The sequence below is a fragment of the Dama dama genome, chromosome 1 (assembly GCF_033118175.1).
Source record: "Dama dama isolate Ldn47 chromosome 1, ASM3311817v1, whole genome shotgun sequence".
In the NCBI taxonomy this organism is placed as follows: domain Eukaryota; kingdom Metazoa; phylum Chordata; class Mammalia; order Artiodactyla; family Cervidae; genus Dama; species Dama dama.
This window is the reverse complement of record NC_083681.1, coordinates 78,637,340-78,709,428: the sequence shown is the minus strand read 5'-3', so window position 1 is coordinate 78,709,428 and position 72,089 is coordinate 78,637,340. Positions and strand designations below refer to the sequence as shown.

Genomic DNA, 72,089 nt, shown 5'->3' with positions numbered 1-72,089 from the left:
GAAACTCGAAAAGCAAGATGGCTGCCGAGGAGGCCTCACAGACAGCTGCGGAAGGAAGCGAGGTGAGAGGAAAGGGGAAAGGAGAGACATACCCATTGACTGCAGAGTTCCGAAGAATAGCCAGGAGAGGTAAGAAAGCCTTCCTCAGCGATCAATGCAAAGCAGTAGAGGAAAACGACAGAATGGGAAAGACTAGAGATCTCTTCAAGAAACTTAGAGATACCAAGAGAACATTTCATGCAAAGATGGGCTCAATAAAGAACAGAAATGCTAGGCACTTAACTGAAGCAGAAGATACTAAGAAGAGGTGGCAGGAATGCACAGAAGAGCTGTACAAAAAAAGATCTTCACGACCCAGATAATCACGAAGATGTGATCACTCACACTCACCTAGAGCCAGACATCCTGGAATGTGAAGTCCGGTGGGCCTTAGGAAGTATCACTACTGACAAAGCTAATGGAGGTGATGGGATTCCAGTTGAGCTATTTCAAATCCTAAAAGATGATGCTGTGAAACTGCTGCACTCAATAAGTTAGCAAATTTGGAAAACTCAGCAGTGGCCACAGGACTGGAAAAGGTCCATTTTCATTCCAATCCCTAAGAAAGGCAATGCCAAAGAATGCTCAAACTACTGCACAGTTGCACTCATCTCACACCCTTGTAATGCTTAAAATTCTCCAAGCCAGGCTTCAGCAACATGTGAACTGTTTACTTCCAGATGTTCAAGCTAGTTTTAGAAAAGACAGAGGAACCAGAGATCAAGTTGGGAACATCCACTAGATCATCAAAACAGCAAGAGAGTTCCAGAAAAGCATCTATTTCTGCTTTATTGACTATGCCAAGGCCTTTGACAGTGTGGACCACAATAAACTGTGGAAAATTCTGAAGGAGATAGGAATACCAGACCTCCTGACCTGCCTCCTGAGAAACCTGTATGCAGCTGAGGAAGCAACACTTAGAATCGGACATGGAACAACAGACTGGTTCCAAATACGAAAAGGAATATGTCAAGGCTGTATATTGTCACCCAGCTTATTTAACTTATATGCAGAGTACGTCATGAGAAACGCTGGGCTGGAGGAAGCACAAGCTGGAATCAAGATTGTCGGGAGAAATATCAATAACCTCAGACATGCAGATGACACCACTCTTATGGCAGAAAGTGAAGAAGAACTAAAGAGCCTCTTGATGAATGTGAAAGAGGAGAGTGAAAAAGTTGGCCTAAAGTTCAGCATTCAGAAAACTAAGATCATGGCATCTGGTCCCACCACTTCATGGCAAATAGATGGGGAAACAGTGGAAACAGTGGCTGACTTTATTTTTCTCAACTCCAAAATCACAACAGATGGTGATTGCAGCCATGAAATTAAAAGACGCTTACTCCTTGGAAGGAAAGTTATGACCAACCTAGATAGCATATTAAAAAGCAGAGACATTACTTTGCCAACAAATGTGTGTCTAGTCAAGGCTATAAGTTTGCCAGTAGTCATGTATGGACATGAGAGTTGGACTATAAAGAAAGCTGAGCACAGAAGAATTGATGCTTTTGTGCTGTGGTGTTGGAGAAGTCTCTTGAGAGTCCCTTGGACTGCAAGGAGATCTAACCAGTCCATCCTAAAAGAGATCAGTCCTGGGTGTTTATTGGAAGGACTGATGTTGAAGCCAAAACTCCAATACTTTGGCCACCTGATGCGAAGAGCTGACTCATTGAAGAAGACCCTGATGTTAGGAAAGATTGAAGGCAGGAGAAGAAGGGGAGGAGAGAGGATGAGATGGTTCAATGGCATCACTGACTCAATGGACATGAGTTTGGGTGGACTTCAGGGGTTGGTGATGGACAAGGAGGCCTGGTGTGCTGCGGTTCATCGGGTCTTAAAGACTGAGCTACTGAACTGAACTGAACTGAAAGATTGTTCAAATAAAGAGAGGATGTATTTGTAATCTCTGCCTTTTATATTTTGGTGCTATTTGTAATGTCCATTTTCCTTTTTATTAAATGTGTTACTTCATAGCTTAAAATTTACTTACTTGTTTATATCAAATATTAATTCCATTTATTGTTCAAATTGAAGTACAACAATGTTGCATTCTTTCTACAGTACTTCATTTATAAGTGCATATATAAATGAAGTAGTGCTTCATTTATATATGTATGTGTGTGTATTCATATGTATATATATGTGTGTGTAAATATATATACATTTTTATATTCTTTTTCATTATTGTTCATCATAGTATACTGAATATAGTTCTCTTTGCAATACATTAAGATGTTGTTGTTTGTCCATTCTATATATAATAGTTTACATTTACTAAAGCCAACCTACTACTCCATCCCTCCCCCCAATCCCTCACCCTTGCTAACCACAAATCTGTTCTCTATACCCATGTAGACTTTCCTATTTTACATATTTTTTAAAAACAGTAAATTATTTTTTAAGTGCTTTTATATGTTGGGACACTCTACTGTCTTTCTAGATTCATGCATCTTAGTAAAATCTCTTGGGATAAGAAAATATTAAATTATACGGAAAAATAAATAAACCTACACACATATATGTTTGGGAAAAAACATATAGAGAGGGGTGGTATACAATAAAAGGATTATAAAGTACACAGAATTACCTATGTGTTTTATGTAATTTACAGTAAGGAAAAATATATAACAATATTCTAAAGAATCAATTTTAAATGTAATTTGTAATTACTGCATAAGTAACAAAGTACTATAAATTTCTACATCATTTGAATTTCTTATTGCTTTTATAGTTTTATTTTTGATTTTTAACCTTAAAAATAGCAACTAGACAAAAATATATCTTGGAGTATGAAGTTGAGACCTCTAATATCTCATTTAGAAAACTTACATAAAGTATCAGCAGTACCATCACCTGAACAGAATTTATGTATGCCTGTCTCAGAATTATTTAAATCAATTTCTGCATCCCTGGGGTTGTAGAATCCTGCAAACACTTAGGACTTCATGGCAATTAAATAAAGCTGTGTATTGAGAAACTGGGAATTACTAAGATGGAGAAGGGGACAACAGAGGATGAGATGGTAGGGTGGTATCACTAACTCGATGAGTTTTAACATCGAGTTTGAGCAAGCTCAGGAAGTTGGTGATGGATAAAGAAGCCTGGTGTGCTGCAGTCCATGGGGTTGCAAAGAGTTGGACATGACTAAGTGACTGAACTGAAGATGGAGAAATTTTTTTTGAGACTAAGTTTTCCTAGTGAAAATATAATCAGTCAGAATGTTCATTCTCATTTTTCTTTAGTTATGTAGAAGCCAAATTAAATTTATGTGTGTATATATATATACATATATACCATATATATGTAAACACATAAATATTTATATGCATGTTCTGCATATTAAAATCACAAGTTCACTGGTACCATTTTTTAAACATTTTAATTTATTTATTTTTAATTGAAGGATAGTTGCTTTACAATATTGCTTTGGCTTCTGCCATATATCAACATGAATCAACCATAGGTATATATATATGTGTTTCTCTCTCCTGAACCTCCCTTCCCACCCCATCCCACATCCCTAGGCTTGTCACAGAGACCCTGTTTGAGCTCTCTGAGTCATACAACAAATTCCCACTGGCTATCTGTTTACATATGATAATGTACATGTTCCCATGCTACTCTTTCCATTTGTTCCATGGTCTCCTTCCACACCTTCTATCCACAAGTCTATTCTCCATGTCTTTATCTCCATCGCTGCCTTTGTTACATGTTGAATACCTTTCCTCTGTTCTTCCAAATCCATTCTCTATCCTTTTAATCTTGTTTCTGCTCCAGGGTGCTCAGCTGTACTAGCTGCATCAGTGGACTCCTTTGTTCTCTGCATACTTAGTGTGTTTAGCCAGTGGTTGTGACTAGAAGGGAAGAGAGTAGGGTCAGAGTGTTTTTTCCCAGCCTCCTTTCTTGCAAAATGCCATAGGTGGCTTCATCCCTTGACCTAAACCATAGATTCTGCTGGATGGCCCATTTCAAAGCTTCCCCTCCAGTGCTCATAACCTCTTTCTTTTCTTATATTGATTCCTCCAGAAACAGAGGAGGTAACAGCTTTCAGAATTTATTAGTTCTAAAGTTATTGCACTAGTCTTTGGAAATTCTGCAAGCCTTAGACATCCCTTTGTATTAATATCTTTATTAAACCCTCCCCAAATTAACCAGTTTGTGTGGCCTTCAACTACCTTCCATGTTTATAACTGACACTGGTCTTAGAGCAGTCTCAGGAGATAAACATTCAAATATAATTGAATTATTCACATATTTGAAGATTAGACATATACACTCATCCCGGTGGGAAATGTCACAGTGGTGACATATAGCATCTTGGAGTGGTTTACCGTACCCTTCTCCAGGGAATCTTCCTGACCCAGGGATCGAACCCAGGTCTCTTATGTCTCCTGCACTGGCAGGTGGGTTCTTTACCACTAGCGCCACCTGAGAAGCCCCTGCAGTAGCATCAGACTTACTTAAGTGATCACCAGTGGCATCACGGAGTGAAAGCTAGGTGGGAACAAAGCACTGAGGGATCACTTCCTGTAGCAGAGAAGCCTGCAGATGGAGATCGTGAACATTATGGGGGGAGTTGGCTTCTGCTGCAGTTTAAACCTGAGACTATCCAACTGATAAAACAGGCAGGCAGCAGCAAGCTTGAACTATGTCTTTGAAGAAGTTTCTCACTTCCTCTGGTCCTTGGGAAACTATATTTGAGGACAGATGCTATGACCACAGTGTAGCAGTGCAGTTACCTCCCCAAATAAGCTTGTTTGGTATTTAAGGAAAGATAAGAATATGACCAGAAGGGATGAGGTTCTGAGGCATAGGGTAGGGGCATTTGGGCAGAGAAGTAAAATCTGAGAATTTCTCATCTCAAATCCTTAAGTCTCATTTCAAAACCCAGTAATTCCTCCCCTTTACCCAGGGAATAGGAACTGCCCCAGCACTAAGTCTCGTTACTGACTGCACCTGGAGGGTTAAACACAAGCAGATACAAGCCTCCCTTACACTCAACCCCATCAGCCTGCCTTTCCTCTGTGTTTGGTGTGAAACTTCAAAACCCACATAGCCCAGACAGTGAAATGCCAAATCTGATCTGCTAAGAATTTCAGGACATCACCAATCAAGGTTGACAGGAGTCTGGAGAATATCTATAGGAATGGATTCTGAGAGCATGAGACCAAGGACAACGGAACTTTAAGTTTAGTATGGTTAACTGTATTGGCACAGGAACACCAGGCAAGGATTTGGGATTTGAAATCAGAATGTCAGACCAACCCGGTATAATATTGAAGATGGGCGACAGAAACATTGTAAATAACCTATTAGGTGTGATCTACTCCACTGCTGCCTAAAGATCACCCTCCTTACCTCTCACCTGGCTTCTCCAAGGGCTTCAAGAACATTCACTTTCCCAAGGTATTCATTAGAAGGTCTGATGCTGAAGTTGAAACTCCAATATTTTGGCCACCTGATGCAAAGAACTGACTCATTTGTAATGACCCTAATGCTGGGAAAGTTTGAAGGCAGGAGGAGAAGGGGACAGCAGAGGATGAGATGGTTGGATGGCATCACCGACTCAATGGACATGAGTTTGAATAAACTCTGGGAGTTGGTGATGGACAGGGAGGCCTGGCGTGCTGCAGTCCACGGGGTTGCAAAGAGTCAGACACAACTGAGCGACTGAACTGAAATGAAGAAGCACATTTTTTAGGGAGTCATTAGCACCCCTGTAAAGCTCAGCAGGAGCTACCATCAGTATGCTATGGGTGATGACAAGAGAAGCTGCCATGGGAAAGAACCGAAAGAACCGAAAGTTGGGGCCAGGAGGGGGGACAGGCTTTGGGGTACTTCGGAGGCCCCGCCCAGCCCCTGGGGATGGGGAAAAGAGGTCTCGAATCAAGAAGAGCAAGAAGCGGAAGTTGAAAAAGGCAGAACGGGGGGATAGACTCCCACCTCCTGGGCCTCCCCGGGCACCCCCCAGCGATACAGACTCTGAAGAGGAGGAGGAGGAAGAAATGGCAGCAATGGTAGGAGGGGAAGCCCCAGCCCCTGTGCTACCAACACCTGAGGCTCCTAGACCCCCTGCCACAGTGCACCCTGAAGGAGCCCCTCCCACTGACGGTGAAAGCAAGGAGGTGGGCAGCACTGAAACAAACCAAGATGGAGATGCCAGCTCCAGTGAAGGCGAGATGCGGGTCATGGATGAGGACATCATGGTAGAATCAGGTGATGATTCATGGGATCTGATCACGTGTTACTGCCGAAAGCCCTTTGCAGGCCGGCCCATGATTGAGTGCAGCCTGTGTGGGACGTGGATCCACCTCTCCTGTGCTAAGATTAAGAAGACCAATGTCCCTGACTTCTTTTACTGCCAGAAATGCAAGGAACTGCGGCCAGAGGCCCGGCGATTAGGGGGGCCTCCGAAATCTGGAGAGCCCTGACACATGCCATCTCCAGGCTGGAACTTCAAATGGAAACGTGACTTGGGAACTGAGCTTCAGGGTCGATATGACCCCTGAAGCTGGGATGTTGTCCCACTTTGAGGCAGAAATTCCCAAGGGGGACTGGTTTGGAAATGAGTGGTTTTCCTGCCCTACCCTTCCTTCCCACCTTGTGGACTTGAACTTGGACCCATTGCAGTTGTGGGTGGGAGGCTCTCTGGGTCCCTAGACACTTGAACTGTCCCTGCCACTGCTCAGTTTCTGGACCAGGGTTGGAACTGGGATGGAGTGGGACAGTTGTCTATAAAACTCTAGTGTAAATATAGCACTCCCCTCCCTCATCTTTTCTTCTATCTCACTCCCCATTTATTCTACACCGGTTGTATTTTTAATTTTGGGCTTCCCCTTTTGAGCGTGGCAGCTCAGTGGTGGAGTGCCAACCAGAGCTTGGCCGAGGGAGGAAGGAAAAGAGAAAGGAGATGATTCCTCACCTCTTTTTTTTTTAATAATACTGGCCAGCTGTTTGTACAGACAGCCTGCGTGTTGTAAATAAAGCAGAGTGGGCTCTTCAAAAAAAAAAAAAAAAAATGGGATTGGACTCCAAAATGTTAGAACCAGGGTGCAGGGCATAGCTGCCAGTCTCACACTAGAAAGAACAGCTTAAGTGGACGTTTTCCCGTCCACTAACTCTCTGAAGAGTTAGCTACCGATTGCTGAGGGTCAAGGCACATGTATACACATATTTGTTTACCTACAGAAATGTTATATATAAAAACTACCTTAGAGGTGAATGGGCTGAGTTCTTTGTCAAGAAGATGAAGGAACTAGCAAATATAGTGGAAAATTGATGTGTTCAAGGTCACATAGGTAAACACACAACTTTGTCAAGAACCTGGTCCTCCTGATAGATTCCAGGGTACCATGATATCTGTTCATAGAAAAAGGACAAAAAGAAAGACAGAAGTGAGAAATGAAGGAGACAAAGCTCTAACTATCACACTGAAAGGGAATATTGTGCATTTTAATAATCCATTAACTCATGACCCTTCTCCAAAGAACTTCCATTAAAGGAAAAAGAAAAGAATTGTATTTTTGTGGGATTTTAGAAATCACAAAAAGTAGCATAGGAATTTTACCCTTTATTTATTTATTTTTAAAGAGAGTAAGTGTTTTCTGATACTTTCTGATGAAGCTTTAAAGGGAAGGGAATAGTTTTGAACACTCAGGGAAATAATGACAGTTGGTTTCCTTTACCTTTACTTTGTCCTCTTTTCTTTCTTTTTTAAAGAGCTTTTTTTTTTTTTTTTTTTTTTTCCTATTGATGTGGACTGTTTTTAAAGTCTTTGTTGAACTTGTTGCAATTTTGCTTCTGTTTTATGTTTTGTCTTTTTGGCCATGAGGTATGTGGGATCTTAGCTCTCTCACCAGGGACTGAACCCTGCATTGAAAGATAAAGTCTTAACCTCTGGCAGTCAGGGAAATCCCTGGAAGGTGCTTCTTGCTGAGCACATACCTCTGTAAGCAGATAGTGTTGCTTTCACACACATTTGGTAAAAATTCTTCAAGAAAGGTAACTTTCCCTACTAAACTCAGTTTGGAATATATTGTTTGGCTTTCCATATATGGATATATGATAATATAAAAATGTGAAAGTTTTAAGTATATTGTTATAAAAATGTCAATATTTATATACAATATTATTTATAAACACTGGCAAAACCACTTGAAATATTTTTAAAGTTCTATTACATAGATATGATATAAAATTCATATTTTATGATGACTCAAGAAAAATTTAGAGGTACAAAAAGCGTTTTGATGTCCTCTGGCCTCCTCTCTCCTCTGCGCTGTGCACTGTGTATCAGCATTACACGTCAACCCATCAACAGAAACGCCTGCTCAGCCGTAAAGACCAATCCTCTCCCAGCATCAACGACTCATTAATAGAAAACCTTGCTTCTTGATCTTGTAAGGGGCCACAGGCATCTTTAGATTTGGACTGTGTAAGCTGTCAATGGGCTTCCTTGATTGCTCAGTTGGTAAAGAATCTGCCTGCAACTCAGGAGATCTGGGTTTGATCCCTGGGTTGGGAAGATCCCCTGGAGAAGGAAAAAGCTCCCCACTCCAGTATTCTGGCCTGGAGAATCCCATGGACTGTACAGTCCCTGGGGTCTCAAAGAATCAGACACAACTGAATGACTTTCACTTTCTTTCATGCAGAATGTTAACTTGATGAATTCAATAACATTTCATATCCAAAGAATTACAAAATAAGCATCTTTCCCACATACAAACACAGCCATCTTAGATTTTAATGATAAAGGAATATACAAGTTTATACATGTAAGTGTATGCATAAAGTCTCAAAAAATACAGGAAATGCCAGAAATATCACACATGTTCATAATACATACACACAAAACCTACATAGTTATCAATCTAGAAGAACACATACTAAACACATAATAACTTCTAGCGCATTTCTATTTCCTTAAATTTTCAATGTTTTCCAAATTTTTATAATATTAACATATTCCACTCAAAATCCAAAATTGTGAGATTTCCTTAGCTGTTTGTGTGTTTGCCTTTTAAATCAACCTAAAATAACTCATAAAGCACAACTATATGTTCATTACGAAGAAGTCATTGTGTGTTAAAAATACTGGAGGGGTATCAATATTCTTATGATAATGGCCAACATGTATCAGTACTGCCCTAAATGCTTTGCATAAATGAATTGATTTAATCTTTATAGTAACTGTGTGTGTGAGTGCATGTATGCTTAGTCACTCAGTCCTGTCAGACTCTTTGCAAACCCATGGACTGTAGTCCACCAGGCTTCTCTGTCCATGGAATGTTCTAGGCAGGAACACTGGAGTGGGCTGTCATTTCCTTCTCCAGGGATCTTCCAGACCCAGGGACTGAACACATGTCTCTTGCATTGACAGATGGATTGCTTACCACTGAGTCCCTGGGAAGCCCCTTATAGTAACTATATGGACCTGGAATTATTATTTATCTAGTGAAACTGAGGAAACGTGAGGCTTGAATTTTCAGTGATTTATGGGTTATATAAGTAATGGAGAATAAATTTTGGAATGTTTGGTTCCCAAGCAAGTGCTCGTAATCACTCTGCTAAAACTCTTCTCTCCAAAGTAAAGGAAATGATTTCTGAAATTGGTATCATTGTTCCCAAAACTGACCTCCTTTCCATCGTAACATTCTCTGATGTTGGATTATGTTTTGGAATATACATGACATATTTTAAAAGCTGACAACTATACTTTTTCATTTAGGAAATCAGTTTCACTTAAAAATGTGTATAGTTAGACCATGGTTTAACATGTTTCTGGTTTCCAATTATAATGTAGATTTCCAAAGGCATATTCTTAAAAATACCCAAGATTATATTTAGTTAGGCAAATGATGGCTCAGCACAATAAATAAACAATCAAATAATTCTATTTGTCTCTGAAGAGACAGCAAAGAAATACACTATATGAATTGAAAAAAAAATGAGCTTTGAAGTTTAACATCACCATTATTTTAATTATTTGGAGTCCTTTCTCTTCTTCATGACCCTATTAGGTGCATTTTTTACTTCTTTGTTTCTAAGACTGTAAATGAGGGGATTCAGCATGGGGATGACAATAGTATAAAAAACAGAAGCCACTTGATCCTTTCCCAAGGAGTAGGACGTACTTGGTTTTAAGTAAGTGAAAATCATAGTGCCATAGAAGATGGTGACTCCCAGGAGATGGGAGGTGCAGGTAGAGAAGGCTTTCTGTTTCCCTGAAGTGGAAGTAATTTTCAGGATAGTGGACAGGATGGACACATAGGACACAGATATCATGATAAGAGACACCACGAGGGTGGAGCCAGCAGAAATGAATATGATGATTTCAATGTCATGTGTGTCAGTGCAGGACAGCGCTAAAATTGCTGGTCCATCACAGAAAAAGTGATAAATTATCTTTGAGTTGCAGAAATGCAATCTACTCAAGCACAGAACATTGACAGAGGTGTCCATGAAGCCAATCAAATAGGATCCAAAGACAAGAGAACAGCAGCGTCTGGTGGACATAACGACGGGGTAATGCAGTGGGTTGCAGATGGCTGCATAGCGATCATAGGCCATGGAGGACAGAAGGAAACACTCAGTGGCGCCCAAGAAGACAAAGAAATACATTTGGCTGAAGCAGTTCAGGTATGAAATATTCTTCTTGGAAGTTAGTAAATTGTCTAAGGTTTTAGGGGTGATGACACTTGAGTAACTGAGGTCAAGAAATGACAAGTGACTGAGGAAAAAGTACATGGGTGTGTGAAGCTGGGGGTCCAGGCGGATTATAAGGATCATTCCCACATTGCCCAGCACAGTAATCAGGTATATCAGGAGGAAGAGGGTGAAGAGGACCAGCCGGATCTCTTCAGAGTCTGTCAGTCCCATCAGGATGAAGTCAGACACATGAGTGATATTCCTTCTGCCCATAGTGTTCAAATGCTCTAAACTGTTGAGATCAAAGTTGATACTTGACATGAATTACTTCAAAAAGCTTGATTTTTTATAAACAACATGATATATTTATATTTGGTGTTTTAGTTTGATGTTTCTAAAAAGTCAGAACAGGGTTGTAGAGAGTATGAAAAGAAAACTCTTAATTTGACTACCAAATATAGATATAAGGGTAACTATATATTGGGATATAATGTAGCAAAACCTAGTACAGTTGAATAGTTAGAATGACTGACAGTGTTTGAAGGCTTGTCATTATTAATGTATTTAATTACCATGAGATTATTATACCGTAGTTAGTACCATTTGATACATTCTTCATATGAGAAAAAAAAGCACTGTGAATTTAGTTCACCCAACCACAGTCAGAGCTATTAAATATTGGATCTGATATTCTACCAAGGTAGACTGACCTCAGAAGGAATACCCATAATAGTATCTATTTTCTTATTTATGGTTGATTTCAGCAAACGTGCAAAATTTTTAGATATATAATAACAAAAAAATTTAGCCTCCATATGTTGGAATTTTGCCCACTCTCACCACTACTATTCAATATAGTTTTGGAAGTTTTGGCCACAGCAATCAGAGTAGAAAAAGAAATAAAATGAATCCAGATTGGAAAAGAAGAAGTAAAACTCTCACTGTTTGCAGATGACATGATCCTTTACATAGAAAACCCTAAAGACTCTACCAGAAAATTACTAGAGCTAATCAATGAATATAGTAAAGTTGCAGGATATATAATTAACACACAGAAATTCCTTGCATTCCTATACACTAACAATGAGAAAACAGAAAGAGAAATTAAGGAAACAATACCATTCACCATTGCAACAAAAAGAATAAAATACTTAGGAGTATATCTACCTAAAGAAACAAAAGACCTATACATAGAAAAGTATAAAACACTGATGAAAGAAATCAAAGAGGATACAAATAGATGGAGAAATATACCGTGTTCATGGATTGGAAGAATCAAAATTGTGAAAATGAGTAAACTACCCAAAGCAATCTATAGATTCAATGCAATCCCTATCAAGGTACCTACCATATTCTTCACAGAACGAGAACAAATAATTTCACAATTTGTATGGAAATACAAAAAACCTCGAATAGCAAAAGCAATCTTGAGAAAGAAGAATGGAACTGGAGGAATCAATCTGCCTGACTTCAGGCTCTACTACAAAGCCACAGTCATCAAGACAGTATGGTACTGGCACAAAGACAGAAATATAGATCAATGGAACAAAATAGAAAGCCCAGAGATAAATCCACATACCTATGGACACCTTATCTTTGACAAAGGAGGCAAGAATATACAATGGAAAAAAGACAACCTCTTTAACAAGTGGTGCTGGGAAAACTGGTCAACCACTTGTAAAAGAATGAAACTAGAACACTTTCTAACACCATACACAAAAATAAACTCAAAATGGATTAAAGATCTAAATGTAAGACCAGAAACTATAACACTCCTAGGGGAGAACATAGGCAAAACACTCTTTGACATAAATCACAACAAGATCCTCTATGACCCACCTCCCAGAATATTGGAAATAAAAGCAAAAATAAACAAATGGGACCTAATGAAACTTAAAAGCTTTTGCACAACAAAGGAAACTATAAGCAAGGTGAAAAGAAAGCCTTCAGAATGGGGGAAAATAATAGCAAATGAAGAAACAGACAAAGGATTAATCTCAAAAATATAAAAGCAACTCCTGAAGCTCAATTCCAGAAAAATAAATGACCCAATCAAAAAATGGGCCAAAGATCTAAACAGACATTTCTCCAAAGAAGACATACAGATGGCTAACAAACACATGAAAAGATGCTCAACATCATTCATTATCAGAGAAATGCAAATCAAAACCTCAATGAGGTACCATTACACACCAGTCAGAATGGCTGCTATCCAAAAGTCTACAAGCAATAAATGCTGGAGAGTGTGTGGAGAAACGGGAACCCTCTTACACTGTTGGTGGGAATGCAAACTAGTGCAGCCACTATGGAGAACAGCGTGGAGATTCCTTAAAAATCTGGAAATAGAACTGCCATAAGACCCAACAATCCAACTCCTGGGCATACACACTGAGGAAACCAGATCTGAAAGAGACACGTGCACCCCAGTGTTCATTGCAGCACTGTTTATAATAGTCAGGACATGGAAGCAACCAAAATGCCCATCAGCAAATGAATGTATAGGGAAGCAGTGGTACATATACACAATGGAATACTACGAAGCCATTACAAAGAATTCATTTGAATCAGTTCTAATGAGATGGATGAAACTGGAGCCCATTATACAGAGTGAAGTAAGCCAGAAAGGTAAAGACTAATACAGTATACTAATGCATATATATGGAATTTAAAAAGATGGTAATGATAATCCTATATGCAAAACAGAAAAAGAGACACAGATGTACAGAACAGACTTTTGGACTCTGTGGGAGAAGGCGAGGGTGGGATGTTCAGAGAGAATAGCATTGAAACAAGCATACTATCAAGGGTGACACAGATCACCATCCCAGGCTGAATGCATGAGACAAGTGCTCGGGGCTGGTGCACTGCGAAGACCCAGAGGGGTCGGATGGAGAGGGAGGCGGGAGGGGGAATCAGGATGGGGAACACATGTAAACCCATGGCTGATTCATGTCAATGTATGGCAAAAACCACTACAATATTGTAAAGTAATTAGCCTCCAACTAATAAAAATAAATGAAAAAAAATTAAAAAACAAAAAACATAAAAAGTTTGTGATATATATAATTGATAATTTGATATATAAATTTATATATGTATATAATTGTTTGATATATACAGTTTAATGCACCATGCACTGTTTTTTCTTTCCCAATATATTTAATATTATATAATGAAATATTGATTTCAACTTTAGTGAACTTCAGTAGCATATACTAAATTATAGACCATATATTCATATTAATCTTCAAACAATAGGATGCTTGTACAACTTGATAATTCAAGATTAAATTTCTTCCAAAATTATATTTGTAAATACACACATTGATTGCAGACCCTGATAACGTCAACTCTGTATTTCTGGTTCTACAAATCTTGGCATTACTTAGGGAAAGGTTTAAATTATATCACTGTACATATTCTGAAAATATCTCCATTTTATTTGATTCTACCTAAAACCTTCTACCTTTGAGAATAATACTTACTGGAGGCCAAGGTTGGTGAAATACACTTCTTTCAATATTATCTGTCTATGAAGTATGTCAGCCACAAATTTTTCTCACAAATAAAATGTGAAGATCATGTCAGTTGAAAATTTCTGTAGTAAACATGGTTATTTTTTGAGATAAATTATTTTTAATTTTTAATGCAATCATTTTGTTTTCTTCTGTAGGGAAAGGTAAATCAAACTAGAAATTTCATTCAGCTCTTGATCAAATGTAAAATTTTCCAGGAAGTTATGCTTGAAAAGAATTTCAGGGCCCCACTCTATAGGTACATCAGCAAAGCAGAGCGTGCTTTTCATCTCCTCCTAATATTTCCAGGGTAGTTCATATACTGGGAATTGTTGATAATGAAATGTTTGCTCATCCCTGTGGACCAGTTATCAAGAAAGATTTCTTTGCCTGTCTCCAGGGACAAAAGTTCAAGGACCAAAAGCAGCTATGATGGGATTTGAGGAGCTAGTTGTCTTTTCTCTTAGGAGCCAGAAAATGAAGGGCCTAATGGCTTGGTCTACCTCTGTGATGCTGATATTTATGCCCACGTTGGTAGAGAAACTATTTCTAGCAAAATATCTACTCTATGACTAAAATCGTCAGGGGCAGAGTGATACATTTTTGACAAAAAGTTTGATATTTAAATGTGTAATATTATTTAGGGAGTAAATATGTTTGTTAAAAAGAAAACAAGAATATAACAAAATTCAAAGAATGATATGAAAAAACCCAAAACTGTTGTAACAATTTAACGAATTTCTCCCAAATATTTTTGTCATGGAGTACTTATCTGTATACCTCAAGATTTGCATAATCACTATCATACTGTATATTCAGTATCCACTCTCATTTTATAACTAAAAGCCACCTCAAAAACCATAATAAATGCAAAACTATGAGGAGAAAATTTTTCTTACTTACTATTTTCTAGCACTGGGACTCATTATGTTCATTTTAGTGTTTTTCCTGATTTCAAACTATTCTTATACCATTCACTGTGTCATGTCAGAAACCAAAGCATGATCAGAGATTTTTAAAATCTCTCTTAATTTAATGATGGTCTAGCTTCATTTCTTAATTGATTACAGTTTTAACTATATATATATATATAGGCTTCCCTGGTGGCTCAGATGGTAAAGAATCTGTCTGCAATGCTGGAGAATAGGGTTTGATCCCTGGGGTGGGAAGATCCCCTGGAGAAGGGAATGGCTATGTACTCCAGCATTCTTGCTTGGAAAATTCAATGGACAGGGAAGCTGGAGGGCTACAATTCATGTTGTTGCAAAAAGTCAAACATGACTGAGTGCCTAACACTGTCACTTCCATATATATATACAGATATATATATATATATATATACAGATATATATATATATATATATATACATATATTCCTTTTTTCCTTAATCTAGAATGATGAAAAGTACACCACGGATAAATACTAGGACATTTTGAAAAATATATATGGACATTTAATCATAATTCTGAACAAATAAAATATATTTCTGCTTCTTATGCTTAGCAAAAAAAGTGTGGCATGTTTTTCTCTTAGAAAGAGAATAGCAATGCAATATTAAAGCACAGAAATAAAATTTAGATACCTGATTTTATTAGCATTAAATAAATACAAAATCTTGAAATTATCTACAGAACAGTATATATTCAATACAAGTGAAAATGAAAATATATATAGAATTAGAACCACAGTAAATGTAAAGAAGGTTCAACAGTGAGGATGTTTCATACAATTATCAAAATCTGAACATTGTAGTTATGATGCATGGATGAAAATCCCTGGTCAAGAAAGAAAGAGAAATATAATCATTTTAATAATTTTCAATAATGATAATGAACTATCTTGAAGGCAACTAATCTGACTCAGACATGGTGCTTAGAAGAAAAAAATCAATGTTAAATTAATAAAGAGAATGAGGGATGAGTTAACACAGTATCCTCAAAAAGTCCCTAAAATAATGCATAGTGTGTTTCATCAGTTGTCATTTACAATACTTTAAATGTAAAATATTTTATTGTAAAATGAAGTTCGCTGACATCAGGCACCAGTAATACATATCTGAGAAGAAAATTAAAAATTTAAACCAAACATATATATGTGCACTCATAGATCCCTTCACATGAATTGTCTTCAATTATCCCCAAACTGAAGACCAATTTTCACTACAGGACGTTTCTTTTTGATGTATGATACAAAAGAAATCCTAAAACCTTGACTCCAATGATTTAAAATCCTATGAACAAATACAGATCTATCTACTCATTTCCATATCCTAACCACTAAAGATAAAAATCATTTTAAAAAGCCTATTAATCTCTATGCCATTTTTAATATACCAGTAAGCAATGTTTTTGAAAGAATTCTAGATAGAATTTTAAAGTGAACTGATGTTGTTTTGAGTGCTAATATGCACAATATGGTCCAATTTCCAAGGCAAGTTATAAACATGATTAAGGAAGAATCATTGATCTTAATAAATTCATCACTTTGTTTCCACAAGCCAAAAAGAGCAAAGAATACATTTACTTATTGTAAATATCATAAATACTACATATGTGTTTGTTTCATGCTGTGGATAGCAATAGTCAAACTATGACTAAACAGACTCTTCTCTCAAAAAACTTACAATCTTGTCTGAGAGAGAGAAGTATAATCCCACATATTTTTTCCTAATAAGTACTTTATGGATTAATTTTCAGTTATTTTCAATAAACATTTAAATAAGATTACCCAACTTCCATTACTTCTAAATGATTCATGCACAATGAAGGCAGTACTGAGGCTTTCATCTTTTCCAGGGGCCATTTTGTATCAATGCTAAGAGAGTACATTAAACAGAGTTTATGTTCAAGTCTCTTGCCAAGGAAAAATAAAAGGAAAACCCAGTTTCTCTTTTTAATACTATAGATTTAATGATTTTTTTCTGCCCAATCTGGAGAAATGAGTCTCTAAATATACCTCGCAAATGTCGCAGTGATATTCTATACCTAGTACTTCATGTTTATACACATACACACAAACATGCATATCATTGTTGTTCAGTTGCTAAGTCGTGTCCGACTCTTTGCGATTGTGTGGATGGCGATAAAACAGCTTCCCTGTCTTCACTATCTCCTGGAGTTTGCTCAAACTCAAGTGCACTGAGTTGGTGATGCCACCCAACCGTCTCATCCTCTATCACCCCCTTCTCGTCTTCAATCTTTCCCAGCATAAGGATCTTTTCGAATGAGTTGGTTCTTCGCATCAGGTTGCCAAAGTGTTGGAGCTTCAGCTTCAGCATCAGTCCTTCCAAAGAATATTCGGAGTTGACTTCCTTCAGGAGTGACTGATTTGATCTCCTTGCTGCCCAGGGGACTCTCAGGAGTCTTCTCCAGCACCACAGTTTGAAAACATCATTTCTTCAGTGCTCATCATTCTTTATGGTTCAACTCTCACATCCATGCATGACTACTGGAAAAACCATAGACTTGACTATATGAACAGGTGTTCACAAAGTGATGTCTCTGCTTTTTAATATGCTGTCTATACTCTGGTTTTTCTTCAGATCATATAAATCTTTCACCTTTTAATATGCTGACTAGTTTGTCACAGATTTTCTTCCATGTCATAACTTTTCCTCCATGGAGCAAGTGTCTTTTAATTTCATGGCTGCAGTCACCATCCACAGTGATTTTGGATCCCAAGAAAATAAAATATGTTACTGTTTATATTTGCCATCTATTTACCATGAAGTGGTATGACCAGATGCCATGATCTTAGTTTTTTGAATGTTGAGTTCTAATCCAGGCTTTTCACTCTCCTCTTTCAACTTCATTAAGAGAGTCTTAAGTTCCTTTTCACTTTCTGTTTTTAGGGTAGTATCATCTTCACAACTGAGTTTGTTGATACTTCTCCCGGCAATCTTGACTCCAGCTTGTGCTTCATCCAGGTGTGTATTTCACATGATGTCCTCTTCTCTATATAAAATTTTTAGCATCGTCAATGAAGCAGTAGAAGATTTTTTTCCCCCTGAATTATATTGCTTTTTCTCTGATACAATGGATACTGGCAATTTGATCTCCAGTTCCTCTGCCTTTTCTAAATCCAGCTTGTACATCTGGAAGTTCTTGGTTCACATGCTGTTGAAGCCTATCTTGAAGGATTCTGAGTATTACTTTGCTAGCATGTGAGATGAGAGCAACTGTACTGTAGTTTGAACTTTGGCACTGGAATGAAAACTGAACTTTTCCAGTCCTGTGGCCATTGTTGAGTTTTCCAAATTTGCTGACATATTGAGTGCAACACTTTAACAGCATCATCTTTTAGGATTTAAAATGGCTCAGGTGAAATTCCATCACCTCCACTAGCTTTGTTCATAGTGATGCTTCCGAAGGCCCACTTGACTTCACATTCCAGGATGTCTGGCTCTAGGTGAGTGACAATGCCATTGTGGTCATCTGGGTCTTTAAGACCTTTCTTGCATAGTTCTTCTGTATATTCTTGCCACCTCTTCTTACTCTCTTTTGCTTTTGTTAGGTCCTTGCTGTTTCTGTCTGTTATGCCCATATTTGCAGGAAATGTTCCCTTGTTATTTCTAATCTTTAAAAGTTATCAATTCTTAGAACTTAGAAAGACACATTATAGGGATTAAGAAATTAAATTTTGCTGTTTTATGCTATACCTCACTGCATAACTTGTACAAACTCTGGGAGATGGTGAGGGGCAGGGAAGCCTGATGTGCTGCAGTCCATAGGGTCTCAAAGAGTTGGACACAAATTGGCAACTGAACAACAACCACTGCAAAAATGTATCCCTTTACTTTGATATCAAGGTAAAGTCAGTTTGTCAAATAGACTAGAAAAGTAAAATGCCCATAAAAATAAAATGAGGTAATATGCTTTTGAAAGAGGAGAGAGGAGCCAAAAAGTTATTCTTAAATATATGCAAGTGAAAGCAAATAACAATAGCTGTAAATATATAGTCTAGAAAATGTGAATATCAGAGCAAAAATAAGTCTTCATAATTTAATGGCATTCAAATATGAAAGGGAATTTTTAAAATAAAGTAGGGGAAAATAATGCAAGACAAATAAATTTATTGAGAGTTTTGAATTGGTAAAAATAATTTAAACATTTATTTCCTAAAAGAGAGTTTGAATTTTAACATTTAAAAAGTACTTTGTAAAAAAAATAAACAGACGCCATTTTAGATAGAAACCAATATAAACTAAAAAAATAAAATGTTTGTAATCATTATTATTTGAATATAATGATCTATTTAATTACAAAAGTATAGAAAATTATGAAATAATTGGAAAATTTTAAATATATTCTTATGCTTTATGTAGAGAAAATTAAAGGTAATGTATAAAATTTTTAAATAAAGGAAATTTTAGCACTCTACCTGATTAAAGCTAATAGGTTGCTGCAATGTTTGATTTCATTGTAATTTAGTAGCTTTACAACTTGTCTTTGCTACAAATATTAATACAGATGAGATAAGCATTTAAGTAAAAAAAAACTATTTTTAATAATCATGCCAAACCTATAGAAATCAGGAGAAAAGCAATGAGGTCTTAAAATACATAGAATTTCAATGAAGAACCGGTGTACTGAAGCTTGTTGACATGTCACAGAAGTAAGCCTTTTAAAATGATTTCTTTGGGGGAAGGTTCAATCCAAGAGGGAGGGGATGTGTGTGTATCTACCTGATTCAGTTCATTGTACTGCAGAAAATAACCAAATCAATTAAAAGTAATTAATAAAAAAGTGAATATTCAATAAGAAAAAGCCATGTACATATAAAATACTGCAGGATTATGAGTGTTCAAACAATAATGGCCAGAGCTTATTTGTATGTCCTTAAATGCCATCATTATCTGATTTAATCTTTACATAATATTTGTGGACCTGGAATTATTATTTATCTTGAGCAAGATAAATTACTATTTTTCTTGAGGAAACTTGAAACTTAAACTTTCGGCAATGCTTTAAAGGGTTATATAAGTACAGTGCAGCAGATCTAGAATCTAAATTCTGGAATGGTTGGTTGGGTCTGGGCAAGTGCTCATAATCACTCTGCTATGTTGATTCTCCACTAGGTAAAAGAAATAATTTCCAAAATAATTTACTATTCCCAAAACTGAGCTATTTTCCATCATAAAATTCTGGGAAGTTGGATTATGCATGTGAACTTGTTTGATATAATTTCAAAGATGAAAACTATAATCTTTCATTTTGCAAACCAGTTGCCTTTAAAAATGTATGTATATAGACCATAATTTAACATGGTTCATGATTTCCAGTTACAATGTAGATTTCTAAAGGCATATTCTTAGAAATATTTGACATTGTATTTAGTTAATCAGTATGGTTCAACAACAACATAGATACATAAATAATAAATATTACTAATTCTATTAGTTTCTGTAGAGAAAACAAGGAAATACACTATAGGGATGGGGAAAAATGAGCTTTAAATTTTTTCATCACTGTTATTTTAATTGTTTGGGGCCTTTTCTCTTCTGCATGACTCTTCTGAGAGCATTTTTCACTTCTTTGTTTCGAAGACTATATATGAGTGGATTTAACATGGGGATGACAATAGTATAAAACACAGAAGCCACATGATCCTTTCCCAAAGAGTAGGACTTACTTGGTTTTGCATACGTAAAAATTGTAGTGCCATAAAAGATGGTGACTGCCAGGAGATGGGAGGCACAAGTAGAGAAGGCCTTTTGTTTCCCTGAAGTGGAAGTAATTTTCAGGATGGTAGACAAGATGGCCACATAGGATGTAGACACCATGATAAGAGACACCAGTAGAGTGGAGCCAGCAAATGTGGATATAATGATTTCAATGGTGTGCGTGTCAGTGCAGGACAGCGCTACGATCGGGGGTGTCTCACAGAAAAAGTGATAGATTACATTGGAGTCACAGAAATGCAATCTGCTCATGCAAAGCACATTGACAAAGGAGTCCATAAAGCCAATCAAATAAGATCCAAAAAGTATGGAGCAGCAGCGTCTAGTGGACATCACAACCAGGTAATGCAGAGAGTTGCAGATGGCTACATAGTGATCACAGGCCATGGAGGAGAGAAGGAAACATTCAGTGGCGGCCAAGAAGATAAAAAAATTTATCTGGATGAAGCAGTTCAGGTATGAGATATACTTGTTGGAAGTCAGTAAGTTGTCTATGGTTTTAGGGGTGATGACACTTGAGTAGCTGAGGTCAAGAAATGACAAGTGACTGAGCAAAAAATACATGGGAGTGTTAAGCTGGGAATCCAGGCGGATTATCAGGAACATCCCCACATTGCCCAGCACGGTGATCAGGTATATCAGGAGAAAGAGGGTGCAGAGGGCCAGCCGGATCTCTTCAGAGTCTGTCAGTCCCATGAGGATGAAGTCAGACACATGTGTGATATTCCTTCTGCCCATAATGTTCAAATGCTCCAAACTGTTGAGATATCAAAGTTGATACTCAGCAAAAATGTCTTCAAATAGTTGGCATTTTCATTGATGACATGACAAATTTATGTTAGTTTAGTGTTTCTAGGATGTGATAATAATGAAATGTGTAGAGTATGAAGAGAAACATCTTAATTTGATTGCCAAATGTATAAATATAGAAACAGACATAATCTGACACTTGGATATAATATAATAATTGCTAATATATTAAAAACAATTAGGATAGCCCTAACACCATTTCCTTTTGTTAAAATGTTTAATTTTTGTTAGACTATTACATCATAGGTATTACTATTACCCACATTTTTTAGGTGAGAAAAAGTGCACAGAGAATTTAGTTAATTTTTTCAGTCAGGGCTATTTCATGTTTTCTCTGTAATTCTACCAAGATAGATTGATCCCAGAGAGTATGCTCATGATACTTTATTCCTATTTATAATTAATTTCAGCAAACCTGAAAATAAATGCTAGATATAAAAGGAACAGTGGTAGAATTGTTTTAATGTATCATGTACTGTTCACTACATTCAAATATTCTTCAATACTAATGAAAAATAAATAACAATCTCTTGACTTTTTAATTGTAAAGAGTATCAAAATTGTAGCTTCATATTCATATTAATTTCCAAAATATGCATTTTCCTAATTTGACTATTAAAATCAAATTTCTTCTAAAATTAGCAATTTCCTTGCAGACCTTAATTACATCAATTTTATATTTCTGGATCCACAAGTCCTGGAACTTCTTAGGGTAAGAAGAAGAAATGATAGAGCAAGTAATCATTCAAATAATATCAGTAAGAAATGATATAGAAATCACTTAAATGATATCTGTGAGAAATGATACAGATATCATTTAAAAAATGGTACCTGTATGCAGAGACTTCTGATAATTCCTTATTATATTTGAACCAAACAAAAGTCTTCTAAATTTGAGAATAGTACTTACCAGGAGGCAAAGTTAGTGAAAAAATCATTTTCTTCTAATATTATCTGTCTAGAAGTATGTCAACCTCAAATTTTGCTCACAATGAAATATGAAGATATTTTCAGTCAAAAACTTCTGTAATATTTGTTTTCTTTGAGATAAGTTCTTTTGACTTCTTAGTGCATTCATTTTGTTTTATTCTGAAAGAAAAGTTAATCAACATAGAAATTCTGCTCAGCTGGTGATCATGTGTAAATTTTGCCTGGAAGTTGTGTCTAAAAAGAACATCAAGGCTCTACCATGTAAGTAAACAGAGCGGAGTATGCCTTGCCTCTTATATTAAAAATTTCAAGGTACCTCACATACTGGGGACTGACGTTAATGCAAAATTTCATCATCCCTGTGGACTAGTTTCAAGGAATATTATTTTGTATGTCCCCAAGGACAAGATTTCTTAAACTAAGTGTAGCTATGCTAATGTTTTCAAAAGCTAGTTATCTTTTCTCTTAGGAGTCAGACAGTGAAGAGCATGATGGTTTAATCTTCCTTTGTGATGCTCTAGATTTATGCATGTGGTGATAGAGAAACTATTTCTAGAAAAATGTTTGATTACTTTAAGACAAAATGATGCATTTTTCACAATTAAACTTTTATATTTAAATCTGTAACATTATAGGAGTTACTATGTTCATAGAAACAAAATGAAATCTGAAAATATGAAGGGAATTCTAGGCAAGGTTAGAACTAATTTTTTTGTTTTATTGAAATATAGTTGATACAGGAAGATTTGCACCCATTTACTAGGTACATATTGATGAGTTTGGACTTCTGTATATATCCATGATGCCATCACCACAATCAAAGCTCTAAACCTATCCAAAAATCTCCAAAAATATCCTTGTGTTCTTTTTTGCATATGTATAATTTATGATAACAACTGATTTTTCTAAAATAACTGTTGCATACTAAAACATATCAGGAAAAATAAAGATACAAAATGAGAATATAATAAAATTCAAAAGTGATATGAAAATAATCAACCTCTTGTAATATTTGATAAAGTTTTCTTAATTTTTCTGGTTCATAAATGCTTATTTGGGTGCCTCTAGATTTGCATACTTTTTATCATACTGTATACTTAGTATCCACCTGCATTTTATAACTAAAATTTCACAACATACTATGACCAATGTTATGCTGTCCTTTCCTAAAACCCATAATTTCATGCATTATGCATTGAGTGATACTCCATGACCAACTTTCCTCCAGAAATGTTCATCAAATACTGCATTGTGGTGAACCAAGGACAAAAGAGCAGATAAAAGCAAGGAGGGTCCTGGAATGTAGGAACAGGAAAACCAGACCCTTATCGTCCTTCCCTCCCCCAGGTTGTAACTATTAATGGATTTCAGGTCCTCCTGAGCAGTATAACCTGTCTCCCCCCTGCCCCATAGGAGGGGAGAAGGCATTTGCCTTACTCGTACCCCCTCTCAGTATACATGCCTCATCCAGTCAGCAAATGACCCTCAAGACCCCTACCCCACCCCTTGTACCCTTGGTATAAAAGTGGATTAAGGACCTGTGTTCAACGTCAGTTCTCCCTTGAGCTGGCCTGCTGTTCTAACAGCGTCTCCCGCTCTAATAAACTTTATTTCCCTCTCATTCTGTCTATTGTCTGGAAATTCTTTTCCAACCCATGCCTAGACCAGGACAAATATTACATTGAGGATGATTTATCAAGATGAGGAAACAAAGGAAGAGTCTAAAAGGGACAGACTAAGAATAGCTTACAATATTATTATAAAGTTTCTGCTGATTTGTGATAATTAAATCCATGTCAACATAGATTTAAAAATGACTGTTACAGAGAAGGAAGGCTGCTCATACTGCACTTTCAGGTGATAACTTATTGGTGTTGATAAAGGAGCTACTTTTGTATGTGTTATATTTTTGAAGGGCGATTCTACTCAGAAAATTTAGTTTTGATAAAACAGACGTCTTTGGAAATTAAAAAAAAAACAAATAAAAAAAGCAGTGTAAACCTATTTGATAATAGGCAACTGTGAGAGTTAAGCCAGCAATTGAGAAACTAATGGTAATTTTTAATGTAAATACCACCTCTGTAACAATGGTAATTTCAAAATTACTAGGACCAAGGTTTTCTTGCTCAATGATGTCCCAAAGTTGAAACTCATTTTGTTCATATTTAGTGGTATGTCTTCCGGCTACTCTCATATGTCAACAAGAAACTGGCATTTACCAAAAGCATTGCCAGTGACTGAACAACACAGGCATTTGCCATCTTCCTCTATGGAGACTGAACTCCATGCTGCTATAGATGTTGACCTTCAACATCCCCTGAGGGTGTTCAGGGTGGAGTGAGGCACTCTCTGCTCCAGGGAATCTGGTGGGACAGGTCTTTAGATAGTTGGATTTTTAGGAACAAATTTTATGATCTCAATCCTTGCATCTCCTCATATCTAGAGAAGCATTAAGCACTAAATCCCTTCATGGTGACCTCAGATCCTTATGACTAACAAAAAACCTTTTGTAGAGTAAGTGCTTCATGGTATTGAACTCACTTCACCGAAACCTTATATACCGACCAACCCACTGCCGCTTTGGAGCAGTCTCTCAGAGCTATCTGAGATGCTGCCTCTGGGTTGGAGTCCTAATTTTGCCCCCAATAAAACTTAACTCACAACTCTCAAGTTATACATCTTTTTTAGTCCACTCATACCATTTATTTTGTCATGTTGAAAGCAGGTCCTCCTAAAACTGAGTTCCCCTGCTGAGTTTATGATTAACATCTCTATGCAAATGGCATCTCTTTTTTTGTCCATCACTTGTTCCCCACAAGGTTGAAGATTATCCAAAAAAGTGGAATTGAAATGCAGAGGAACCCGTGGGGCCCTCTCAAGTACAAAAACATTGTCCCCCAGCTTCTTATTTGTAGAAAGAAGACTTTCATCCTCCTAGACTTTCCCTGTGTCCCAAAGGGCATATTCACACAGTAACTAATTAGGGCTTGAAAAAGTTGGCTTAAAACTCAACATTCAGGAAACTAAGATCATGGCATCTGGTCCCATCACTTCATGGCAAATAGGTGGGGAAACAGTGGAAAAGGTGAGAGACTATTTCTGGGGGCTCCAAAATCACTGCAGGTGGTGATTACAGCCATGAAATTAAAAGATGGTTTCTCCTTGAAAGAAAAGCTATGACCAACATAGACAGCATATTAAAAAGCAAAGACATTACTTTGCCAACAAAGGTCCATCTAGTCAAAGTAATGGTTTTTCCAGCAGTCATGTATGGATGTGAGATTTGGATTCTAAAGAAAGCTAAGTGGTGAAGAATTGATGCTTTTGAACTGTGGAGTTGGAGAAGACTCTTGAGAGTCCCTTGGACTGCAAGGAGATCCAATCAGTCCATCCTAAAGGAAACCAGTCCTGATTATTCATTGGAAGGGCTGATGTTAAAGCTGAAATTCCAATACTTTGGCCACCTGATGCCAAGAGCTGACTCATTTGAAAAGACCCTGATGTTGGGAAAGATTGAAGGCCGGAGAAGAAGCGGAAAACAGAGGATGAGATGATTGGATGGTGTCACCGACTCAAGGGACATGAGTTTGAGCAAGTTCCGGTAGTTGGTGATGGACAGGGAGCCCTGGCGTGCCTCAGTCCACGGGGTCGCAAAGAGTCAGACAGGACGGAGCGACTGAACTGGACTGAACTGTACTGCAGTGCGCCAGGCTTCCCTGCCCACCACCAACTGCCGAGCATGCTCAGACTCATGTCCACTGAGTCACCGATGCCATCCAAACATCGCCTCTTCTGTCTGCAGGGGTCCATTCATGCATCAGTTTGTTTCAATTGTAGCTACTGCATTACTAAAGGCTCCCCAGTTGAATTTGCAGAACTGGATGAACCACAAAAAAACAAAAACAGAGGGAAGGCTCTCAATTACACATCAGTTTTTCAACTACACAAGAAGATTGGCACCCCAACACATTATTCAAGGGTTAGTTGTACATTTTTTATATAAATATGTCATATGTGGACTGAAAATGGATTATATATTAAAAAAAAAAAAAATTCCAGAAAACACAAGTACTTAAAATGCTCTAGGTCTTATCAAATAATGGATTATCTTATGGCCTAACTCAAGCTTAGAATATCACCTAACCCCCACTCCTAAGTTTTGCCCCATCAGCTGTTAATTCGGAGATTTAAGAAATTTGAATTTAGGTTGAAAAATTGTAATTGATTATAAAATAAATAATAAAGGACAGTTCATACATACAAATATATATGTATATATTCCATATGTGTGTGTGTATATATATGTATGGAATAGTTTGAAATACTGCTACCAGAATTGCTCATGATTCATTTTAAGATAAAGGTAAAAACTCCAAATTTTTATCAGGAGACACAGGCTAGATTGGATCAATGGTTGGGTTCTTTGCAAGGAAGCCTTTTAAGATGTAGTAGTTTTAATTGTAATTTTTTGGTGACGTTCTTATAATCCAAGGAAGTAAAGGGATAGATTTTTTTTTTTTTTTTTTAATTATCAGGTCTTGTTCTACTACCTTAAAGCTCACTGATGTTTGCTTTTGCTTCTGTTTGTGTTTATTTGAATGTATATGTGTGTGTGTGTGTGTGTTTCTGACATCAGGCACAGATATGTTCTGAAAAGCTTCTCTTCCTAATGCACCTTGCAGGGATCACTATCAATTGCATTTATATATAAATATATATATATATATGTTCAGTTCAGTTCAATTCAGTCCCTCAGTCATGTCCAACTGTTTGCAACCCCATGAACTGCAGCACACTAGGCCTCCCTGTCCATCACCAACTCCCGGAGTTTACTCAAACTCTCTCTCTCTCTATATATATATATATACACACACACACACACACACACACACACACATACACACTGTTTTTTTCTCTTTACTTGTGGCAAATTTCCTTTATTCATTGTAAAGTAAGGGCGTGAAATGCCTTAAGGGGGCAGTTACATTTTTGTGAGTTTTCTAAATCCCTCCAGATGCACAGAGGAACTTTTAAGAACACATTTATAATATCCTTTGATCACAAGATGAACTCCAGGGAGTCTATTCCCATTTGAACTGAGGTAATTATATAAATTAACTTTTTAACTAATTCTGTTTTCTGATATGATTGTTCTTTGATCATCCCACTCTTGCATTGACAGCATGGAATCTGTGCCTTTTGTTTTTTATTTTAAAAATTTTAAATTTCAAATCCACTACCTGTTAACTTCTGTCATTGACCTAATTTATGCGTCACTGCAAAACAACAAATTTAACTATCTTTTCTGTGCTTGTTTTTGTTTGGGGGGAAATTTAGAAAAATAGATCACAAGAATGGGTGGTGATGAGGCTCGTCAATGAGCTAAACTGCTACACATTTTTTTCTTCCACTCTCTGGTAAGTAAAATTCCTGGATTTTAATAGTCAGTGTATATGCATTCTGTCAATATAAGTTGAAATACAAAGAAGAAGAAGAAGAGGTTCAGATTTTAATGTGATAAAGACTTCAAGGTATAGGGGAGTGAGGGATTTGTAATTTGGCTCTCATCTCTTTCTGTATCCTCCACTTAAGTCTCTTTCTCTATATTAACCTCAAAGTTGCCATGCGACTTCTTTGGGAGTAATAAAAACAAATGACTGGATTCAATTTGGAATGTTTTCTAAAGGATGAATTTCAATATAAATCATAACTATGTAAACTTATGGAGATTATTTACCTGTCTCCACAGATATTCTAGATCTATAAGGGTATTATAATAGAAGGACAATATTGTGAGATTATTAAAATGATAGGAAATAAGGAAATATTGGGCTTTACATACTGAACACAGGGCTAGCATCTCCCATGTGAAAGGATGATAAAGCCAAGACAACCGTATCCTTTATTCTGTAGGAGTGACGTTACTGTGTCTGTGTTTGTCAGTTGTTCAGTCTTGTCTGACTCTCTGCCGCCCTGTGGACTGTAGCCAGCCAGGTTCTTCTGTCCATGGAATTTCCCAGGCTAGAATGCTGGGATCAAACCCAGGAAGATTGCAGGTGGATTTTTTTAGCATCTGAGCCAAGGTTACTAGTATCCTGACTTATTTACAATGTTTTCATTTTTAATATAAATGTGACAAAAGAATTCCATCTTGTGGGCAAAATGTAGAAATAATAAATGTGCTTTGGAAAAGACATAGCATATTTTAAGAAACTTGCTGTGATATCATGAAAAAAATATTGCAAAGAAGTAGCTGTATGTTCTATAGGTTGGTTTTACTTTATGGGACGTTCCAAGTGCTCAAAAGATGTGCACTGGTTAAGTGGAAAACACATGGCATATTTTAAGAAACCTGTTGCAATATCACAAAAAAAAAGTATTGCAGAGAAGTACTTGTATGTTTTATAGGTTGGCTTTATTTTATAAACTTGCTTCACTTAGAAATGTATAAAGATTGTTTCCTCAGTCTCTTGAGTATGGCATTTCTATTGGATATCAAAGGCCATGAATCTTCCTTTGTATTAGAAATGCATTGTTAATACAAACCATCCAAAGTAGTCAGTAACAGTTCTGCTTCTTATGTTATTTATTCTATAAGATTTTCCACATTATTATATGAATGTAGGAGTATATTGTTGCATGACTTGTCATTTTGGAAAATGAGAATCACCTGAACATGCCAACTATATTTCAATAATTTTTTTTTAAATAGGAAGGTTTCCCAAAAAAGGCCAATTATAAGTTCTATTCATCATATTTCATATATCAGCTCAGAGTACTCCTTTTCAATTTCTAGTGGACATTATTCTCAAAAGCCAATGCTTCTGTCTATTTTCTAAGAATGAATCCAGAATTTTTGATATTGGGACCTTGCCTTTTGTCAAATCAAAGTTTAAAAAAATGAGGACTACACACTAAACATGAAAACATAAGTGGGAAAACAAGTTTAAATATTATGATACAGTTTATGCTCAGATATTTATAGATTTGGCATTAGCCACAATGAAATCTGACATAAAGTTAATTTTTGGTTGCTGTTGATGTGTATTTTATTTGCAATATTGTGCTAGTTTCTGGTGTATGGGAAAGTGATTTTCTCTCTCTCTCTACCTCTATAAATACATATGTATATGTATGGATTTATATAATACATATAAATTATTTGTATATAATGTATATGGATTCATTTTCAAATTCTTTTCCCATATAGCTTACTATAAAATATTGAGTATAGTTCCCTGTGTCATTCAGTAGGTCCTTGTTTTTATCTATTTCATTTATAGTAGTGTGCATATGTTACTTTCAAATTCCTATTTTATATCTCCCCATCCCCTTTCCCTTTGAAGACCATAAGTTTGTTTTCTGTGTCTGTAAGTCTGTTTCTATTTTGTAAATAAGTTTATTTTTATCATTTTTAAACTTTTTTTTTCCTTCAGTTTTTGACTGTGGGGACTTAGTTCCCTGACCAGAGATCAGATCTCTGGTGTACTCCCCCCTGCAATGGAAGCGTGGAGTCCTAACCACTGTACTCCAAGGGACATCCCTGTATCATTTTTTAAAAGAGAACTTCAGTGGCACCACAGATTAAATTTCCAACTTAAATACTGATGCTTTATAATCTGGATTTTGCCTATTTTAGAAGCTTCCCTGGTGGCTCAGATGGTAAAGAATCTGCCTGCAATGCAGGAGACCTGGGTTCTAACCCTGGGTCAGAAAGATCCCCTGGAGAAAGGCTACCCCCTCCTACATTTTTGCCTGGAAAAATCCCATGGACAGAGGAACCTGGTGGGCTACAGTCCATGAGGTCACAAAGAGTAGGACACAACTGAGCAATTCACACACACACAGAATGAAATTTACTTAAGCTTTTTTCTTCACACTAAGAATAGCATTTTGAATGTATCCTGAAGCTAAGACTCTAATGTTTTCTTGCTTAAATTCTTGAAATTTTCTATGGAACATGCAAATAGACAGTGCTTGAAGAGAATAGATATTTCTAGCTAAATGTTTTCTAATTTTATAGCCAAAACCACCAGAGCAGAGCAGTCAATAACTCAAGTCAGATTACTAGTTAGAGATTCCGAGTAGTCTTGATAATGCTGCATGATCATTCTCAATTTATTTGTTGACAGGTACCATGATAAACAAACACATGGCTGATGTTAATTTTACACTGGTGACTGAGTTTATCCTTTTGGGACTGACAGATCATGCTGAACTGAAAGTGGTTCTCTTCCTGCTGTTCCTGCTTATCTATACCATTTCCTTGGTGGGTAATCTAGGGATGCTCCTTCTAATCCAAATAACTCCCAGACTCCAAACACCCATGTACCATTTCCTCAGCTGCCTGTCATTCATCGATGCCTGCTATTCATCAGTCTTTGCACCCAGAATGCTGATGAACTTCTTTGTTGAACGGGTGACAATCTCATTCTCTGCATGCATGGTGCAGTACTTTTTATTCGTGTCACTCCTTACCGCTGAGGGCTTCTTGCTGGCAGCAATGGCTTATGACCGCTATATGGCCATTGTGAACCCTTTACTTTATACCGTGGCTGTGACAAAAATAGTTTGTGTTGCTCTGGCCATTGGATCATGTGTAGGAGGCATAATCAACTCATTGACTCACACAACTGGCTTGCTGAAATTGTCTTTCTGTGGGCCAAATGTCATCAGGCACTTCTTCTGTGACCTTCCCCCGCTGTTGAAGCTGTCCTGTTCTGACACATCCATGAATGAACTGCTGCTTTTAATCTTCTCTGGCATTATTGCCTTGATCACTTTCATGACTGTGATGATCTCCTACATCTTCATCGTTGCTGCTATCCTGAGGATCCGCTCAGCAGCAGGCAGACACAAAGCCTTCTCCACATGTGCTTCACATCTCACGGTTGTGATTCTATTCTATGGCTCTATAAGCTTTAGCTACATTCAACCAAGCTCCCAGTATTCCTTAGAACAAGAGAAGGTGGTATCTGTGTTTTATACCCTGGTTATCCCTATGTTAAACCCATTAATTTATAGCTTAAGAAACAAGGAAGTGAAGGATGCTGTGAAAAGGGCTAAAGAAATGAAGCATACCATATGTGCCAAACTGTTAGTAGACAAATGAGTGCTTTGGCTAATGGTATTTATGTGCACTTATTAAAATTATGAACTGTTTTGCAATGGAAGAAAAAGGCCTGGAAGAATAGCATGTCATAGTACATTTGGCTGGTTATTGTGTAAACTAAGCTAATAAGCCATACTAAGTTCCAGTTTAGCTATCTATGGCTAATTGTTAACATTTTTATTCCTATATTTAGGCAGAAATAAATATATACATACAGACATACACACAGACAGGGAGACACAAACATAAAATTCATAAGTAATGAAGTATCTCTTAACTCATTTTCTCTATTGAGCACAGACAAAAAGCAAAATAATTTTAAAGCAAAAGGCATTGGTATTTGAAGTATCCAATAAAACTGACAGATACATGTTCCTGGAATTAGCCTGAAACACTTATAGTCAGATATTCTGCAAAATGAATGCAAACACACAAATATAGTCAGAAAGAGGAGTTGGTTCTGGATTACCTTTCCACTCACAGGGGTTAGTCTAGACCATTTCCTTTTTTCTCTCCATGGTCTCCATTCCTATTAAGTCACATGAAACTGAGAAAGATCGAATGCCTCTTTGAAGATAATGGTTTCATTACCATTTCACACAGAAGGGCCACTAATACTCACAGAAAATATATCCTGAAAAAATTTGCTTAATGTTTAGAAAGGGTGCTGTCAAGTTAATCAAGGAACCATCGATAATCAGACTTATTCCCCTTTCCTTTAAGGATCTTTCAACATCTTCTTTAGACATTAAACAAAAAATTCTCTGACAGTAGTTTAGATAGGAGACAACATGCTGTGAACTCTAGGGAGACAAAATATGTGAAGCCAGTTGCTTTCCTTTTGACTCAAGTTATACGTGCATTTTTTGATCACGGCCATTCTGACTGGTGTGAGGTGATACCTCATCATAGTTTTGGTTTGCATTTCTCTAATAATTAGTGATGTTGAGTATCTTTTTATATATTTGTTGAACATGTATATGTCTTCTTTGGAGAAAAGGTTGTTTAGGTCTTCCACCCATATTTTGATTGTATTGTTTGTTTTTTTCATACTGAGCTATATGAATGATTTTTACATTTTGGAGATTAATTCTTTGTCAGTTGCTTCATTTGCAAATATTTTCTCCCATTTTGAGGGAGGCTTCTGGGTTGCTGGTAATGCTCTATTTCTTGATCTGAGTGGTAGTTACATAGCCGTGTTCATTCTATTAAAATCCATTTACTTACAGTTTATGGACTTCCCTATGTGTATGTGTATGTTAATTCTCGGACAAGGAAATGGCAACCCACTCTAGTATTCTTGCTTGGAGAATCCCCATGGACAGAGGAGCCTGGTGGGCTACAGTCCATGATGTTGCAGAGTCAGACATGACTGAGTAAGCGAGCACAGCACATGTTAAATCTCAGTTAAAAACTTTACAAACTAAGAAAAAAAAAAAAAAAGAACAAAAAAAACCCCCAAATTTTATGTACAGATGCATAATGATAAAATCAGGCCTGTAAATGCTGACTGTCCCGTAGTGATCTCCTTTCCCTAAATTGCTATAAATTGGAGTATCTGGAAAACAGAAACAGTTTTCTAAAGAATACATTTTTTTTTATAAATAAAATCATATTTAATTTTCTAAATACTGAAATAACTAGTGGCAGGTAGGCTAAACAGCACAATGAGAAAGTTGAAGCCTCAGTAAATATTGTCACATTTTTATTTTTTCTCAGTTTCAGCTAAAATAATATGCAAATGGTTCCACTACCTGAGAAGGTAGCTAGTTGAAATGCTTATTATATTAGCCATTCATGCAAAGAAATTCATTTGAAAGTTTACTTTTTAGAATGAAATAACACCATGACTACTATCAAAAAGAGCATATAACATTTGTATAGACCTTCACAATTTTCCAAAATCATTTAATATATTATTGACTCCTCTGGCTACAATTTTTTTTTTTTTTTTTTTTTTTTTTGGTATGAGACGTCATTTAAATGCATTTGTATGAAAGTAATTTTCAGAATAAAATAAAATAATGTTAATATTACACTTAATTTTATATAATTCTTCACAATTTCTCAAGAATATTCAATATCTTCTATCCAAGAGTATGGAACACAAGGAAAGGTATACAAATAAGATTATTAAACTCAGAAATATAAATTTTTTAATTAAAAACATCTGTTATCGTATTTATATATAATATAGAGTCTATATATAGTCCTGGGTGCTGTGCTAATTTGCTTCAGCTGTGTCTGACTCTGTGCGACGCTTCGGACGACAGCCCACCAGGCTCCTCTGTCCATGGGTCCTCCGGGCTAGAACACCGGAGTGGGCTGCCGGGCCCTCCTCCAGGGGCATTCCGCGCGCAGGGATTAAACCCTTGTATCTTGCAACTCTTGCATTGTCAGGAGGGCTCTTCACTACTAACACCACCTGTATCAACAGTACAGTCTCTGTGAAAGAAGGGGCCAGACTCCCAGGTCTTGGATAAAAGAACACAGTTATACTGAGTGTGAATGTGTAGTTGCGGCAGTTTGCTGCTAAGTCATGTCTGGCTCTTTGTGACCCCGTGGACTGTAGCCCTCCAGGCCCCCCGTCCATGGGATTCTCCAGGCAAGAATACAGGAGCGGGTTCCCGTTTCCTCCTCCAGACGCTCTTCCTGACTTACAGTTTTTCTGTTTCTCTTGCATCTCCTGCACTGTCAGGTGATTCTTCACCACCTGGGAAGCCCAAGAACTCCTATCAGTTCAGTTCAGTCGCTCAGTCATGTCCGACTCTTTGTGACCCCGTGGACTGCAGCACGCCAGGCCTCCCTGTCCATCACCAACTCCCAGAGTTTACTCAAACCCGTGTCCATTGAGTCGGTGATGCCATCCAGCCAGCTCATCCTCTGTCGGCCCCTTTTCCTTTCACCTTCACTCTTTCCCAGCATCAGGGAATTTTCAAATGAGTCAGTTCTTCGCATCAGGTGGCCAAAGTATTGGAGTTCAGCTTCAATGTCAGTCCTTCCAATGAACGCCTAGGACTGATTTCCTTTAGGATGGACTGGTTGGATCTCCTTGCAGTCCGAGGGACTCTCAAGAGTCTTCTCCAACACCACAGTTCAAAAGCATCAATTCTTTGGTGCTCAGCTTTCTCTATAGTCCAACTCTCGCATCCATACATGACCACTGGAAAAATCATAGCCTTGACTAGACGGACCTTTGTTGGCAAAGTAACGTCTCTGCTTTTTAATATGTTGTCTAAATTGGTCATAACTTTTCTTCTAAGGAATAAGCTTCTTTTAATTTCATGGCTGCAGTCACCATCTGCGGTGAGTTCACTCTTGCCATCTCCTGTTTGGCCACTTCCAATCTGCCTTGATTCATGGACCTGACATTCCAGGTTCCTATGCAATATTGCTCTTTACAGCAATGGACTTTACTTCCATCACCAGTCACATCCACACCTGGGTGTTGTTTTTGCTTTGGCTCCATCCCTTCATTCTTTCTGGAGTTATTTCTCCACTGATCTCCAGTAGCATACTGGGCACCTACTGACCTGGGGAGTTCCTCTTTCAGTGTCCTATCTTTTTGCCTTTTCATACTGTTCATAGGGTTCTCAAGGCAAGAATATTGAAGTGGTTTGCCATTCCCTTCTCCAGTGAAGAGCTACTATATTATACTATAAAAGGAAACTGGCTGCTTAAGTGAGGAAAATAAATCTCTGTCTTAGAATTCTCAGACAGATGGAGAGTCTGTTGCAGATTTGTAGTTCATATTATTAGATTGAAAAATTAGGAATATAATGAAAATTGGTAACAAACTAAATATATATTTATTAGTATATATCCTGAAAGTAAATAAACCAAGTTAAGCACATTCCAAATGACTTTAAGTGACAATACAATTAGTCAATGGGGAATCAATGAGGACTTCACCAATGAAATATCTGTTAGTACTCTATCAATTGTCACATAAAATATCAGGAAAAAAATTGAGAATGAACACTTGTAGCTCTAAGCCCTGTACTTAATACATAAAACTGGTTACTGTTTAATATCAATCTTGAGAGAAATCAGGGCTCAGCTGATGTTTATATCACATCATTTCCTCTCAGCACTCAGAGGACCTCTATCAAATATATGCAAATTTTATTTCATATGTGTAAATTTAGAGTCTGCAATTTGGAAATGGTCCAAAGCATTATAAAAATAAGTTACTGGCAGCATATGGACTAGCCATGGCAAACTGACACTATGGTTATCTTTGATACTTATTAGGAGACTCTCAAGTCAATGCAATGAATTTATGTTTCTAAGATTTGAGGTTTGTTTGGGCTTCCCAGGTGGTGCTAGTGTAAAGAACCCACCTGCCAATGCAGGAGTTATAAGAGACATGGGTTCAATTCCTGGGTCATGAAGATCCTCTGGAAGAGGCCATGGCAACCCACTCTCATATTCTTGCCTGGAGAATCCCAGGAACAGAGGAGGCCAGCGGGCTACAATCAATAGGGTTGCAAAGAGTTGGACACAGCTGAAATGACTTGGCATGAACACAAGCATAGAGCCATTATGGCTCCTTTTCTGGGGGCTCAGAGGTCAAGAATCCACCTGCAATGCAGGAGACATGAGTTCACTGGGTCAGGAAGATCCCTCAGAAAAGGAAATGATAATCCATCCCAGTATTCTTGCCTAGGAAACCCCATGGACAGAGGGGCCTGGAGGGCTACAGCCCATGGGGCCGCAAAGATTCGAACATGGCTAGTGGCTGAACAACAACTACCGCAACAGAAACATGTAGTCATCAAAAAATGGAACTTAGCACTCTTTAACACACACACACACACACACACACACACACACACATGTATAATTAATCTATGTGAATCATAATTATAGATGCCACGGAGTTCATTTTTAATAATTTGATTTTCCCTTGTTGCTGTTGTTTAGTTATCATGTCGAACTCTTTTGTGATCCCATGGACTGCAGCCCACCAGGCTCCTCTGTCTGTGGGATTTTCCAGGCAAGAGTACTGGAGTGGGCTGCCATCTCCTTCCCCAGAAGATCTTCCTGGCCTAAAGATTGGACCCACGTCTCCTGTATTGCAGGTAGATTTTTTCCACTGAATCACCAGGGAAGCACTTTCCCATGTAGAGCTTCATCTTAGTTAGACAAGAACAGATCAACAATTTTCCCTAAGACTGAGAAAAAGCCAAATCCATGAACTGCTCTAATTTGTAAAGATAGTGCTGGGACCTTACTTTCCCCATGCCTCTTGTTAGCCATTTTGATGAAACTCAGTATTCACAGAGTCCCTGGTGATCACATCCTCCAAAGGCCCAGAGCCAAATATAAACACAGGTCAAGAAACTAAGAGAAAGGAACAGACTTCCTTTTGGCACCAGGTAGGTGTTGCATTTATGTGTTCTAACAAAGGAATTATAAATGCCTTTTCCACTTCTCAAAAAGAGCAACTCTCAGTACATGCTGTAAATGGAAGGGGAAGAAAAATCACCTGCCTCAAATCTGTTCCAATCATTGGAAAGAGAACAGTCTCACTATACAAGTCAACTAACTCTCTTGAAAGAATCAGTGGGCTTAGTCCATATTACCTCAAGTAGCTGTGCTTAAAATTTCACATAATTACATAAATTAAAAGAAATAATATATTTAAAGAAATTCTTTAAGAACTAAAACTAATTATTGCAAACTGTTGAATTTTGTTAAATCTGAGGGAAAGAACAGTCATTTATTTTGTCCTATTACCAGAGCTAAAATTGAGACTCAGAGATTAATTTATTTTATATACCTGAATGTATAGCAAAAGATAAGTGCTGTTATAAGGCAGTATAGAGAAAAATTACTGTTTATTAAGTGATCCTTGGTGACTCGGATAGTAAAGAATTTGCCTGTAATGTGGGAGACTTGTGTTTGATCTGTGGGTCAGAAAGATTCCCTGCAGAAGGGGATTCCACTCCAGTATGTTCTCTGGAGAATTTCATGGACAGAAGAACCTGGTAGGCTATAGTACATGAGGTTGCAAAGAGTCAGACATGACTGAGAGGTTGACACTCAACCAAAAAAGAAATATGAAATCAAAGAAATAAGAAACTCATCATTAAAGAAACACATTGATTTTTTAAGAAACAAAGTTAGTCCAGGCAAAGCTAACAAAACGAAACTCAAAAGCGCAAAGATCCAAAATATGACTTTAGCCAAAACCTGTTTGTCCTGTATGTCAACAGATAGTTTTATCTCTATTTTCCTTATTAGTTTTCCTTTGAATATAAAGCAAACTTTTATAGAGTGCCTATGGTATACAACATAGCTTTCACATGTTTTCTTATTTAATTCTCATAACTATGTCTTGAGGAAGGGTTATAAATGAAGCTAAGAGATCTGAAATGACAGTTTAATGTGGTAAAAATGTGTCTAGTCACACTTTTATACATCTTGTGCTTTGGTAACATGGACATAATCAAAGGTATTCTGTAGCATGGTTGGCAGGAATTGAATTGTTACTAATAACTTACATCACTCTAATGTTATTAAATAGCTTACTTTACACCACATTGATAATAAGGCATAGAGATCCAAACTCATTCATTCTTCATTCAATACCAGGAAGCATTATTTCCAAAGCACGGATTTTGGAACATCATTTTCATTAATTTTTAGTGAAAATATGTTCAACTGTTAATTGGATGTGAAACATGTTCTATATTTGTTTTTTTGTTGGAACTCACAAAGCATAGTTATATACTATGCATTACTAAAGGTTCTGCAGTACAGAAAACCTTTCTTAAAAATTATTTAATCAAGTATTTCCCCAATATATTAGATAGCAAAACCTTGCTTTTTAAAATTTATTTATTTTTAATTGATGGATAATTGCTTTAATAAGAACCTTGACTTTTATGTTCTTTGAGTTATATGATAAAAACCTAAAAGAAAATAATGATCTAACTATGCCTAGATAATTATACCTTAGTAAAAATTCAAATTTGGGATGAAATATGCCAAAAGCATATGCATTATACTTGAAATTAGATTTGAGACTTTTTGACTGCCAGGATTAAAAAAAATATTGACAGTTTTCTATCTTGATTTTTAAAATCTGATATGGACTAATTCAAGCCATTGGATAATAAAATGGGAAATCAAAGGATGAAATAATAAATATCTATTGGAGGAGCAAAGAATGACTTCCTGCAGTGAATGAGTTTTAACAAGTAAGATATATTAGGATAGAGAGTTTTTAAACTTGTTTCTTTCTATATTCTAGACACTCATAAGCGCCATTTTCCATTTTTATGGATAATCATTAATTTTATTAGATTATATTATATACATGCATATGTATATGCATATATATTCTATTCATTTGTTTTTTTTTTTTATTGTTTAACATATGTTTTTTGTCTAGGTGAAAAAAGTTGTTATAGAGAATAATTTTGCTAGATGTCTCAAGAATTTACCTGCTAAATACTGATTTTTTTTTGCTCTTTGTTAACAGATGTACTTTCTTAAAATATGAGATTCTTGTCTATGTCTGGAATTTGGACTACACTGTTATCCAGGATCTATCCCCTGAATTTTCTTTGTTAAAGACTCCTCTTAGGGCCCTTCATGAGGACTTCAATTTCTCTAGAGTTTCTTTTATGATGCATAATGCCAGGTTACATGCACTGGTGACACTTTGTACCAAGTAAAGTTTTATATCTGGTAAACTTTTCATACTTGAAAGAATTGGATTATTATAGATTATTATTATTATTATTATTGAAGCTTCCCTGGTTGCTCAGACAGTAAATAATCTGCCTACGATGCAGGAGACCCAGGTTCCATCCCTGGGTCAGGAGCATCCTCTGGAGAAAGCAATGTCAACACAGTCCAGTGCTCCTGCTTGCAGAGCTCCATGAACAGAGGAGCCTGGCAGGTCTACAGTTCATGGGTCCACAAAGAGCTGAACAAGACTGATGCCTAACACTTCGCTTTCACTTTCAGGTTATTATTGTTAACTAAAACCAGGCAGTTTTCTAAAGCTACTAGCAAATGGAATTCATATATTCAAGTTGTTCCTTTGCTTATTTTCTTTCTTCTCTTACCCTATGCAGATCACTCTTAGAGGAGTCACATAAATGGCTGACAGCAATGTCAGTGGGATAACTGAATTCATCCTCCTGGGGCTGACTGATAACCCTGAACTGAATACAGTCCTATTTGTGCTGTTTCTCTTGATCTATCTCATTACTGTCCTGGGCAATGTCTGGATTATCGCCATCATCCTGGTTAGTGATCAGCTCCACTCTCCCAAGTACTTTTTCCTTAGCCAGTTGGCTTTCCTGGATTTCTGCTATTCCTCAGTCTTTATCCCTAAGCTGTTGGTGAACTACTTAGCAGGACAGAAAGCTATCTCCTACAGTGGTTGCCGCCTTCAATACTCCTTTGTCAGCTTGTTCCTGACCACGGAATGCTTCCTCTTGGCTGCCGTGGCCTATGACCGGTACCTTGCTGTCTGCCGCCCTCTTCACTATAAAGGCCTCATGACACCCACCTTCTGCATCCACCTGGTCACTGCCTCCTATCTACTGGGTTGTGCCAACTCACTCACCCACCTGGCTGGTTTGCTCAGTCTGTCCTTCTGTGGGCACAACATCATTAACCACTATTTCTGTGATATCCCTCTGCTTTTCCAACTTGCCTGTTCTGGCACCCATTACAACGAGGCTCTATTTACTGTCCTCTCTGGAAGCACATCAGTGGCTACCTTTCTGATTGTGGTTAGTTCCTATCTGGAAATCCTTCTCACGGTCCTGAAGACACGGTCTTTGAGAGGCAGATACAAAGCCTTCTCCACATCTGCCTCCCACCTAACGGTAGTCAGTCTCTTCTACGGAACAGTGATTTTTACTTATTTGGGGACCAGCTCTAGCTACCCACAGGAGAAAGCCAAAATCTTGTCTGTGTTCTATACTCTTTTGCTGCCAATACTAAATCTTCTGATATACAGTGTGAGGAACACAGAAGCCAAAGAAGCAATGAAAAGAATTATCATGAGAAAAATATTTGCTCAGTGACCATGATTTTCATGCAGAAACTTTTAAAAAATATTAGTTGATGCTACATATGGGTACATGATTAAATATGTGTGAGAATTTTGGAGAAAAGAAGGATGATATTTTAAATTAGCATATGCACAAAGATACTTTTCATTGGCGTTTGGAAACAGATGCCCATCCGTTACATTACATTTTATGTGTGTGCATATACAAAGGAAGAAACCTTTTCTTTTACTTTCTCAGGTTTATTAATTAAAGGGCTGTGGATTAAATTGACAAAAGGTAGATTAATGGGAGACTAGATGAAGTTTATTCATATGTATATAAAAGTACAGAAAAAATTTACTTGTTCAATAATTTGACAATAGAAGAAAGGGAGAGTGAGAAACGGCTTCTGTGAGAAAAACAAACAGACTTCTAAGGGAAGAGATGGCAGATGAGAAATTCTGGGGCATCATTTGTGTATGGTAGAGGCAGGCAGCCTTCTGTCTTTTCCGGGCAGACAAAGCAGACCCAAAGAGAGGGCTTTATGCAGCCTCACCCTCAGAAGTTCTGCCTTCAGTCAGATAAAGGAAGCTCTGAGAAGTCTCTCTGTGTTGAACCAAAGTGTCTCCAGTATGCAATAATTTCATGCCAGTGTACACTTTGGACTCCTTCACTCTCCAAACTATTATTTTGAATCTCTTCTAACTTCTTATGTAGGAAACTGACACCATCTTCTACAGGCTGTTTAGTTATAAAATATGATTTTCAGTTTTGATTGAATAATAATGAACCAGTAGATGGTGATCACACAAACACCCACACATACATGCTTCTATACAAAGCACCCCCCCCAAAAAAAAAAATCAGTTACAGAGAGTGGTTTCAATTTTCCTTCTTTTTCAAACTCTAGAAGAACTAATCCATTTTATAGTTGAGGAAACGAAGAGTTAAAAGCTTGACCAAGATCAAAAAACATCAAGATTTCGGAGGTAGAATTTAAGCACACATATATTCAAATATTAGTATATAGTCCTTCTACCATCTTACATAAACAAATAGAATTTCCTACATGTATTTTGTAATTCCATATCGACCTACAGGAGAAACTAACACAACATTGTAAATCGATTATACTCCAATAAAAAAATGTAAAAAATGAATAAAAATAAACAACAAAAAATCATAATTAGTGTGAAAGTCAAACAGTAGAGGAAACAGTTCAATCAGTGTGGATGTATGGTTGTAATAGATTATTATAAAGCATTTATATCAAGGACAGGAGATAGACATTGACTGACTGTGTGCTTAGTCGCTCAGGCACGTCTGACTCTTTGCGGCCCAGTGGACTGTAGCCCGCCGTGCTCCTCTGTCCTTGGGATTCTCCAGGCAAGAGTACTGGGGCAGGTTGCCATGCCCCCCTCCAGGGGACCTTCCCAACCCAGGGGTGAAACTCAAGTTGCCCACATTGCAGGCAGATCCGTTACCATCTGAGCCACCGGGGAACTGACTGAATATATCAATAGCCACTCAGGTATTGATTGAATACCTGGTAAAATCTCAATATCATGCAGTATATTTTATATATTTAATTTAATTTTCACAAACATGTAAGGTGGGTACTAATATTGTCACTTTGCAGATAAGGACACTGTGAATCAAAGTGGTAAGAAATGCCTACCTGGCCATAAAGTGAGCAAATGGTTTTTCTGAGCACAAACTCAGAATTATGTTTCCCAGTTCTAAACATTTTCAACTAAAGCATAGAGTCTTAATTTATAAAATCATGATCAGAAGGACTTGAAAACTTAAAAACATTAAAAATGTTAAAAATTTGTTTTATGTTCTTAAGGGAAAAATATAAATGCACACATGAAAATGAAATGCAAGTGAAAATAAAATATCCTGGATTCCAAACATCCAACTCTCATAAAAGATAACAGGTGTCCTTGGAAAAGTGGTTGTTTCCCCAGGAAAATATAAAATAAACCTGGAGTACCTTGTGCTGCCAGGGTAAAAGAAGTAAAAATAAAGAGAAAATGACAAGCATGTACAAACAATCATGCACACAGGAACAATGATGTTTCCACTAACAAAGCTAGAACAATTTGAACAACAAAATAAGTGATGACAGTGTTAGACAATAACCTCAAAGGACAAAACACTTATAAACAAGTACATACTGGTATAAATAAATGCATAAGAATAACTCTCCCTTAGAGGATATTTTCAATTAAAATATGTTGAAAGAATATGGGAAATGGAAATTTACTGTGAAAGCATGATCGTGATAATCAGCAGATGTAGCTTATTGATGGATTCCAAAAAGTATAAATGAAATAACTTTACATAGTCTGTTTTCTTACATATATATGAATCTATGTAAAATACATAGTTAATGATATTAATTTAAGTAAGAATGTTACTACTGCATACATATATATTTACATATAAATATTTATTTATGTAAATTACAGAGGAAGGAATCTTATTTTTACAGTAAAGAATTCGAGCAGACTCTACCTTAATTAAGTGACCAAGTTTAATATTACTAGAAATATTTATCAATGTAATGCATCCTCTGATAATGTGAACAAGGCATGTATATGGGCCTTTGGTACTTTTTCCCATAATGAATAATTTCAAGTTAGTCAGGAGAAAAAAACTAGGCTAACATAAATTGAGAGACATTCTTCAAAATATTTGACCAATTTCTTTAAAAAGAATCAAGGTCATGAAGAAAAAGGGAAGAAAAGGAGGCAATCACTGATATCAGAAAACTAAAGAGATAAGACATTAACTGTGTTGCCAAAGAAAAAAAAAATAGCCTCTCTGCTAATATCAAGAAGCAATATGGCGACAGAGTTTTGGAGGAGTAGAAAGGAGTAGCTATATTACTTTGCCAGTCAAAGGGGAACCACAGCAAACTAAAGCTTCCAGAACTGCGCCCCCTTCCTCAGAAGTTGGAAGAGGACTTACAGTTTCAGGATGGAAAGTGGGGCTAAAGATAAGGATCAGGGTTGACGTGGTCTTGCATTCTTCTCCTTTTCCTGGAGGCACCGAGATCTTTAGGGTGATTCCAGGATCTCAGGTGACTTCAGGACAGGTTCTGATGTTTCTTGAGGTCATCATCCTGTGATACTCTTTCTGGAATGAGGAATGCCCCCAGAGGAAAGGAATGTTAGAGAGTGTTGTCTTGGAGGGGTGTAGTTAGAGGGTAAACATTTTCAGAGTGCAATTAAGCAAGAAAGAGAGAAAGAATAAACATCTGTAGGTTAAATGGGTGGAGAGGACAAGAGCTGAAGAAAGCCTAACATAATGGGGTGCCTCCATTAGTGTCTGCTAGAGCAAGTGCAACATGCTATTCTGACTCGGATCTTGGAACAGGAAAAAAGAAATTAGTGTAAACACTGGTAAAATTAAGTAAACTCTCTATTTCTTCTTTATGCTAATAATTATGCTATAATCATGTAAGCTGTTAGCTTTCCTGAGCAAGGTAAGGGGCATCTGTAAGTCTGCAAATATCTAATAAAAAGTTAAAAATATAGCTGATTGACAGCCAGAACCCAAAGTGGGTTTATTTTCTTTCTATAGTTGTTGCTAAATCATATCTGACTCTTTGCAGCCCCATGGACTGCAGCATGCCAAGCTCCTGTCACTCACTATTGCTCAAATTCACGTCCGTTGAGACAGTAATGCTGTCCAACCATCTCATCCTCTGCCACCCACTTCTCCTGTTGCCTCAGTCTTTCCCAGCATCAGGGTCTTTTCTAATGAGTCAGCCCCTCACATCAGGTGGCCAAAGTTTGGAGCTTCAGCATCAGTCCTTCCAATGAATACTCAGGGTTGATTTCCTTTAGGATGGACTGGTTTGATCTTGCAGTCCAAGGGACTCTTAAGAGTCTTCTCCAGCACCACAATTTGAAAGCATCAATTCTCTAGCACTCAGCCTTCTTTGTGGGCTAACTCTCACATGGTGTAACTCATGTTCTAACTCTTAGTCCCTACATGGCTAATGGAAAAGCCACAGCTTTGATGTTATGGATCTTTGTCAGCAAGTGATGTCTCTGCTTTCTAATACACTGTCTAGGTTTGTCACAGCCTTTCTTCCAAGGAGCAAGCATTTTTCACTTTCATAGCTGCAGTCACTGCCTACAGTGATTTTGGAGCCCAAGAAAATAAAATCTGTCAATGCTTCCACTTTTTCCCCTTCTATTTTCCATGAAGTGGTGGGACTAGATGTCATGTCCTTCATTTTGTTTGTTTGTTTGTTTTAATGTTGAGTTTCAAGCCAGCTTTTTCACTCTTTTATAAATGGGTTTATAAGAAATATGAACTGAATTGAGCAAGCACTTATTACATGGTAAAGAACCTTCTTGCTGAGGTAGAAGACATGAGCCGTGGGTTCCATCCTGGGTCGGGAAGATCCCCTGGAGGAGGGCACAGGAACCAACTCCAGTATTCTTGCCTGGAGAATCCCCATGGACAGAGGAGCCTGGTGAGCTACAGTCTATAGGGTTGCAAAAGTTTGGTCATGACTGAAGTGACTTAGCACGCTCGCACACATTCACCCTATAGCTTGGTCCAACAAAGTCCCTAAACCATTTATACAATGGTAACCACAATATCTTTAGCTCATCAAATGTCAGAATATTGAAGAACTGAGACAAATTTTGAATCTTGAAGGAGGCAACCAACTCTAAGGGATGCAAAAGTGAGATGATTTTATTCTCATCTCTGTATTCCTACATAAAGCACAGTATCTGTTATTTAATAGTTGCTCAATAAAAGTATGTTGAAAAAAGTAAGATAATGGATGGAAATTTGATATTTACAGCCCAATTTTTTGAAAGTTTAGGTTTTTCAGGACACATACTAGAGGGGGGGCATATAGTACAATTTCTTTCTTCCTAATATCTTAATATGCTGACCACCTTTAACTGATATGGTCCATGTATAATAGATTCTATTTCTCTTTTTAAATCTCTAGTGCAACAAGTAGAATTAGAGATGTGTTTTTTTTCTTCCCCAGTGAAAAATCTGTCATGTTTCATCACTGTAATACTAAACCTCTTCTAAAGGTAAGTAAAAAATAAAATATTATGATACCAATTGAAAAGTAACTTAATTAGGCAAATCTGTGAGATCCTTCTAAGCTAGTATTTGGAAAGAATCCATGGACCTGAGACACTTTAAAAATTTCACTTTTCTCATGCATCCAACCTGGGCTGGTAATCTGTTTCACCATAGATAATATACATGTTTCGGTGCTGTTCTCTCGAAACATCCCACCCTCGCCTTCTCCCACAGAGTCCAAAAGTCTGCTTGGGCCTGGTGCACTGGGAACACCCAGAGGGATGGGGTAGAGAGGGAGGTGGGAGGGGGGATCGGGATGGAGAATACATGTAAATCCCTGGCTGATTCATGTCAATGTACGACAAAAACCACTGCAATATTGTAGAGTAATTAGCCTCCAACTAATAAAAATAAATGAAAAAAAAATTTTGCTTTTGTGGGTCAGTCAGAGATTTACTAACCTAGAATCTTTATAGAGTGTATCTTACCAAGCTGCTTAGAAAATAAAGAAACAATAATATAATTAATTTTTTTCAAAATACTGACCATTCTGCTGAGCATCAAACTCAGAGCACAAACTCTAATTTTAATTAAGATTTTGTGTTTATTTTTCTAGATGGCGTACTTATTCTCAGCCAGTTATTTTATGTACATACCATGGAGCAAGTTAATTAAAAATCACTGAATGCCTGCATTAAAAAATAAAAGCATACATGATTTATTAACATAGGTGGTAACATGATTTCAATGTTAAATCAGTAGATAGGAAGACTCACTTCTCTTTGCTGGGAGAGTTACCTGGGAAGCTTAGAAAGGGGCGGTAGTTATCTGATATTTTCTAATACTGTGAACCTCATATATATTTCATATTTTAGAAAAGCTGTTATATATATTTTATATAATATGAATAATATAAAATATATATAACAATTTAATAACAGAAAATATAAAATGTATATAATAAATATGTTTAATAATTTAAATGTATAATATAAAATAAATATAATTTTGAAAACTGTATTAAATTGCATTTTTCAGTATGCCTATGGACATTTAAACAAATACACACAAATAAGGACTATTTATTTCCAAACCTTTTCACTGCAGATGCATCCCATGCAAATTAAAAATAAACCTTGGGGTACAATTAAAATACAAATCTCAAGAGATAAAAGGTGCTAATTGACCAGTTCCTTTATGATATATATTTGTGAGTTTAAAAAGAGATTTTGGTATAAAAAGACAGTTTAAGACTAGATTTTTGAAGACAATTCTTTGTCATGAGACTGTTTTATAGAAACCCTGAGAACAAAAATAATTCTGAATAAAATCTAAATTTGAACTAAAAAATAGATTTGAATTCTTGAGAAGGTACATGCAAATAAACAATCACTCTGCTAATTTGGCTTTTATTTCATCCTCTCATTGGAAGGTGATATATATATTTTCCATAATTGTCATCAAAACCACCACCATTTTCCCCACCAACTTCCTAATATCATAAAGGGTCCATTATGTTAGAAATAGAGCTCTGTGATAACAAACACAGTAGCAGCAAAAAACAGCATGAGATCCAAGTTATCTTACTTGAAATTCATAGAGTTCAGAATTATAGTGAGATAAATACAGTTATGTGCCAAAAATTATGATGAATTTTGCAAGTATTAAGTAATGTTTTGCCTTCCTATTGTCTGATCATAAACCTGAAAAAAGGTGGAAGTGTCCTGAATGAAAAGAGAGTTTCCTTTTGATGACTAAATCCCAGGTAAGTCTAATTTTAACACCCTCTTCTTTTAATTATTGTGTAGTTATGTGTGATTCTCACATTGACACAGTTTTTATTTTTATACACCTGCACCTTCCAGTATGCTTTAAGAAAAGCGCCTTTAATGACAGCCAAGACCAAATGTCTTCATTGACTAAATGCTAAATAAAGGAATGAATGGATAAATAAATAGGAGCACTGTGAACATGAGAGATAGTAAGGGATTAGGTGTACTTTATGTAACATAAGATTCCTTTGGGCTACTCAAGCAGAGTGCTGTATGTCTGAAATAAACCACACTAATATCATACCAGTTTCAGTTTTACTTATTTATCACATGCTTATGTCAATATAACTAGGAAAATAAGTTCTTTAATTTTTAGTGAAATCACTTTATATTTTAATTTTCTGTTTTAAATATAACAAATCATATTCATTTTACCATTTGTAGGCTTCTTCGCATCATATTATTGAGTTGAATCCTGCTATTGGCAATGAATTAGTTATTGCCTGATGTTGTAGATAACCAAGTGCTTCATGCTGGCCATAAACCTGGTTCTAACCACAGAGACAAAACAATTTGGCTGCATCATAGACTATGTTCCCCATTTAGAAATGTTCACTAATAGAAAGAAAGGGCTTGTGATCGAAAACAAAAAGTAGAGAGGATTTTAGCATTAACATATAAAATAAACATGGAGGAGGCAATGGAGAGGGAAATGGCTACCCACTCCAGTCTTCTTTCCTGGAGAATCCCGGGGACGGCGGAGCCTGTGGGCTGCATCTAGGGGGTCACACGGCGTCGGACGCGACTGAAGCGACTTAGCAGCACCATAAAATAAACAAGATGTTTCTTTCCTTTTGCATTAACACGTGAGCCCCCTACAATATGAATGAGTGCTGTTCCTAGAGCACACTGGTAAGTCCAATTTGCTCATTAAGTCCAACAAAGTTAGCCTAGGTACCCAGCTAACACAGTCAGCTGCATAATTTTGGCCTGTAGTCGGTTTATAGTCATTTTTGCACAGCTGCATAAACACAAACACAAAAGAGGAAGGAAAGTTTTAATCCCACAGTGCGGTACCTTGAAAAGTGCGGTACCGCAGGACTAAGCCGGCACACAGGGGCCGGCACCGAGCGAGCGGGCAGGAAAAGTCACCGACGGCGGAGCAGAGAGGGGCCGGGAGACGGCAGAGCCGACGATCGTCAGCGGCAGAGCAGGGCAGGCGCGCGGTCACTCAGGCCCGACGCCGATGCACCGGCTCTTGCTCCTTGGATTCAGTTCTATCGACGAACGCCCTCTTGGAAAAGCTGTGCGGAGATGTCTGCGTAGTAGCTCTTTCATTCTTCTCGTAGAGACGGGCTGGCAACGGATTGCATTCTGAACGGCTGCTGCAGCTTTCATGCACCGTTCTACGTGCGGGTCCTGTGCCTCAAGAAACCAGCAGTGTCTCCTCAAATAAATCAAATCCGCTTGCCATTTCCTGATCCTCTTCCGAGCGGTACCAGCTACATCCCTGCTGCTTTTACTGCTTCCGCCCAACCTGCACTTGGAATAAAGATTCTGCACTACTTCCAGTAAAACACACGAAAGCGCAACCGATTGTAGAGGACGGACAACGCTCGCCAGACACGAAAACCGACCTGTGATTGAGCATGTGAACGCACATGTACGTCTTTGAAAGTTCACACCTTGGGGGTTTGTGTTAGGGGACTTAAATACATACATATATACATATATATATATACACATATATATATACAGTGTGTGTGTGTGTGTGTGTGTGTGTGTGTGTTAGTCACTCAGTCCTGTCCAAATCTTTGTGACCCATAGACTCCAGCTCACTAGGGTCCTCTGTCCATGGGATTCTCCAGGCAAGAATGCTGGAGTGAGTTGCCATGCCCTTCTCCATTATATATATATATATAATATATATATACACATATAAAATCTCACTTACTATATGTAAATATATGCATATGTTTATATGCAACATTTTGTAAAATATATATTTTATAAATTATATACATATATATTTGCAAAGTTTAGCAAGTTTTATTGAGTCCAAGGAACTATTAGATATGCCCATAGAAGATCTCATGAAGCACCTAAAACAACCCTGTAAAGTAGTTATTGGCTGTTGAAATGTTATGACTGCCACATAAGGTAGCATTACATATCAAAATTTAAACTTCCAGCTGAGTTTCATGTTTTCTAAGAATAATATATAATCAATTACAGTATGTAAGTTTCTAAGCATATGAACTGGGCCCCAGTAATAGATAAGGGAAGAGGATGGTTTATCTCTAGAGAAATTTCTCTAAAAAGCAATCCAGATAGATTTGGGTTTTTTTTAGACTGCAATCAATTCCAATGAATGTGAACTTAGAATTTTGATTATTGTTTGTTAGTTCTATTTTTTAAAAATTAAAATCATGCCCAAATTCTCAATTAACTTGAAGTCATTTAATATTTGCTTCCCATCTGTTACTCTCTCATTATGGGAGTCTAGGTTAGTGCTGGTTATCATTCCTTTGGACTTGAATTTCCTCTAACTTTTCCTATCATTTTTCAACAGAGAAGTCAAGGATCTGAGTGGACAGAAATGGCTGGGAACAACTTCACGGAGGTGACATTCTTCATCCTCTCTGGATTTGCAAATCACCCTGAACTACAAATCAGCCTCTTCATGATGTTTCTCTTTATTTATCTCTTCACTGTTTTGGGGAACCTTGGACTAATTCTGTTAATCAGAATCGACTCTCAGCTCCACACACCTATGTACCTTTTCCTTAGCAATTTAGCGTTCATTGATGTATTTTATTCGTCTACTGTAACACCCAAGGCACTGGTAAATCTCCAGTCAATCCGGAAAACCATCTCCTTCGTTGGCTGCTTTGTTCAGATGTACTTTTTTGTGGGTTTAGTGTGCAGTGAGTGCTTTCTCCTGGGGTCCATGGCCTATGACCGCTATGTAGCTGTCTGCAATCCCTTACTGTATTCTGTGGTCATGTCCCAGAAGGTGTGCAGGGGGTTGGGAGTCATGCCTTATGTGATTGGCTTCACCAATTCTCTGGTCTCCATCTGTGTGATCAGCAGGTTGGCATTCTGTGATGTCCGCATCAATCATTTTTTCTGTGACACCACAGCTCTTCTGGCCCTGTCCTGCGTGGATGCACTCAGCACAGAAATGGTGATCTTTGTTTTAGCTGGCTTCACCCTTCTTAGCTCTCTCTTCATCATCACAGTCACCTACATGGCCATCATCTCAGCCATCCTGCAGATCCGGTCTGCAGCAGGCAGACAGAAAGCCTTTTCCACCTGTGTGTCCCACATCATGGGGGTGACCATCTTCTATGGGTCCCTGATTTTCACGTATTTGCAGCCTGAGAACACATCCTCCTTGACCCAGGCACAGGTGGCGTCTGTGTTCTACACCATTGTTATTCCCATGCTGAATCCGCTTATCTATAGTTTGAGGAACAAAGATGTAAAAAATGCTCTTCTGAAAGCATTTCAAAAACTATTTCCATGACAAATCTGTGCATGTTGCAATTAAAGCAAACCTGGAGTGTTTCAGGCATTCAATGGCTCAAAAATTTGGGAACTAGTGGAGTAATCCCCAAAAGAATAAGATAAAATAAATGGTAACAGAGTCATGAAATGCAGGAGGTGAGTTATCATTTTATTTGTTGATATGGAATACTGGATCATCATGTAAGGAGTTCACTTCAGTACATAAATTATTCAGACTTAGACATGCCCAGATTTGTAAAACATCTGAATGGTGACTGAGTCCCACCCTGATGTGATTATGCCATCACACTGCAAAATGTTGAAATACTATTAAATTGATTTTTCATAAGTTTTGACATGCTGTTTTCTCCACTATCAACAAGTTGAGAGTAGAAAATTGGCAGATTAAGAAATGATGACTCAAATATTATTAACAAGAAATGATTGCTGATTAACTGAGAGGAAGTGAAAGATTAGAAAAATAATAAAAGCAATTATAAATCTGTGGTTGGAAGGGAATGGTTAGGGTTAGAGTTATTAATTTTCATGAAGTGTAAACACAAGTGATAAGAAGACATTGGGTAATACAGAGAAATCTCTTGGTAATGTTCATTCATTTTGCTGTGAGAGTTAAAATTCTTACCATTTATCTATGAAACCTCATCTTATGAAGTAGAGAATATTTCAAAAACCACAGAGTTCCATTTCTTAACAAATACAATGTGCTTCCTTAAGTTCAAAGACTGAATAAACTGTGTGCATGTGTGTGTGTGTGTGTGTGTGTGTGTGTGTGTGGATTAATAAAGCACTGGCTATAGCACAATTCCTGAGGCATTTTGGAGGTATCTATAGAGATAGTGGCTCAGATTCTAAAGAGTCTGCCTGCAGTGCAGGAGACCAGGGTTTGATCCCTACGTTGGGAAGATCCCCTGGAAAATAGAATGGCCACCCACTCCAGTATTCTTGCTGGAGAATTCCATGGACAGAGGAGCCTGGCAGCTACAGTCCGTGGTATCCCAAAGAATTGGACATGACTTAGCAACTGAGCACATTAGCACTCAAAAACTATTAGTTTTGTTGAAAATTCTATTTAAGAAATTATTTCAAAGACATCTGTCAGGGTCTGGGTGTGGGTTGGAAACAGATTTCTAGACATGAGGCAGAATGAGAGGGAAATAAAGTTTATTAGAGTGGGAGATGCTGTTAGAACAGTGGACCAGCTTAAAGGAGAACTGACCTTGAACAGGGGTCCTTAGTCCACTTTTATACCCAGGGTACAAGGGGTGGGGTAGGGGTCTGGTGGGTCATTTGCTGACTGGATGAGGCCCGTATACTGAGCAGGGGGCAAATGCCTTCTCCCTACAGAGTAGGAGGGGAAACAGGTTATACTGCTCAGGAGGACCTGAAATCCATTAATAGTTACAACATGGGGTGGGAAGGACCATAATGGTCTGGTGTTTCTGTTCCTGCATGCCAGGACCCTCCTCGGTTTTATCTGCTCTTTCGTCCTTGGTTCACCACAGCATCTTTTATTTATAAATATCTTTTCAAATCACGTTTTCCTTAGTGGTTAGGCCATGGAAATATACAGAATTATACATTGTATAGGTGATTTTAAGTAATTGAAATCAATTGATTAGGTATTGTTGAGAAATGTTGCTATTTGGAGCAAAGAAAGCTTTATTCTAAGGTTAAGTAAGGTGGATGTGGTGTTCGTGTTCAAAGGGCTTCCCAGGTGGCTAGTGGTAAAGAACTCGCCTGCTAATGCAGGAAACATAAGAGATGGGACTTCGATCTCTAGGTGGGGAAGATCCTCTAGAGGAGGCCATGGCAACCCACTGCAGCATCCTTGTCTGGAGAATCCGATGGGCAGAGGAGCCGGCAGACTACATTTCATTGCATCGCAGAGTCAGACATGACTGAAGTGAGTTAGTACACATGCCCACATGTTCAAAAGAACCAAGCTCCCAGAGGATTTTCAAGGAAAAGTTTTATAGGCAAAATTTGCAGGGAGTTCTGCAGGATACCTTCCTCTGATTGGTTGGTGGTGAGGTCACAGGGTGGCGTTCCAGGGATCTGCCTTCTGGTTCCAACCAGTCTGGGGTCCCCGTTCTTCTGCTTAGCCTGAAGTTTCCATCCGCCACCTGGGTGGGGTCTTAGATCCCATAGGAGATCTCAGTGACATGCACTGTTATGTACCTCCCTTGTGGAGGAAGCTGGACACTGGCCCATTACCACACTATTGTTTCTTTTCCCATGTGCTCACTGACCTAAACAGTTATTGTTTGAATATGCCCTTCAGAACTCAGGAAAGATCAAGGAGGATGAAAACCTTCTTTCTACAAATAGGAAACTGGGGACTAGAAACTGCATTTGTACCTGGGAGGGCCCCACAAGGTCCAGCTGGGTCTCAATCCCTCTTTTCTTTGATAATACTCAACTTTGTGGGGAATAGGTGCTGGACAAGGAAGGGAATAACATTTTGGATAGATATAAGCCATAAACTCAGCAGCGGAGCTCAGTTTTATGAGGACTTGGTATTAACACGATAAAATAAATGGTCATGGTCAAATAAATAAATATTCTGAAAGCATAATCCTAAACTTTAACAAAATGAGTTTCAACATTGGGACATTACTGAGCAAGAACTTGCTTCTGGTAATTTTGCAATCACCATGGTTCTTGAGGTGACTTTACACTGAAAATAACTGAGGGTTTCTCAGTTGGTTTAACTCCCAAAGTTGTCTGTTGTCAAATAAGTTTACACTGGCATTTTAATTTCTAAAGATTCCTGTTTTAGCAGCACTATCTTTTGAGGAACACAATTGTCTTGCATCAAATGTACAACACATAAAAATGTAGCTTCTTTATCAATACCAATAAATTATTACCTGAAATTCTGGATGTATAGGCAAACTTCCCTGTAAGATTCACTTTTAAATCTACATAAACATTTATTTCATTATCATGAATCAACATAAAATTTATAATAATATTGTAATCTGATATTTAGTCTACCCCCTTTTAGAGTCTTCTTCATCTTGGGCAAATAATCCTCAATGAAATATTTAATATTTGATGAACATTTCTGGAAGGGCAGAAATACTTTGCTGACAAAGGATCATACAGTCAAAGCTATGTTTTTTCCGGTAGTCATGGAAAAAGTAGTAGTAGTTATTTCCAGTAGTATGAATGTGAGAGTTGGACCTTAGAGAAGGCCGAAAACCAAATAATCAATGCTTTTGAACTTGGTGTTGAAGAAGACTCTTAAGAGTCCCTTGGACTGCAAGGAGATCAAACCAGTCAATCTTAAAGGAAATAATTCCTAAATATTCATTGGAAGGACTGATGCTGAAACTGAAGCTCTAATACTTTGGCCACCTGATGTGAAAAGCCTACTCATTAGAAAAGACCCTGATGCTGGGAAACATTGAAGGCAGGAGGCGAAGGGGACAAGAGAAGATGAGATGGTTGGATGGCATCATCAACTCAGTGGACATGAGAGCAAACTCCAGATGATGGTGAAGGATAGGGAAGCCTGGCATGCTACAGCCCTTGGGGTCACAAAGAGTTGATATGATTCAGTGACTGAACTGAACTCTGGAGGAAAGTTGGTCAAGGGGTATCAGTCAATGCATAAGGCATTTAATTATGGGATTTAAGAAAGGCTAGTATTGTGAAATTTTAGTTATAAAATGCAGATGGATACTGACTATATAGTATAAGTATGCAAATATAGCAGAATACAATTAAGCATTCAATGAACAAAAATAGCTCAGACATTCACCAAAATTTGAGTTTGATTATTTTCGTATCATTTTTGAATTTTGTTATGTATTCATTTTATTTTTGTACATGCTATATTTTAGTATATGATGGTTATCTTTAGAAATCATTGTTTTACCACAAAACACACACATGCATAGAAGAACACAAGGGAATTTTTTGGAGATGATGGCTATGTTTAAAACCTTGAATGTGGTGGTGATGGCATTTGGCTACAGTATATAGTAAATGTGTATAAATCTTCCTGTATCAATGATGCTTCAGTAAAGCTTAAAAAAATCAGTTCTGATCACTCCTAGAAAAATTTTCTTTTTCATATTTGGAGATTTCATTTTGTATCTAATGGACATATTTACTCTTAGCATAGTGTCACACATATATTTAAATATAAAATTTCATTGTAAAAAATGTATCTTTCCATTCCTGATGGTTACAGTCATAGATTAATCATTTCTCTAGAAATAATTACTCTACTACCACAGGAATAAATTTAGAACATTACAAAGGAAAACTAAAGCATTGGACTCTTCATTGTGTGGCTCCTTAGGGAAAATGTGGCTCCAACTTTTCAAAGCTCAGCACAGCTGCATTTAGTCCTTGAAATCTTGTCCTTGGAGACATGCAAAGCAATCTTTGATGGAAATTGGTCCATAGGGATGACCAGATGTTGCATAATCACCAGTCCCCAGTATATGAGGTTCCCTGGAGTTACCAGAGTGAGAGGCAAGGTGTATTCTACTCTGTATTCATACACAGTTAGACCCCTGATATTCTTTTTAGACACAACTTCCTGACAAATTTTACATTTGAACAGCAGTTTACAAAATTTCTACATTGATTTACTTTTCCCACAGAATAAACAAAAGAACTAAAATTTAAAAAGAACTGATCAAAAAATATTATGTTACAGAAATTTTCGGCTGAAATGGTCTCTATATTTTATTTGTGAGGGAAACTTTGTCATACTTCTAGTCAGATAATATTGGAATAGTTGTTTTTCTACCAACTCTGGCTGCTGGTAAGTATTATTCTGAAAATCAGAAAATCTTAGTTAGGTTCACATAAAACAAGGACATTAGAGAAGCATGTCATTTAACCTTACCCTAGGTACTCCCAGGACTTGTGGAAGATAACATTGATGTAATCAGGGTCTGCAAGAAATGTGTGTATTTCAGAAATATAACTTTTTGTAGAAATTGTATTTTGAATATCAAGTTATGAAAACTCATATTTTTTGGAAATTAATGCTAATATGTGATTTACCATTTTAATACACCCTACTGAATTCCAAAGGTCAGATTTATATTTCATTAGTATTAAATAATATTGGAAAAAAAGAATTGTGCGTGATGTATTGAAACAATTCTTTCATCATTATTTTATATCTAGCATTTGTTTTTCATGGTTGCTGAAATTAATTATGAATAAGAATTAGTATTATGGGCATACACTATGTGATTGATCTATCTTCATAGAATTACTGACACAACATGTACTAGCTCTGACTGTTGGTAAATTACCTAAATTATCTATGTACTTTTTTTCATCTAAAAATGTGACTAATATTAATATCTGTGGTATAATTTTCTCAATGGGATTAAAAGTTTAATAAAATGAAATGTTTAGAACACTACAAGGCTATTTCTAATTTTCCAATACAGTAGCTTTTAATATACTACATCTAAATGTTAATTTATACACATTTCTATATTTAGAAATCAAGTAAAGATTTTTCTCTTCATACTTGAGACACCCCTCAATATTATCCCTTTTCAGAAAAAGCTAATATAAATATGCTTTGTTGTTCATAGAAACACAAATCTATTTTACAGTGATTCCTGGTAAGAACCAACTTTAATTGTTCAACAGTTTGAAGCATTAGAACACTATGGGCATAAGGAATATGACTCATGTGTCTGACTTCATCCTCATGGGACTGACAGACTCTGAAGAGATCCAGCTGGTTCTCTTCACCCTATTTCTCTTGATGTACCTGTTTACGGTGCTGGGCAATGCAGGAATGATGTTGATAATCTGCCTGGACTCTCAACTTCACACACCCATGTATTTTTTCCTCAGTCACCTGTCATTTCTTGACCTCAGTTTTTCAACTACCGTCACCCCTAAAACTTTAGACAACTTACTAACTTCCAACAAGCATATTTCATACCTGAACTGCTTCATCCAGATGAATTGTTTTGTCTTTGTGGGTGTCACTGAATGTGTTCTTCTCTCCTCCATGGCCTATGATCGCTATGCAGCCATCTGCAACCCTCTGCATTACCCCGTCGTCATGTCCACCAGACGCTGCTGCTCTCTTGTCTTTGGATCCTTCTTGATTGGCTTCATGGACACCTTTGTCAATGTGCTTTGCTTGAGCAAATTGCATTTCTGTGACTCCAATGTAATCTATCACTTTTTCTGCGATGCACCCCCAGTTTTAGCCCTGTCCTGCACAGACACACATGATATTGAAATCACAATATCCATTTTTGCTGGCTCCACCCTCGTGGTGTCTCTTATCATAATAGCTGTGTCCTATGTGTCCATCCTGTCCACTATCCTGAAAATTACTTCCACTTCAGGGAAGCAGAAAGCCTTCTCTACCTGCGACTCCCATCTCCTGTCAGTCACCATCTTTTATGGCACTACGATTTTTACTTACGTAAAACCAAGTAAGTCCTACTCTTTGGGAAAGGATCAAGTAGTTTCTGTTTTTTATAGTATTGTCATTCCCATGCTGAATCCACTTATATACAGTCTTCGAAATAAAGAAGTAAAAAATGCTCTCAGCAGAGTCTTACTGAAGAGAAAAAGCTCGAAAAAATTAAAGTAACATTGATCCTGAACTTTTAAGCTCCTCTGTTTGTTTGTGCTTTTCTTTTTTTTTTTTTTTTTGTCCCTATAGTGCATTTCCTTGCTCTTTACCCAAAAACACATTGAACTATTTATTTATTTATTCTATTGATCCATCTTTTGCTTTAATAAATACAATCTCAGGCCTTCCTAAGAATACAACTTAAGAAATCTACACTGTAATTGGAAACCATGAAACATGTTTAAACTATGGTCTCAATATCTATGTTTTTAAGGGCAACTTATTTGCAAAATGAAAAGTACAGTTGTCAGTTTTTGAAGGGTGCTGTACAAATTCCCATGCATAATCAAACTTTAGAGAATTTTATGATTGAAAAGAGTTACATTTGGAAAAAATGATACCAGTTTCAGAAATCATTTCCTTTACTTGGTGGAGAAGCATGAGAGCAGAGTGAATATGAGTACTTCGTTGAGAACCAAATGTTCAAGGATTTAGATTCCAAATCTTCTACACAATTACCTGTAGAATGCTTTAAAAAAAAATCACTGAAACTTTAAGTTTCAAGTTCCTAAACTTCACAGATAAACAACAATTCCAGGTCAAAAGAGTTACTGTAAAGATTAAACCAGTTAATGGATGTTAACTTTTTAAGGCTAGATCATTGAAAAAGCAATAGAGTTCCAGAAAAACATCTATTTCTGCTTTATTGACTATGCCAAAGCTTTTGACTGTGTGGATCACAATAAACTGTGGAAAATTCTGAAAGAGATGGAAATACCAGACCACCTGACCTGCCTCCTGAGAAACCTGTATGCAGTTCAGGAAGCAACAGTTAGAACTGGACCTGGAACAACAGACTGGTTCCAAATAGGAAAAGGAGTACATCAAGGCTGTATATTGTCACCCTGCTTATTTAACTTATATGCAGTGTACATCATGAGAAACACTGGGCTGGAAGAAGCACAAGCTGGAATCAAGATTGCCGGGAGAAATATCAATAACCTCAGATATGCAGATGACACCACCCTTATGGCAGAAAGTGAAGAGGAACTAAAGAGCCTCTTGATGAACATGAAAGAGGAGAGTGAAAAAGTTGGCTTAAAGCTCAGCATTCAGGATCAAGGCATCCGGTCCCATCACTTCATGGGAAATAGATGGGGAAACACTGGAAACAGTAGCTGACTTTATTTCTCTGGGCTCCAAAATCACTGCAGATGATAATTGCAGCCATGAAATTAAAAGATGCTTACTCCTTGGAAGGAAAGGTATAACCAACCTAGACAGCATACTGAAAAGCAGAGACATTACTTTGTCAACAAAGGTCCGTCTAGTCAAGGCTATGGCTTTTCCAGTAGTCATGTATGGATGTGAGAGTTGGACTCTAAAGAAAGCTGAGTGCCAAAGAATTGATGCTTTTGAACTGTGGTGTTGGAGAAGACCCTTGAGAGTCCATTGGACTGCAAAGAGATCCAACCATCCATCCTAAAGGAGATCAGTCCTGGGTGTTCATTGGAAGGACTGATGTTGAAGCTGAAACTCCAATATTTGGCCACCTGATGCGAAGAGCTTACTCACTTGAAAAGATACTAATACTGGTAAAGATTGAAAGCAGGAGGAGAAGGGGACAACAGAGGGTGAGATGGTTGGATGGCATCACTGACTCAATAGATATTGGTTTGGGTGGACTCCGGCAGTTGGTGATGGACGAGGAGGTCTGGCGTGCTGCGATTCATGGAGTCGCAAAGAGTTGGACACTACCGAGCGATTGAACTGAATAAACATTGGCCATTACCATCAGAACATTCACATCCCCGCAGTATTTTCATTGCTCAATGCCTTTTTCTTAACAAATATTCATGTGTAGTTTTATAAATTAGCTTTGGTTGATTTAACGGACAAACACACAAAAAAACTAAAGGAAAACAGCATTTCACAATTTTGCATTTAGAATGGAGTGTGTTAATATTGGAGATATTTGAAAAATTTAAGGAAATAGAAATGCCTAAGAAGTTATTCAGGGTTTTGTATGTGTTCTTCTAGATTGATAGTTTTTATTTATTTATTCATTTTAATTTGAGGCTAATTACTTTACAATATTTTGGTGGTTTTTGCCATAATGGGACATGTATCAGCCATGGGTGTATATGTGTCCACCATTCTAAACCCCCCTCCCAGTCCCCTCCCCATCCCATCCTTCAGGGTTGTCCCAGTGCCCCGGCTTTGATGTCCTGTTGGTACCTGTTGGTATACATCGAATTTGGACTGGTGCTCTGTTTCACATATGGTAATATACATGATTCAATGCTAGTCTCTCAAATCATCCCACCCTCACCTTCTCCCACAGAGCCCGAAAGTCTGTTCTTTACATCTGTGTCTCTTTTGCTGTCTCGCATATAGGGTCATTGTTATCATCTTCCTAAATTCCACATATATGCATTAATATACTGTATTGTTGCTTTTCTTTCTGACTTACTTCACTCTGTATAATAGGCTCAAGTTTCATTTACCTCATTCAAACTGAGGTAAAAAAAATGATAAAAGTGGATTGTTTTTAATAGCTGAGTAATATTTCATTGTGTATATATGCCACAGCTTTCTTATCCAGTCATCTGCCAATGGGCATATAGGTTACTTCCAAGTCCTAACTATTGTAAACAAATTGATAGTTTTAAATATATATAAGTGTGAGTGTGTTTGTGTGTGTATTATGTACATGAACAATATTCTTATCATTTCCTGTGTCCTTTTTTGAGGTTTTCTCTGTACACTTACAAGTTTAATCTTTGATTATTCCTCTGTCATTGAAATCTAAAAGGACTGTGTTTGGTTTGTGGGAGAATCTAGATTCTCATTTTGCAGTGTTTTGGACATGAAATATTTGTAAGTTTATAAGTTAAAATTCTGCATGCAGTGTTATCACTTTTATGACTCCCAGAATATATCAATTCTATTTTATTAATATTTATTTTTTATTGATGCATAATTCTTTTGCAATGTTGTGTTACTTTCTGATGTACAACAAAGTGAATCAACTATACGTGTACATATATTCCTTCACGTTTGGATTGGAGTTCCCTTCCCAACTGAAAATATTTAATAAGGCTACCTTTTTGTTACAGGTCAACGAGCTTCAGTAAATGCTTCTTTGTTGAAATTCAGTGTATTTTAAAACATTACTGCCTTTCTGCTGATTTCTGTAGGTTTGATATGATTATTAAAAATAAATTATTAATCTAAATGCTTGGTTCATCTAACTTTCTTTTTTTAAGCAGAGGAAAGTTATAAAGCTAGCAATTTAAAAATGACTTCAGAACTCTGGTAATACATAATCTTTAATCATTTAGAATACTAAAATTTCTTATATTTTAAAGCTTTTCTTATACATAACCTTGAATTGCAATTTTAATTTTCTCTATTGAAAGCTTATTTCAGAATGTATTTTTTTTTATTTTCTAGGTATTTTATATTTCTTGTTTAAACTTTTGTAACTACATAGATCATTTAATTCAAACATCAGTGGTTATTAAAACATTTGTTATTTGAAATTTAGATTGCTTTCTATGTAAAACAATCTTTGATTTTTGTAAATATTTTTAAATGTTAAAAATAATATGCATAAGCATAAACTCTTTATTAGGAGATAATGTAAATGTAAATTACTTGTATTAATTCAAAACTCTCAACAAATTCAAATGTTTTAAATGTGTATTGTTTCACCTACCTAATTTATTTCAATTATTTTCCATTTTTACAAATTCTACTTGAGATTAGTATGACTTATTTTTGCTCTGATATCCATGTTTTCTAGACTCTATATTTACAGCAATTGGTATTTATTTTTGCTTGCATTTGTTCAATAATATACTTTTTTACTCCTTTCTCATCTTTCAGAAGCATAATGCTTTTTCTTATATTTCTGGGCATTTTTCATTTTTCTAGTCTTTTGACAAGCTATATTTTTACCTTGTTTTCAGTATAAAGGTGATCGCTTCTCGGCCTTTTGGCCAAGATCAGGTGTAGTATCAAGATAAAGGTGATGCATTTATGCAGTGGAGTACAGAAGCCATAAAAAATATCTGAGTTTAATTTTTATTCACTATAATGTGCTTCCCTAAGATCAAAGAGTTGATAATTTTTTAATGTGTATGGGTGTGTGTCTATGTGTGTGTGTGTGTAGAAACATGAAGTACCTTAGCATAGCATAATTCCTAAGCCATTTTGGAGGTATATTTAGAGATTGTCATTTCTCCAAATCAGGCAGAAAAACTTCATTAAGTCGATGGTATTAAAAATGAAACTTTTTTTTAATTTATTTTTATTGATTGGAGGCTAATTATTTTACAATACTGTAGTGGTTTTTGCCATACATTGACATGAATCAGCCATGGATTTACATGTGTTCCCCATCTTGAGCCCTCCTCCCACCTCCCTCCCCATCCCATGCCTCTGGGTCATCCCAGTGCACCAGCCCTGAGCACTTGTCTCATGCATCCAACCTGGACTGGCGATCTGTTTCACACTTGATAATATACATGTTTTGATGCTGTTCTCTCAGATCACCCCACCCTTGCCTTCTCCCATAGAGTACAAAAGTCTGTTCTATACATCTGTGTCTCTTTTTCTGTCTTGCATATAGGGTTATCGTTACCATCTTTCTAAATTTTTGCTTTTACTTTTCCTTGAAAAGAGACTTGAACATCAACCCAGTTTAATGTACTCTTCCCAGCATTGTTACAAAATGACCTCTGGAAAAGATGAAATCCCCATTGCTGGCTTCACTGTGCATGGATCACTGAGAAGTAATGAAACAAATTGAGCAGTCAAAACATTTATTGAAAGGAACCAAAGATTAGTTTCATGAAGTTCTTTTAGGAGAAAATACATGGATTTAAAATATTTATCTCTCTCTTCAACAAGATTGTAAGTTCTACGAGAAAAATTTGTTTAGTCATAGATTTTCTCTCCCCAGCATGGAACAAATGTGACACATATGCAGCATATAAGTAAATGCTTTTTCTGCTTTTTTGGCTTGTGGAAACATAGTGATGAATTCATTAAGGTTAAGAATTCTATCTTATTCATGTTTATATCTTGCCTGGTATTTAGTCAATCCTGTGCATATCAGCACTCAAAAAACATTAATTGAAAATTCTATTTCTAGAATTCTTTCAAAAACATTGCTTACTTGTATATTAAAAATGGCATAGTGATTAATAGATTTCTTTTCAAATGATTTTTTTCTTTAATGGTTAGGATAAGGAAACGAGTGTATATAGATTTATACTTTGTTGATGTGTTTTGTAATCATCGCAGTCAATTGGTTAGGGCTTCTCATATATCTTACATATATCACAAACCAACCTCCTGCAGAAATAAACAGTCTTCAGTCTTGGGGCTAGCTGAAGACAATTCATGTGAAAGGATGTGTGTGTGTGCACAATGTATACATTTGGTTTTAAAATTTTAATTTTCTTCTCTGATCTACATTACTGATATCTGACTCCTGAAAACTTCACTTTACAATGTGATTTTACATTATAAACTATTGCAAGTGACAGCTGATGAGATATACTATGTATTATTTTACAGGCTTATTAAAGCTGTCTTAACAATTCATCACTCATTCCCTTTCTTAAACCTACATACATTTTTCCTTCTAAGCACAATATCGGATTCAGATGATTGCTTTCATTATATTTCACCAACATCACAGAAAATTATTAAACTGATATATCCCTTCATTTTTCCTCTATCAAAGCTTTTCACTTATGCACTATAACTAAAATGCTCAAATTTGTATAATTGTGTGAAAAATGTCAGCTGTTGAAATTTATTTATATTTACCTATATTTTCCTCAGTTCTAATTGTATGTATTTGTACTTGCACTGTGTATGTATTCTGTAGATCATTTCAGGCCTTTATATTTACTTAGTATTAATAAAATTATATATCAAATTGCTATTTTTTTATGTTTTAATGTTTCCTTGTTAATCTCTCTCTAAGAGCAGAAACATACCACAATTTTCCAGTTAATCATAAAATGCAGAAATATCTTTTACATGTCGAGTTATGATTAAATGTCCATATGTATACATATTTTGATATACACCTCAAATTTATCCTTGGTGACCTCTCATCATTCTCTCTTTGAACTGTTCTATCTGTGCCGTCCCTCAAAACCTCTAATATACATCTTTCCAGAATGGGCCAAGTGGGTATTACTAGGTCCTAGAGAAAAAAACAATAAATTCAGCCTGAAAGGGAACAGAATTTTCAATGCCTATAGATGCTTCCTAGGCTCAAGGATTATCTGGTTATTAAAAAAAAAAAATAAAAATAAAACAGTAGACACAGAAGATGTTCTGGACATTGAGTAGAAGTTATCCTTTTGTAGGAAGCATTTACATTTAAAGGGGAAATGTCCATGTAGCTCAGAGGGTAAAGAATCTGCCTGAAATAAAGGAGACCTGGGTTCAATCCCTGGGTGGGGAAGATCCCTTGGAGAAGGAAATGGCAACCCACTCCAGTATTCTTGCCTGGAGAATCCAAATGAACAGAGGAGCCTGATGGACTACAATCAAATCCATGGGGTTGCAAAGAGTTGGACACAACTGAATGACTAACACTAGTACTCTCCCTGGTGGCTGAGACAGTAAAGAATCTGCCTGCAACGCAGGAGACCTGGTTTTGATCCCTAGTCTGGGAGGAGCCCCTGGAGAAGGGGATGGCTACCCACTCCAGTATTCTTGCCTGGAGAATCCCATGGACGGAGGAGCCTGGAGGGCTACATACAGTCCATGAGCTCACAAAGACTCACAAAGAGTCCAACATGACTGAGTGACTATCACTTTCACTTTGCCTCCCTTTATGTACCAGGAAGAGAAAGATGGCTAAGTCTCTATTCAGTGAAGAAGGAATGAAACTGAGTCTGCATTAACAACTGTACTCTTGGTTACTATTCTTTCCCTGGCTCCCACCCTCCCACATCTTCTTTTATCTTTAGCTGGAGATGGTATTTAAGGTAGTGGCTTGGACTCTTTTTGGAGAATTACTCAGTTTTCTTGGGTGTCTCCCATGTATAAAGGGGGTATACATGTTACTAAATTTCTATTTGTTTTTATTCTGGTCATCTGTCTTTCATTACAAAGAGGTGGGTTTCAGCCAAAAATCTGAACGGGCAGAGTGAAAATTATTTTTTGTTTCCCACAAATCTCATAAAGTAGGTGAAAAGTGATACAACTTAGATAACAATGAATGAATTAGAAAACAAAAAAGATAATTTAATAATATTTATCCAAAAAGACAGAGGAGCCTGGTGAGCAGTCCATAGAGTTGCAAAGAGCTTGACATGAATAAAGGGATTAAGCAGCAGCAGCATCCAAAGAGAAAAACAGAAACATTCTTTCATTCGTTAAAGAAGAAAGGAAAAAAAAAAAAATAATAACCCAAGAGAGAAAGGAATGTATGTGGATGGCATAGCTAAAACTAATAAATTAGAGAATGAAACTATATCACATTAAATCAAGAGAGATTTTTTTTTTAAAAAAAAAATCTATGATCAGACTTTGGTTGCTGCTACTATACAATAAATGATATAATAATAGCCCCAAATCATAAAAAAAAAATTGAACATAATCAAGATAAATTTCAATGATGGGAAAATATTAAGCAAGTGACTTGCTCCTGGTAACTTTTTAGGCACCAAACTATAATCACACATTTATAGTCAAAATTATAGTCACAAAATTATAGTCACCAAAAGCTACAGGGAAGCTCCTGTAGCTCAGATGGTAAAAAAATCTGCCTGCAACGCTCTAGACCTGGTTCAATCCCCAGGTCGGGAAGATTCCCTGGAGAAGGGCATGGCTACCCACTCCAGTATTCTCGCCTGGAGAATTACAAGGACATAGAAACCTGGTAGGCTATATAGTCCATGGGGCTGCAAAGAGTTGGACACAACTAAGTGACTAATGCTAATATTATGGTTGTTGATGTGGCTTTTACATCAAAAATTACCATTTACTTCTTATTTGACTTAACTCTCCAAGTTACCTATCATCAAGTAAGTTTATTCTGGCTTTTTAATCTCAAAGAAGACTGGATTCCCTGGTGGCTCAGAGGGTAGAGTCTGCCTGCAATGCGGGAGCCCTGAGTTTGATCACTGGGTCCAGAAGATCCCCTGGAGAAGAAAATGGCAACAACTCCTGTATTCTTGCCTGAGAAATCCCACGGATGGAGGAACCTGGTGGGCTACATTCCATAGGGTCTCAAAGAGTTGAACTTTCAGTGAAAAATTAATTGGTCACTCCAAGAAAGAAATGGAAAATTTTATTCAAGTCGAGGATTATAACCTGAGGACAACTCCTCAGAAATCTCCAAGAACTGTTCTGCCCATTAGAAGTCAAGACAGTTATATAAGTTTTGAGACAGAGACATGTACATTAAATGATGTATATTTGGCAGTGGATACAATCTAGATCTAAGCAATAATGGGTCATGGTGCACGTGGAAGTGTTGGTTGCTCAGTTGAGTCTTACTCGTTACGACCCCATGGACTGCAGCCCACCAGGCTCCTATGTCCATGGAGTTTCCCAGGCAAGAATACTGGACTGGGTTGCCATTTCCTCTTCCAGGGAACCTTCCAGACCCAGGGATTGAACCCAGATCTCCCACATTGAAGGCAGATTCTTTACCATCTGAGCCACCAGGGAAGTCATGGGTCATAGTGGTCCCATATGAGATCAAGAAGGAATATCTTAAGGAGTTGCTCTGTTGATGCTAGAAAAATGTTGCTCTTTAAGGCTGAGTAGGTGTTTCTGTTGATGGTGGAGGCTTGGCCAATGCATAATGCAGATACACAATGCACAGGAGAGGGGAGAGAGGAGGTGAAAGGTCAGAGCAAAGTTTTTGTTTACAATTTTTCTTATCTCATCACAAAATATGAATTTTATTTCACACCTGTTCTAGCAGAATGAAGTTTGGGTGAGTATAATTGCTCTTCCAAAATTCATTAAAAGTACAATAAATGCACACTTTTTTCCTTTTTTCCAAATAAATTATCCCCTGAAATTCTGGAGTATGACCAGAGTTTCCAGTAAGAGTCACTTTTAAATCTATATGAAAATTGGTTTAATTATCATGAATTAATGAAAGATTCATAAGAGTATTTTAATCTAATTAGTCTATACCTTTTTATAGTCTTTTTTTGTTGTCTCATCTTGGATGAATAATATTCAATAAAATTCTTAACATCTGAAGAAAACTTCACTAGAATAAAGTTGGTTATGGGGTATCAGTTAATAAATAAAATGTGAAGTTATTGGTTTTATGAGAGGCTAGAATAACATCGGTCATAGCATGTTATGAAATGTAAATTATCAAATAAGGGTAGATAGTGAACACCCAGTATGATAATAATTATGAAATTATACAGGTATGCAAACAAGCTTTCTATTAAAAAAAAATCATCCTGAGAAATTTATCAAAATGTTACAAAAGTTTTGAAAATTTTCACATCATTCTTTCAATTTTCTTAAATTCTCAATTTGTTTCTAATGAAAATGCCTACTCCCATAATAGTGTCACACAATTAAATATAAAAGACTCATTGTGAATATGTATCACTCTTTCTCTGAAAGTTTCAGGCATAAAGTAAGTATTTTTCTATAAATAGTTTCTCTACCACCCAGGGAAATATTTAGAGCATCACACAGGAAGACCAAACCATTAGGCCTTCCACTGTGGGTCTTAGAAAGGAAGACATCTAATTTCTCATGACCTAGCATACCTGCATTAGTCCTTGAAGGCATGCCAATTCCCTTTTGCCCTTGGAGATATGCCAAGAATTCTTCCTTGGAAACTGGTCCACAGGGATGACCAAATGTTGCAATCATCAATCCCCAGTATGTGAAGTGCCCTGGAATTATTAGGATAAGAGGCAAGGCATATGCTGCTCTGCTTCTGATACTCATTTTAGACATAAATTCCTGGCAGATGTTACATTTGATCAGGAACTTAACAAACTTTCTAGGTTGATTAATTTTTCCCTCAGAATAAAACAAAATGACTGCACTAAAACTTAAAAAGAATTTATCTCAAAGAAAAAATATTATATTACAGAAATTTTCAACTGAAAGGGTCTTCATACTTTATTTGTGAGCAAATGTTGAAGTTGACATTCTTCAGGACAGATAATATAGAAGAAAAGTGTTTTTTTATCAATCTTGCCTCCTGGTAAGCATTATTCTCAAAATTGGAAGGTTTTAGTTGAAATTAAATAAAGTAAGGATAATGTCAGAAGAGTATGCATGCAAATATCATTTTATATATCTTTGTCTTCAGTAGTGCCAGGACTGACGGACCCAGAAATATAGAGTTGTTATGATCATGGTATTTCAGCAATTTAAAAATATAATTTTGGAAGAAATTTGATTTTGAATGGCCAGGTTATGATAAGTTTGTGTCTTTTGGAAATTAATACTAAGTATGTGGTCAAGCTACTAAAGTCCAAAGGTTGAAAGTTATTTTTCATTAGTATTAAATAATATTGGGGAAAATAGTAGAGCATAGTATATTAAAAATATTTTACTATGATTGTTTATTATACATATAGCATTTTAATAGGCATATTTGAAATTAACTATGACAGGAATATTATGGACATGCTCTATGGAGTCAATCTATCTTGGTAGAAATACAGAGCCAACATCTAATAGTTGTAACTATGGATACATTACACAAATTATGTTCCCTTTTCTCATATGAAAAATGTGGCTAATAATACTATAGTATAATAATCTCATGGTCATTATATGCATTAATAAAGGGAGACATTTAGAACTGTGTCAGAACTATACAAATTATTCAATATACTACCTTTTGTTGTATTCAAATATCAATTTGCATCTTTTCCTATATTTGGGAATCAAATTATTATTTTTCTCTTTGTACACAGTCCAAACTTCATTATCACCAATTCTAAGAAACATTCAGTTCAGTTCAGTATAGCTGCTCAGTCGTGTCCAACTCTGCGACTCCATGAATCGCAGCATGCCAGGCCTCCCTGTCTGCCGGGGTCCAGCCCCAGCAGGATCCAGGGGAACCCTCAGGATGAACGGCGTCGGCGAGAGAGAGACACGTAGGATCGGCCTTGATAGGGCCAAGTCTGCTAGGGAGAGAGAGAGAGAGAAAGAAAGAAAGAGACCAGACCAGGAAGGTGCGGCAGAGTCTGGCAGTTGCTTTATTTTTCACCATCGCCTTTATACCCTAAGTCGGTACATTTCTAGGGGCAGATAAGCACACAGACTTAGTTTAACATGACATCAGCTTGTCCTTCACGAAACCAGGTGTGCTCTGTATATTTTTTGTTTATGAGAGTCTTTTCCCATAGATTTTTGTACATTATCTTCTGGCCTTGAGGTTAGCAGAAAACAGAAAAGTGGCAGTCTCATGGTACAGCAGGTTGTAACATAATAGAAATACAATCCTGTTAACATAAAAGACAGTCTTTTTGCAGAAATTCTCAGCTAAATTTATCTAAAAAGTTTAGCACACAAAGAGTCTGCGGCTCTGGAGAGGCAGCCCCTGTTTAGCACTCTTGGTTAAAATGAACAATTATCTTATTGTTTTTACACTAGGGCTAAGCTCTTATTTTTCTAGATCTCCAACTATATTAACAATAGTTTCCACTGCACAACCTCAGCACATTAACATCAATCAAACGTTGATCTAATAACCATTTTTAAAACAATATTTTTTTTGTATTTTCTAATAGGGCTTCCTCACCCCCCAAAGGGCTCTGTGCCTATTACGGCCTTTTTAATGATTAATCTCTATGTATAATATCTTTTGGCTTTCAGGCCTGTTGACAATTTATGGCTTGCACCTGATGCAACTTTTAGCAACTTCAGTAGCCAACCCTGTCTTTTTTGTGGTTAATCTATTTTCTTGCTATTAGGTGTCATCTCTATGGGAACTAGATAGGATTACATTTTTTACAGAACAGAAATGCAAAGGATTGCAAAAACTGCAGATATGGCACAAAACAGGCTCTTAGTCTAAAAGTTAATTACCTATAAGAAGTCGCCAGCTAATCTCTATCTAAACTATTTTCTATTAGGCACATTTGTGGCTATCATATTTGTGGAGATTTTCTCACCCCACGGAGGGACCTATGTTTAATAATTTCTTTTGTTAGCGTACTGTGCTTAGGATGTTTAGAACAATCATGAGCATTTTGTGCAATGAGAGCACACATTTATCAAACAAGCCAGAATGCCAGCAAAAGGGCTTGAATTGAAGCATTTCCTTCATCCCTAGCCCCTTCATAGGGTACCAGCATCCAGGAGATTTATTAATTAGAGTTTTAAGTTGGTCCTCAATCAGTGAAAGAGGAGCAGGAGAGCTCTCGGCAGCCAACACAAGAATCCGCAGCAGGGCAAACAAGAACAACAGCAGAAAAGGGGGGAGGATACAGGGTGGGGTAGAGGCCGAGGCCAACCTGGAGGGTCCCTTATCCTAGACAGCCTTGCCTGTCAGGTATTTTCCTCATGACCTCGTCATGGATGGGGTCCTGGACGGCCTTGCCTGCCCGGTATTTTCTTCATGACCTCGTCACGGGCGGGACCTCCCATAACGGCTCCTGGCACCCATCCATCACCAACTCTTGGAGTTTACTCAAACCCAAGTCCATCGAGTCGGTGATGCCATCCAGCCATCTCAACTTCTGTCGTCCCCTTCTCCTCCTGCCCTCAATCACTCCCAGCATCAGGGTCTTTTCCAATGAGTCAACACTTCACGTGAGATGGCCAAAGTACTGGAGTTTCAGCATCAGCATCAGTCCTTCCAATGAACACCCAAGACTGATCTCCTTCAGGATGGACTGGTTGGATCTCCTTGCAGTCCAAGGGACTCTCAAGGGACTTCTCCAACTCCACAGGTCAAAAGCATAGATTCGTCCATGCTCAGCTTTCTTCACAGTCCAACTCTCACATCCATACATGATCACTGGAAAAACCATAGCCTTGATGAGATGGACCTTTGCTGGCAAAGTAATGTCCCTGCTTTTTAATATGCTGTCTAGGTTGGTCATAACTTTCCTTCCTAGGAGTAAACATCTTTTAATGTCATGACTGCAATCACCATCTTCAGTGATTTGGAGCCCCAAAAAATAAAGTCTGACACTGTTACCCCATCTATTTCCAATGAAGTGATGGGGCCAGATGGCATGATTTAGTTTTCTGAATGTTGAGCTTTAAGCCAACTTTTTCACTCTCCTCTTTCATTTTCCTCAAGAGGCTTTTTAGTTCCTCTTTACTTTCTACCATAAGGGTGGTGTCATCTGCATATCTGAGGTTACTGATATTTCTCGCGGCAATCTTAACTCCAACTTGTGCTTCCTCCAGCCCAGCGTTTCTCATGATGTACTCTGCATATAAGTTAAATAAGCAGAGTGACAATATACAGCCTTGACGTACTCCTTTTCCTATTTGAAACCAGTCTGTTGCTCCATGTCCAGTTCTAACTGTTGCTTCCTGACCTGCATACAGATTTCTCAAGAGGCAGGTCAGGTGGTCTGGTATTTCCATCTCTTTCAGAATTTTCCACAGTTTATTGTGATCCACACAGTCAAAGGCTTTGGCATAGTCAATAAAGCAGAAATAGATGTTTTTCTGGAACTCTCTTGCTTTTTAGGTGATCCAGCAGATGTTGGCAATTTGATCTCTGGTTCCTCTGCCTTTTCTAAAACAAGCTTGAACATCTGGAAGTTCACAGTTCACCTGTTGCTGAAGCCTGGCTTGGAGAATTTTGAGTATTACTTTAGTAGTGTGTGAGATGAGTGCAATTGTGCAGTAGTTTGAGCATTCTTTGGCATTGCCTTTCTTAGGAATTGGAATGAAAACTGACCTTTTCCAGTCCTGTGGCCACTGCTGAGTTTTCCAAATTTGCTGGCATATTGAGTGCAGCACTTTCACAGCATCATCTTTCAGGATTTGAAATAGCTCAACTGGAATTCCATCACCTCCACTAGCTTTGTTTGTAGTGATGCTTCCTAAGGCCCACTAGACTTCACATTCCAGGATGTCTGGCTCTAGGTGAGTGATCACACCATCATGATTATCTCGGTCATGAAGATCTTTTTTGTACAGTTCTGTGTATTCTTGCCACCTCTTCTTAATATCTTCTGCTTCTGTTTGGTCCATACCATTTCTGTCCTTTATAGAGCCCATCTTTGCATGAAATGTTCCCTTGGTATCTCTAATTTTCTTGAAGAGATCTCTAGTCTTTCCCATTCTGTTGTTTTCCTCTATTTATTTGCACTGATCACTGAGGAATGCTTTCTTATCTCTCTTTGCTATTCTTTGGAAATCTGCA

At 37.1% G+C, this 72,089-nt stretch overlaps 7 protein-coding genes across 7 annotated transcripts; 5 read left to right on the top strand and 2 right to left on the bottom strand.

The window, feature by feature from the left end:
• The first annotated feature begins 5,798 nt into the window (after positions 1-5,798).
• On the top strand, positions 5,799-6,608 carry LOC133069081 (PHD finger protein 23-like). Its single transcript, XM_061160235.1, has one exon. The coding sequence runs from the start codon at positions 5,799-5,801 to the stop codon at positions 6,468-6,470; it is 672 nt and encodes a 223-aa protein (XP_061016218.1). The 3' UTR covers positions 6,471-6,608.
• A 3,412-nt stretch (positions 6,609-10,020) lies between these two features.
• Positions 10,021-10,959, bottom strand: LOC133056217 (olfactory receptor 8H1-like). The gene has a single exon (XM_061141339.1). It carries the CDS (start codon positions 10,957-10,959, stop codon positions 10,021-10,023), a length of 939 nt encoding a protein of 312 aa, XP_060997322.1.
• Positions 10,960-20,671: 9,712 nt separating this feature from the next.
• Positions 20,672-21,619, bottom strand: LOC133056213 (olfactory receptor 8H1-like). The gene has a single exon (XM_061141326.1). It carries the CDS (start codon positions 21,617-21,619, stop codon positions 20,672-20,674), a length of 948 nt encoding a protein of 315 aa, XP_060997309.1.
• Positions 21,620-30,773: 9,154 nt separating this feature from the next.
• LOC133069026 (olfactory receptor 5J3-like) lies at positions 30,774-31,733 on the top strand. The gene has a single exon (XM_061160107.1). The coding sequence runs from the start codon at positions 30,774-30,776 to the stop codon at positions 31,731-31,733; it is 960 nt and encodes a 319-aa protein (XP_061016090.1).
• Positions 31,734-39,850: 8,117 nt separating this feature from the next.
• On the top strand, positions 39,851-40,789 carry LOC133056209 (olfactory receptor 5J3-like). Its single transcript, XM_061141312.1, has one exon. The coding sequence runs from the start codon at positions 39,851-39,853 to the stop codon at positions 40,787-40,789; it is 939 nt and encodes a 312-aa protein (XP_060997295.1).
• Positions 40,790-50,200: 9,411 nt separating this feature from the next.
• Positions 50,201-51,130, top strand: LOC133056202 (olfactory receptor 8I2). Its single transcript, XM_061141299.1, has one exon. It carries the CDS (start codon positions 50,201-50,203, stop codon positions 51,128-51,130), a length of 930 nt encoding a protein of 309 aa, XP_060997282.1.
• A 5,655-nt stretch (positions 51,131-56,785) lies between these two features.
• LOC133056192 (olfactory receptor 8H1-like) lies at positions 56,786-57,733 on the top strand. The gene has a single exon (XM_061141287.1). It carries the CDS (start codon positions 56,786-56,788, stop codon positions 57,731-57,733), a length of 948 nt encoding a protein of 315 aa, XP_060997270.1.
• Positions 57,734-72,089: the final 14,356 nt, after the last annotated feature.

Excerpts from the sequence above, each read along its gene's own strand:
- LOC133056202 (XM_061141299.1), top strand. The coding sequence starts at position 50,201 with ATGGCTGGGAACAACTTCACGGAGGTGACATTCTTCATCCTCTCTGGA.
- LOC133069081 (XM_061160235.1), top strand. The coding sequence starts at position 5,799 with ATGACAAGAGAAGCTGCCATGGGAAAGAACCGAAAGAACCGAAAGTTG.
- LOC133056217 (XM_061141339.1), bottom strand. The coding sequence starts at position 10,959 with ATGGGCAGAAGGAATATCACTCATGTGTCTGACTTCATCCTGATGGGA.
- LOC133069026 (XM_061160107.1), top strand. The coding sequence starts at position 30,774 with ATGGCTGATGTTAATTTTACACTGGTGACTGAGTTTATCCTTTTGGGA.
- LOC133056192 (XM_061141287.1), top strand. The coding sequence starts at position 56,786 with ATGGGCATAAGGAATATGACTCATGTGTCTGACTTCATCCTCATGGGA.
- LOC133056213 (XM_061141326.1), bottom strand. The coding sequence starts at position 21,619 with ATGGGCAGAAGGAATATCACACATGTGTCTGACTTCATCCTCATGGGA.
- LOC133056209 (XM_061141312.1), top strand. The coding sequence starts at position 39,851 with ATGGCTGACAGCAATGTCAGTGGGATAACTGAATTCATCCTCCTGGGG.